Raw genomic sequence first — 72089 nt, 5'->3', positions numbered from 1 at the left:
CGTCATGTTTGTGGTTTTTCATCGTTATACATCTTTGAAATAAATATTCAGAAACACATGCAGTGCTACTATTTTAATTTTTTCTGTTTAACTTTTATTAAACTGCAGATCAAAATAGAATAGGTCTATACCCTAAATAAGGATAAATAGGATTGGAACACATCTCCAAAATCGCATACACAGATGCACGTTGCCATTATGGTAGTCAGCGCTGAAAAACGACAAATAAAATATAAACCGAGGTTACAAAAGTGATTCAGTCAAGATCAGTGAGGGATTTTCTTTTCTTTTGTTCTTTGATTAACATTAATGACTGGCGGCTGCGGCTGCTGTCAATGCACGGATCCAATGCACCCTTGTATTCTTTCTCAACTCTTTAAGTTCACTTAAGACATAACCGATTGTATTTATGGGATATTTTGATATCATTCTGTGTGTATTTGTCCATTCAAATGTGTAAGAATGCGCGAAAGAGAGCTGAGTCCAGTGTTCGTGTATATAAGAGGCGGCGTGTGTGTGTGTGTGTGTGCGCGTGCGTGCGTGCAGCACGGAAAACAGCGTGCAGAAGCGAGTTCTATTTCTTTGTCTTCTTGTAGTTGAATCTTTTGAAATCACAATAAATGCGCATACAGAAATATGTAGAAATCGGTTCCTGACCTTCCATCTGATCTGATTTCATGAATTGGAATAGCTTTTCGATTCCCAACCCTCCTACTAAATTATTGAATTCTTGCATGCAAAAAGACCTGTACGGTGACTATGGGGTCATGTAAAATTATAATTTTTTGTGTTTGCAATTTACTAGGTTTATCATTCCTATTTTTTTCTCGATAATAGCCTTTTACCTGACTGTTGACATCGACATCGCGATAGACATTGTCAATATACGATAATATCGTCATATCGCCCAGCCCTAATGCGGACTAGGGGTCCTTTGTCATCTAACACACTTTCAGAATCATCAACTATTCCACTGTAAGTTACGGCTGAGTGACAAAACCTTTCAGTGTATTCACTTACAGTTTCTTCTTTCCTTTGCACACAGTTAGTGATTCTGGACCAGTCTATTTTGGGTCCCATGATATTCTTTAGAATTTTCAAAACACCTTCTCTCAAATCGCCTTTACTGGCATGTTGTAGTTCAGAAGTAAAAGCAGACTCAAAACTGTTGAATTCAGATTCAGTTAGAATTTCTGACATTAGCTGTGTGACTTCTGCCAACGTCATGTCATAGAGATGCATTTTGCTGATCAATGCTCTTCTAAATTCAGAAAAATTTGTGCGTGCTGAGGGTAAACTCTGGGATAGTCTCTCTATATCTTTAGGTCCTAGCACTTTGGCAACAGTTTGTATTTGGACAACAGAAGAGTTGGGAGGAACACTTTCAGTTCCCTCAATTCCCTGAGATCTTCTCCTAGCGCCACATACCTTCACTGAATCTACAGGCACATCAGTTACTGATTGGATGGTTACATCTGTTTCAAAGAAAGCTTGTAAGTCAGGATAATTGTTATCAGGCTGACTAACTTCTTCCACATCAGTTTTTGCTGAAGCTTTGTTGCGGTTCAATTTCTTAGTCAAAGAGGATACTCTAGCACGGAGCTCTTTGTTCTGTTCCTCTAGCTCTGAGTTACGCTGAGACTGTTGCGTAGCTAGCGCTAAACCAAATTCTCTGTGGCAGCATATAATGCCTTTCACGTTGTTCTTGCGAATACATGCTCCTAGTACCTTTTTACACTCATCTACAGACCAAGTCTTGTCTGGATGCATCTCATATTTCTGAGTTAGTTCTTGTCTAACTTTCTCAGTGACTATTAGGTTCATTTGCACTCCTAACAGTGATTTGAATTCACTATCTGACCACAAAGGAGTCGCTAGACCACCTTTTTCAGTTGTGGGGATCAGTCTAGCATTCTTTCTAAACATTTTGTGAGTTTCTTTGTTACCACACAATCAAAACACTAAAACTTCTCTGTTCAACAGAGGGTATGCTTGTTAACACATCAACTATTGTTAACCTTCCTTGCCAGAGCAAAGGATAACGCAAATTACTAGCACTTTACGCTAATCTTCTTTGCCGAAACAGAGGGTAACAAATATTAGCACATAATGCTAATCTTCCCTGCCTGAACAGAGGATAACAAATTCTTCCCTGCCAAAACAGAGGATAACCAATTCTTTCCTGCCGAAACAGAGGGTAAAAAATATTAGCACGTAATGCTAATCTTCCCTGCCTGAACAGAGGATAACAAATATTAACACGTAATGCTAATCTTCCCTGCCTGAACAGAGGATAACAAATTCTTCCCTGCCGAAACGGAGGGTAAATTTCATCTCTAAAAGAAGACTTTAGAGGATAACTTAGTTAACCAAACCCTACAGCTGTCTGTTAACTCTTCTCTGACGGTGCAGAGGATATCACATTTGTACTGGTCTTAAAGGTTCTTTTGGATAGAGTGGCACTCACCAACCCTTGGTTGTACAGAAAGATTCAGTCTGGAACACAGTCAGATCTTTGTTGAGCTTGAAGTTTCAATCTGGATTCAGAAGATTCAGTCTGGAATGCAGTCAGATCTTTGTTGAGCTTGAAGTTTCAATCTGGATTCAGAAGATTCAGTCTGGAATGCAGTCAGATCTTTGTTGAGCTTGAAGTTTCAATTAGGATTCAGGTGAGGAGCTCTATCCGGGTCACGGCACCAAAACTGTTGGAAACTTTTCCTTCGTCAAAGCAGAGACCAGGAGACTTTGGGATAAGTTACTCTTTATTGAGAACTCGCTGTGCGTCGCTGTAGTCATCCAAGTCTAACTCAAACAGTATACATTGTAGTTTATATACATTTCTATTGGAACCTAAATTAAACATTTAATAAATTTGTAATACAACAGCGTGGTTGAAGTCAACGGCTATGATGAAAAAGCTGCCGGGGTTATTTGTTTGTTGTTCACTGATGGCGCTACACAGTTCACGAAGCGCGTGCTTAGCGTTTGCACACGGGGGAATGTAAACCGTGAAAATAACAATGGCCGTGAACTCCTGCGGCAGATAGAACGGTCGACACTTCACAAACATAAACTCCACCAGCGATGAACAGTGTTTTGATAATACCGAAGCATTGTTACACCAGTCTTTGTTGATATACACATACAAGCCACCTCCGCGGGTCTTAACAGATAGTGATGAATCTCTATCCGCTCAGTAGCTGGTTAGCCCGTGCTGCTGAATGGCGGAGTCCGGGATGTTGTTGTTTAGCCATGTTTTGGCGAAAACAAACACACAACATGCTCATGCTGTGTAGACCGACTGAGTTGAATCAAGTCCAGTTTGTTTTCCAGAGAGCGAACGTTTGAGAGCATGAGTGTTGGAAGAGCCGGTCTTGTGAGGTTAGCCCTTAGCCTAGCTCGTATACCTTCGCGTTTACCACGCTTCCGTCCTCTCTCACACCGTTTGCGACGCTGCCTTGTGCTCAGTAGGCGAGGCCGCGGTCTCGAGGTCCGGCTCCAGCAGTAAACAAAGGCCTCGTAGCTTCTCAGTAGCCGCCGGCGATAGTTGGTGTTTGTATGCGTTGCTGCTTAGTTAGTATTGGTAAAACATCGGTTGTTCACTCGTTTTTGCGGTGCACTGTGGGATTGAATGAGTGCACTCGAGAACATCCACTATGGTTTCGAACATCACTTAAAATGGCTGTCCCCTCAAATAGTGCACTATTTGAGAGTATAGGGGGCGATTTCAGATACAGCCCATAACTGGAAACTAGACTCAGTAAAGCAGCTATCACTAGGTGAGTGATAAACGCAGAACAATACTAGAGACTAAACAGAAACACAGAATGGCTCGGTAAGGCAGCTAACACTAGGAGAGTGCTAAATGCTAGAACAATACTCGGCGAGCTGAAAGAGGAAGTCCAAGGCTTATAAAGCGCACCTGAATGGATTCAGCTGTGTATGTGTAATCAGTGCCTTCAGCTGTGTGTGTGTGTGTGTGTGCAATCAGTGCAATGGATCATGGGAACTGTAGTCCGGAGTGACATGTAAAAGTCTGTGTGGTGTGAGAGTCAATGTAAAGAGAAGACGACATCTGGTGGTGAGCAGACGGAAGGCTACAGACTGGATTCGTGACAATAAGAAAAATCGGTAACACTTTATTTTAGGGTATTTTAACTAGTTGCGTATTAGCATGCATATTACTAGAATATTAGCCATTTATTAGTACAAATTAAGGACATATTAATGCCTTATTCTACATGACCTTATTCTACATCCCTAATCCTACACTATACCTAAACTTAACAACTACCTTACTAAGCAGCAAATTAGGAATGTATTGAGGGAAACGTCATAGTTAATAGTGAATAAGTGTTCCCTATTCTAAAGTGTTACTGAAAAATCTTTTAAAAATATTGTCAATGTAAGGCTGGTGCCAGTATGTCTGATCGACCCCTCGAGGAAACAAAAGGCACCTCCTGAAAATTAACACTTGAACTATCTCCTGCATATGTAAAAGGAACTTCAGAGTGCAGTGCACACACAGTGCAGCTCACTCTTCACACACACTTCACATCTCCCCTTCACCCCCCCCCCCCTCCTCCTCACCTAAAATACACTGAAAACCTATGCAATGTTATGGATGTACAAGAAGTAACTATGCATGTTTCATATCATTTAAAGTGTCTCCGTGCACCTGGTAAAATGGTCTCATTCTCCCAACCATAATGAAAAGCTAAAAGAAGTTATAAAATATGAGAAAAGTGATGGGTCTCTTAAAATGTGTTTCCCCCCCCCAGATCCTCCATTCAGACTATACCTCCTGTATGTAAAACAAGAACCCATTTAAGTACAAATTCTGATCTCACAGTGTGAATCCCTCAACAGGGAACAAAAATGTAATTATAATGACAGACGCCACCATTTGGTAAGAAAATTGAGTTATCTGGGTATATAAGGAAAAGGTGCAGAAAAGTTTGGGGAGTCTGTAGGTTGACTTCCCAGACAAACGCTGTGTGTAGTTTTGTTGACAGGTAATAATTTCTACAAATTCCTCTATTTCTGAATTGTTGTTATGACATGTTCAACTGATGATTTTATTCTTATGAATTGGATTTTGAATTATTGCTTCATTACTTGGTCAATAAATTGTAAACATTTGATTGTATTCTGACCGACTCTGAGATTTGTTTTTCCCAAGTAGATTATCGGATTCGTATATTTCCACAAGTTTGCGTCTGAGATTAGTGACGACTAATACCCGATATCTAAATTCAAGTGTGCTTGGATGAGGAGACGAGTAAGTTTCTGTCTAGAATCAGCAGATGCTGTTTGATCAGCCTAGATCTGAATGCGTCGATGACCTCTGTTCTAATTTAATGTTATTTTAGATAAGTTTACGTGGAACAAGCCACGAGCTTGGCCAAAACAAAGCCATTTTGAAGAAAGGTAAAGTTGATCGACTAACATCTTTAAATGGTGGTCAAAAAGAAGACTCTACTAAACTAAACGATTTAATTAAGTTCCTGAGGGGCATCCAAGGGGGCTATGTATTACATATCTTTGATTGGGCACGTGGGAATACGGCAAATCTCAGATATTTAGCCAAATACCTCTGTTTTGGGTCATCAGAACTGACGAAATTGTGCCGGAGACCTGGTGAGGAACTCGAAGCGATATAGTTTCCTGATCTAAGCGGGTGAAATATAATCAGAGTTTAACAGAATAATCAAATATTCGTTCACTTTAATGATGCACAGATATCATTAAAATCTTTTTCATTAATGGAGTCAGATGTAACAACAAGCTATTACATGTGAGAAAATATATTGCATTTAATCTTGTTGTGTTGCGAAAAGGAAAGACAAGCAATAGGCAGAGAAACCTTCCTCGTATTATTGGGAACCCCCATTGGACCAATAGACGAGCTTTACATCAACAATGAAAAACTTCACATTATTCCAAAATGCTGGGTATATTGGCAGGGCCAAAACAAACAAGTAATTGTTTCAGTGGAATATTCACAGAAAGAGCATTTTACTATGAATTAATTCATGATTTTTCCTTATCCTTATTTGTAAGGAAGAATTTTTGAGGTAATGACTAAACTTGAGTCCAATTTACATTATTAAAGAGATTGTTCCAGTAGAAAATAACAGAAGGCGTAGATATTCTCTTTCAAAAACAAGGATCTAATTTTATAGTTTTAATGCTTTAATCCAGATAGAGCTGACTGAGGTATGTTCAGGTCTACCTTTAAAGGCAAAACAGAAGAATATACAAAATAATTAACAGCTATTGGGTCTTACAAATGGCTTTAAAGGGGTTGTCAGATGCAAAATTCACTTTTACATGTTGTTTGAACTGAAATGTGTCTTGGCAGTGTGTGTACACAATGACCCTATAATGATAAAAATCCACCCAGGGCTTTTTAAAAAATCTCATGAACCCAAACTCCTTTCTCATATCAAGCCGATCTCAGATTCTTGACATAGTTCTGCACAGGCCCCTCCCACGATTGTTGATTGACAACGGCGTCAGTCTTTGGTTTTTTGAGATGGTCCTCACTGCAGAACACAAGATCCAGGGGGGGTCCAACTCCTCCACCTTACATATAACTAAACCCACCCATCTCCACCCCTAATCCTACCAATCTCCACCCCTTAGATGTGGATCCAATCACGCCCCTTGGATCTTGTGTTCTGCAGTGAGGGGCTACTGGTGTTTTTTTTAAAATCATAGCTCTGTCCTGAGTGAGCTGTCATCAGAGTATGCCATTGTTTCTATGCTGAAGAGGTTGTAGACAAGAATGGCTCCAGATTGACAATGTTTTTTTTTTTGTTGGATGTAATAATGAACACAGCAGTTGTCTGACATCTGACCCGCTGAAGATGCAGTGGATTACATTTGTTTTTGAAGGGAATGCTCTCCCTGATCTGCCTAAATGCGTCTATGTTTGCGCAAATCATTCGTGATCCAGCTTCACCTACAAAAGGGAGTATAAGTGTTTTTTTTTTATGAATCTTTGCAAATCGCCTAAACTAATAATGTGCTAGTTAACAAGTTTCACAATGAAATTGGCTAAGCTTACAGTCACTTAGAGAGCGGCTCGGAAGAGAGGAGCAGGGTGAGCAGAACTCATTTGCATTTAAAGGAATTCAACATAATTTCTGTAACACACTCCCATTGAGAATTTTTTAACCAAAGTATGTTATAGGCTTTTCATTTAGACCCTATATAGAATCACATCAGACTGTCAAATCAAATCCGATGACCCCTTTAATCATCCAATAAACAAATGACCATTTTTAAAGGGGTAATGAACTGCCTTTTTAAAAATTATTTTGTACTGTTCTCTGAGGGTCACTCATAATGTTACCAAGATTTTTACATCAGAAAACATCATAATTTAGAATAGGCTCTTTTCTGCAAATAGGGCTCGCTGCAGTCCACAACATCCAGGGGGCGTGGTTGGATCCACATCTAGGGGGTGGAGTTTGGGGTGGAGATGGGGTGGGTTTAGGGATCAGGGGGTGGAGATGGGTAGGTTTAAGTATATGTAAGGTGGGAAAGGAGTTGGATCTGGATCCTGGGCGGGAGATTGCAAGAGTTTTATGGTTAAAACTTATAAATTAACAAATTGTGGAAATTTAACAGATGATCTTGGAAGAAAAGCATGTTTATCAACTGGAGGTCAGAAAAGCGGAAAAATAATAAGAATGGGAAAGTCAAATGAAAAGAAGAAAACGGTGGCGGGTAAGCACAGCTGTGTTGTGAATGGACCAGAGTGGGGGGATTCTGATATAGTGGACAGTGATGATAGTATGGAAACAAGTCAAGGAAGTGGAAGAATGAGGGAGAAAAGAGAAAATAATTTTGAGGAGATTAGAGCAAAGAAAACCAGGCGTAATCGAAGATTTGAAAGAGGAGTGGAGGAGAATGATCAAGAAGGTTTGAAATTTTAAATTATACTGAGATTTGGTGAGGAGAAGGGAATATCAGCAATGAGTCCAGTGAAATTGACAACTATTTTGCGAAACCAGATTGGAGACATACATATGGCAAAGGTTTTGAGAGATGGAAATCTACTGATTGTTTGTAGAAATGAAGAGCAGAGGGAGAGGGCTGGAAGAATGAAGGAAATAGGACAATTTAAAGTAATAAATACAAGTCGTGTGGAAAGGGAAAGTAAGTGGAGTAAAGGAGTGATTTGGGGAGTCCCGGTAGGAGTCTCAATGGATGAAATTAAATCAAACTTAAAAGGAGGAATTCTGAAAGGTGTTCGACGGATACAAATAACTCGAGAGGGGGTGAGAAAAGACAGTGAGTATGTTGTACTTGATTTTGAAGATTAATTCCTACCCAAAAAAGTGACATTAGGATTTTTGAGCTATAATGTAAGAGAATACACTCCAAAGCCAATGAGGTGTTACAACTGCCAAAGATTTGGACATACAGCCAAGGTATGTAAAGGTAGAAGGAGATGTGCCAGGTGTGGAGAAGATCATGAATATGGGCAATGTAATCATGAACAGCCAAAATGTTGTAACTGTGGGGGGAATCACAGTGTGGCTTGTGGGGGGTGTGAAGTGTTGAGAAAGGAAAGGGAAATACAACAGGTAAGAACTCAGAATAAGATCACATATGCAGAAGCTGTGAGGATGGTGAATCCAAGAGAAGGAAGAAATGAAAGAAAGAGTGGAGAATCATACCTCAAAGGAAATAGAACAGGTAAATAAAGAAAATGTATTGGTTGACTTAAAGAAACTAGTTATTTTCATTGCAGGGGTAGTTAATGCTACAATGGAGATTAAATCTAAAACAGAAAGAATACAAATAATTGTGAAAGCTGCAGTACATCATCTAAATATCAGTGGGCTGACATGGGAGGAAGTAAGAAATGATCTTAGTTCTCAAGGAAGCCAGGAACAAGCATGGGTTGGATAATATTAATGATGATCCTCTTGATGCAATGGAATGCTAGAAGTTTGTTGGCCAATGGACAAGAATTTAAAAAATATATAGAAGAGCTATCTAGCAAACCTAGTGTTATTTGTATTCAGGAGACATGGCTGAGACCAAATTTAGATTTTAGACTAGTTGGATATGATTGTGTTAGGTGTGATAGGAGGGAAGGAGTAGGGGGTGGGTGTGTAACATTTGTTAGAGAAGATATTGCATTTAGAGAGATAGGAATAGGAAATGAGCATGAATACGTAGTCATAGAGATCTGGACAAAGGAAGGAGAGCTCATAATTATTAATTATTATAATCCTTGTAAGAAGTTAGATCTGAATGGGTTAATGCAAATTGAAGGAATGGATGGAAATAAGAGAGTGATTTGTGGGGATTTTAATGCGCATAGTACATTATGGGGAGGAACAAACCAGATGTAAACGGAGGGGTGATTGAACAATTGTTAGAGGAAAAGGAATTGGTTTATTTAAATGATGGAAAAAGGACCAGACTGGATGTACACACAGGGAATATGTCAGTATTGGATTTAAATTTGGTGTCAAATAATTTAGCAGGGATATGTGAGTGGGATGTAACTTATGAAACATCAGTAGGGAGTGATCATTATCCAGTAGTTTGTGGAATATTACTACAGGAAAATAAACAACAAGAGAAAAGAATTGGGAAGTGGATATTTGATTGTGCTAATTGGGAAACGTTTAGTTTTATTTGTGAGCGGGAAATAGATAAAATAGATTTAAATGAAGATATTGAGGAGATTGATAAAAAATTGAAAACAGTATTGCTTGAAGCTGCTAATGAGTCAATTCCTAAAAGTAATGGACAAATGAAGAGGAAGGTGGTCCCTTGGTGGACAGATGAATGCAGTGCAGTAGTTAAAGAAATAAATAAAGTTTTAAGAATTTTAAGAAGAACTCATAATTTTCAAAATTTAATTAAATATAAGCAAATGCAAGCAAAGGTTAGGAAAATTATACGGAATGCAAAAAGACAAAGCTGGCAGAAGTTTTGCAATAAAATAGGGAGATCAACACCTGTGGGGGAGGTATGGGACATGATTAAAAGCATGAGAGGGATCAGAAGAAAATGGAAATACCCTGTTATGAAGGTGGGGGAAAAGGCAGCAGCATCGGATTAAGAAAGGGCAGAAATGATAGCAAAGGCACTCATTGAAATCCATAGCTCAAACAATCTAACTGAGGAGGGAAAGAGAGGAAGGGAATTAACAAAATCAGTTTATTCTGGAAGGATTGAGAGGCAGAAGGAAATTAATAGTACAATGGATGCTCCGTTTACTATGGAAGAAATGAAGAGGGCAATAGAAAGAGCTGGAATAACATCTCCTGGAAAGGATGAAATCTGCTACATAATGTTAAAACATTTGGGTGTTTTGGCATCTATAAAACTGTTAGGCTTTTATAATGAAGTTTGGGAAAAAGGAAAGTTACCTTCTGGATGGAAAGAGTCAGTGATTATTCCTATTAGGAAACCTGGAAAGGACCAGTCAAATCCAAAGAACTATCGGCCAATAGCATTGACCTCACATATAGGAAAGATAATGGAAAGAATGATTACAGAGAGAATAGCATTTTATTTGGAAAGTAGAGGAATTATATCACCTCATCAGAGTGGTTTCAGGAGAGGAAGAGGAACTATGGACCCCATTATATGTTTGGAAACAGATGTTAAGAAAGCTCAGGTTAATAAGGAATCAGTGATGGCAGTTTTCTTTGATGTTGAAAAAGCATACGACATGGTTTGGAAAGAGGGGTTAATGATCAAACTTGATATGATAGGAATAACAGGTAGAATTTATAATTGGATTAAAGATTTTTTGTTTGATATTTATTCAAGTCAGAATTGGGAAAGTCTTATCTGGAAGATATGGTAGAAAATAGTACCCCCCAGGGCAGCATCATAAGTCCAATACTCTTTTCGATTATGATAAATTATGTATTTTCTCAAGTTCAAGGAGACATTGGGCGTTCATTGTTTGCTGATGACGGGGCATTGTGGAAACGGGGAAGGAATATAAATCATATTATAGGAAAAATACAAGAGGCAAGTGAAGTAGTAGAAAAATGGTCATATGCATGTGGATTCAGGTTTTCAGTAGATAAAACAAAAACAATACTGTTCACTCGGAAAAGAGGCATTGACACAGGGATAAAGATGTATGGACAAACTATTGAATAAGTTAAAGTTTTTAAGTTTCTGGGTGTGTGGTTTGATGCAAAATTAACATGGAACGAACATATTGGAAAAATTGACACTAAATGTAAAAAGATTTTAAATGTGATGAGATGTTTAAGAGGATCAGAGTGGGGAGCGAGTAGAACGGCAATGAAAAGTATTTATATAGCACTGATAAGATCAGTGTTAGACTATGGAAGTATTGTTTATGGTTCGGCAGCAAAAACTTTGTTGAAGAAGTTGGATGTGATACAGGCTCAAGCTTTGAGACTTTGTTGTGGTGCTTTTAAAACGACTCCTGTATCTGCTCTTCAGGTTGAAGTGGGTGAAATGCCATTACAAATCAGACGAAAGCAGTTAATGAAGAACTACTGGGTAAATCTTCAAGGCCATTCAGAAGACCGCCATCCAACAGTAAAGGTACTCCTTCCATGCTGGGAAAAGGAAAGGTCTAAACAGAGGTGTTTTGCATGGAATAGTGACAAAGAAGCTAGAGAAATGATTTTAAGTCAGAAAAGATACATTCCTACAGTACCGTTATCAATAACTCCACCTTGGTTGTTTCCTGCAGTAATCATAGATTTTGATATGCTAGAGTTAATGAAAGAATCTGGAAACATTGTAGCTGTGGTTGAAGATAGACTACAAACTGTATATCAAGCATTTGTCCCAGTATACTGATGGCTCTAAAGATCCTAATACAGGGAGAACAGGTTTTGCTTTCAGTATTCCATCCTTAAACATTTCTGTTAATAGGAGAACATCAGATCATTTATCAGTATACACAGTAGAGATGATGACAATAACAACAGCACTACAGTGGATAGAAGACACTCAAATCAAAAAGGTTATACTTTGTACAGATTCATGTTCGCCATTAAAATCATTGAAATCATTCACATCTCACAGTCGACAGGATATAGTAAATGAGATATATGAAAATCTCTACAGATTTAAGAATATGAACATCATGATAATATTTATGTGGATACCAGCTCATAGGGGGATAAAAGGTAATGAAAAGGTTGATAGTTTAGCAAAACAGGCTTTAGAAAATGAGGAGGTCATGAATATTTCACTTAGTAAATATGAAGCAAAAGCAGTAATTAAAGCATATATCACGAAGGAGTGGCAACATAAATGGGACACAGGAAATACAGGACGTCATCTTTATGAAATACAACGAGAAGTAGGAGTAGTGAGGATAACTAAAAGAAGCACCAAAGAGGAAAATATTGTAACAAGATTAAGGGTTGGACATACTATGCTGAATAAAACCTTAAAAATAATAAATAAACATCCAACAGGATTATGTGAGCACTGTGGAACAGAGGAATCAGTAGAACATGTTATTTGTGTTTGTCAAAAGTATACTAATGAACGAGAAGTAATGGAAAATGAACTTAGAAAGATGGGAATAGATGAATTAAAGCTTAAAAATATAGTTACTTATGGTTTAGAAAGTTTATTTCTTTATCTCAAGAGAACAGAGTTGATTAAGAGAATTTAGTTTTTTTTGTTTTGTTTGTTTTTTTATTACATAAAAAGGGTAAACTCTGGTTCACACTCCAATACAGTAGGTGGCGATAATGCACCTCAATGTTGGTGCTACCCGCCATAAAATCGAAGAAGAAGAAGAAGAAGATGATCTGGATCCTACCACGCCCCCTGGATCTTGTAGGCTGCAGCGAGACGCTTCTCATTTTCTGTCCTGTTTTGACCTCCCGCATCAGAATGCTCTGTTTAAATAGCTGTGGCAGATTGTCGACTCAGAAGTAAACAACCAATTAGGGCTGAATGATTAATCAAATGTGATTTCAATGCGCATTTTGTCAGTAAAACCGGTTCTGTAATCAGCAGTAAGTCTCCATCACGTGCTTTCAGATGGAGCAGCAATTACTACACAGAGCCGTAGCTCACTGATAGGTTAAGCAAAAAAAAAAAAACGCAGACGATATTATTGCGTGATTATGAAATGGAAGAAATTGTTCGCAATAATGACAGCTGTTTGCGTAGCTTCTCAGTGAACTATGGCTCTGTGTAGTAAATGCTGCTTTATCTGAAAGCATGTGAAAATACCACATGTAATAAGGTTTTACTCCAAACTCACTTCATAACGTCAGTCGAGTGTTTGAAATAACTCTTTCTGTGAGACAATGTGGCTTCTTCAGTATAAGGCATGCAACATATTTCATAGTCTAAGCAGTGATAAAGGCATTGCATTATAAATATACTTTAATAAAATTAAAATGATAATAATAAGAACTCAGATAAACTGTATATTGTCGTAGTTGTGTGTTTATTAGTTACGTTGAATCAATGAAAGCAGTTAAATGTTCTGTTTATTCAGCTGCAACCATAGGCATTTCCTGGATTTCTTCTGAGGGTGTATTTGGAGTTTCTGCGCAAGAGCGCCCTCTGGCCTTCGGATGGAGATTTACAGAACCATGCTTCACTGAACGATACACATGACAATCGCAGCTTCTGCCTAATCGCGATTTCGATTTAATTTAGATTTATGCTGCAGCCCTACACCCACTGCTATGATTGGCTAACAGTTGTGTATGTTTGACAGCCTACATCCTTCACAAATGGATGTTGCTGTAATTTAGGTTAAAAACGCATATATACTACAAATCAAATGATCTGTTATAACAGGCAAAGCAATAGTGACTCACACTTGTTGCGACATTACTGTCAGATCCAATATAGTCAACACAGAATCGTCTTTTAGTTTCAATATTTCTGAAAATCCTGCGTCGAATTGTGCTTTGTTTGTAAATTAATCTGCGGTGAAATTAAGTGAACAAAGGACCAAGTGGGCGGGGCTAAACAGGCAGTGATGTAGAAGAAGGTGTTGATCATCTTCTGTGGAGGCAGTGCTTATTCACACTATTACATCATAAAATCATACATTCCACAAGCTGTCATTTTGGCAGATTGGCTTCAATATAAACTTTTTTTATGGACCAACAAGAACATTTTAAGGTCTGGATTTTACAGGATGTTTTTATAGTACAATGACCTCTTATATGTCAAAAGATCAAGAGAATTTTAATTTCTCAGTTCATGACCCCTTTAACTTTTAACACACTTAGCCTAGTGCCACCAAGCACATACACCAAAACATAAGAGAACACCACACTCCCCAGGTCAGTGTAGCGTGTTATTAACTAATACAATAACTACAAATAGCCGGTGAGAGTTGGCAACGATTGAATTAAATAGTAAAATATGTAATATAGAAAATAAATGTTATAAGTAAATATAAAATTTCACAATGAATTAGCCAATATCAGCAGTAGGGCTGGGTATCGAGTTCGATACTTTTTAGGCACCGACCGAATTGCCTCGATACCACCGAGTATCAAAAAACGTCTTGTCGTTCGGTACCAAATTTCGATACCTAAGGGGTTAATCTCATTAACGTCAGTGAGCCAATAATCCTGCAGTACTAGGTGTGTTTGACTAGAAGCGGCGCGGTGCTGATTGATCAGTGTTTGACCTCCGCGAGAGCAATTCGAAAGCGTACGGAGCAGTCTGCTCTCTATATCGCGCAGTTTCGCTTACTTGACACAGACTGAAGCTCGCGTGACATTTCAGCGTCTGCCGTCTCACTAAATGAGGACATAAACACATGAACAACAGCTCTAGAACTGCTCTGAGAGTCACTTCATCAGCATTTTACCATTTGATTTGAGTAAAACTTGCGTCATATCATATACACACAGAACTGTAAAGATATTCTTCCCGAAAACCCGTCAAAATAAACGTTCGGATTAATTTGGAAGACACTGCGGCAGAAATAAATTAATATTGTTCAGCAGAGTGTACTGCTACAACTAGGCTACTATTAAAATTATTAAAACTCTTATTTTTTAATTAATGATCACACAACATTTCTTCCATGTTTTAATTTTAATAGTAAAATTTTGTTTGCCAAAATAAATAAAGTTTTATTTTCAATAATTTAAAAGAAAAATGAAATTAATGTTTTATGCCTTCATTTGAAAACCAGATACAGAACACAGAATTTCTGAGGAAAAAGAAAACATTTCATAAGGCTGTTTTAAGAATAAATTTGAATAAACTAAGTAGTTTTTATGCATTCAAATAATTAGACATACTACAACACAGAATTTAATAACAATAAAACATATTGTGAAAGAAAATAAACATCCACTTATGAAAGTGGATAAAGACTTTAAATTTCTTGAAGTCTTTAACAAGAATAAATTAATAGAAATTTAAAACGAGCACGCACTAGTGTAAACTGAAAACTATTTGAGCTTTTATTAAAATTATTTGTACTGATTTATTGTGTTGGATATATTTTGTTCCTTTGTGCAGTGGCTCAGGAGATGAGTCTTTGATACTCAAGGTATCGGTATCAGTATCGATATCGAACATTTTTGAACGATACCCAGCCCTAATCAGCAGTTATGCCAACACTTGAGCATGTTAGTAAGGTGAATGTGTTATATTTCATTATTTAGGGGAGTCTGCTGCGGACCAGTAACATTGTTTAAAACCCAGCTCTGACAGATTATAGTAATTTTTTTTTTTTTACTGTTTTCCACCCCTCTTTATATAGTGCTCTCAATCCCCCCAAACACATACATACACAAAAAGAAAAAGCCCACTGCTTTTGACTGAATAACTTTTGTAACTTTAATAAGGATTAATATACATGATTTCAGTTATACAGCGTACAATGCAGTGTTATAAATTTTTTTTTTTTACATTTGTTTACTTTTATCAGTTTCTGTATATGAAAGCTACTGTTAAACCTATAAAAGCATTATTTAATTTGTAATTTTGTTCTATAGTATATATTTGTTTGTGCTAGAAAAAATCCTTAGCTTTGAGCCATTTATATTTTGTCAGACTGCACTTTGCAGTCACTCTTTTTTCTGAACTAGAAAAATGTATACTTGATATATAAACAACAGTGCTGCAATTACTTGTTAATGTTTATTAAATGAAAATGTTTATTAAATTTATTAATGGTTATTAAATGTTTATTAAATAAACATTTAATTGTATATAATAATATGTGACCCTCTCTGTAAAATCCAGGCTAAAGTCTCAAAACCTAATTAGAGAGTTGGCCCGTCCATGAGGCCGTTTGACCGACATTAGGGATGGACGGATCGGTCCTAAAGTATCGATACTGAAGTTGTATCGAAAGGATCAATCCTCACATAAAAATATTGATTCCAAAGTGCATTTTTAACCACTAATTTTATCAAGAATAACACCTGAAGTATTTCCACTTTTGTGTGCCATATGCATCAGATGTTCAGCCAGCGGTCCGTGGGCGTGACGTCTGAGGCTGAGACTAGGGACCTACTAACATTGCCGGGGTCAGTCCAGAACGAGCGCAGTGTGAACAAAAGCCGGATCAAACGGTACGCTGTGCATTATACACGTCACATGAAATGTCACGTTTCTTTACGGGATCTTTACAGGTTGTGTTTGAGTGCATGCACAAATTACGGAAAATCACTGGCAGTGTGAATGAACCAAAATCAGACCATCCCAGGACAAATCATGGGACACATTTACCGTGTATTTTCCAGAATGGCTGTGTGAAAGAGGCTAGAGAGGGTCACATATGTCAAAAAATTTAAAGTTAATGTTGTTAATAAGAAATATTTTCACTGCAGTAACAAACTCTGAAGGCTGTCATATTGTCTTATTTGCATTTCCTTATCTTGTGTTTGTCTAATGTTGATATGTTGAATGTTAAATGGATCCAATGTTCAATGAAAATGATTTGATGATGCAGCAAAAAATAGCTAGTATATCATACTGCATGTGTTTTTAAACTTTGCTAATTTAAAACATGATCAAAACAGTAATCTATTTTAATGACAAAAGTTCAAATAAGTGAGCAATTGCAAGTGACAACTATTTGGATAGGCCAATAGTGGTTTGTTATAATCGGAATCGGTATCAGCCACTTAAACTGGTATCTGTTTATTGCCGTAAGTATCGTTAAACCTTGATAAAAGGTAATCAACTGACTTAACAGGAGGATATTTATCTGATCCATCGCAGCATGAAATGATGGCCTCATCATCAGGTTGTACGAAAAAGGCCAAAGACTGACGTGTGCTGGAGTCACCTGCAGGGGGCAGTAAAACTCTATGAACCTGAGGGCCAGAACAACAGAAAATAATTAAATAAGCATTGCCTGCACTGCACAATTAAATGAAGCGTTAGTAAAGAAACTTACGGCAGACACATAGACATCGCTGGTCCACCTTTGCATCAGGTCTGCTATGTTAATCAGAACTGTTCCAGGAATGCTGGGGGCTGAAATGAACTCACCAGCCCGGTTCAGAACCTGAAGGAGAACACACACAGTGACATGCAGGGCCAAAAATACTAGCTTAAATGATTAAAGATTAAGTGAATCTTTTCTCCTCTTGTCCTATACTGGTACTCACCTGCAGTCCACCCTCTGAGCTTTGGAAGAGCAAAGTGATACTACCATAATCAGAGTGTTCACCGCAGCGCAGCTGATTTTCCTTCACACTTGCGCTGTTCACTGGAGGGTAGTACAGAGTCCGTAGAGTCGTTGCATTCCCATCACCTTAAAACAACCCACATCATTAAGGTCTAGCAGATCTCTCTTCTATTGACTCACTGGCAGAAAGTAGTAATGATATATTCCAGTGGTTCTCAAACCTGTCTTGAAGTACCCCCAGCACTGCACGTTTTGTATGTCTTCCTATATCTGACACACCCACTTCAGGTCTTGAAGTCTCCACTAATGAGCTGATGAGTTGAATCAGGTGTGATAGATGAGGGAGACATACAAAATGTGCAGGGCTGGGGGTACTTCAAGACAGGTTTGAGAACCACTGGAATATATCATTTACTTACTTCCAATATACTTATGAGTGCTGAGAAAGACCTCTGCTTCCAGGCCCAAACCAAGAGCCATCACTCGGAGCACTCTGAGAGAGAGTTCCTTACAGCGCTGGAAAAATGATAAGTGGACATCTCGAAAATCATCAACTCCTTCTGAAGGCCAATTCTGAACACATTGACAGTGGAGTAGTGATGTAAAGTTTCCAAGCACAAATGTCAGGGTTCCTTAAAGTATTGTTATGTTAATGCTATTAAAAAAGAATACATATTAAAATACACAAAATACACAATTCTAAAGCATTTCCACAAACAGGATATATATGTATGTATGTATGTATGTATAAAAAAAAAAAAAAGGAAAGGAAGTGACGTGGCCAAGTATGGTTACCCATACTCGGAATTTGTGCTCTGCATTTAACCCATCCAAGTGCACACACAGCAGTGAACACACACCTGGAGCAGTGGGCAGCCATTTATGCTGCGGCGCCCGGGGAGCAGTTGGGGGTTTGGTGCCTTGCTCAAGGGCCTCACCTGAGTCATGGTATTGAGGGTGGAGAGAGCACTGGTTATTCAATCACCCCACCGACAATTCCTGCCGGACCTGAGACTCAAACCCACGACTTTTGGGTTACAAGTCTGACTCTCTAACCATTGACTGTGGTAATCTATATATATCTCCTTTTTGGAGGACCAAATTCACTATAATTTTACAAAGACTACTATTGTAGTGTCACAGAATGTAGTTTTATGAGCTTTTTTTGGCAAAAATGTAGTTGTTTAAACTTCAAATATGCAGTTTATTAATAAAGATAGTGCTTATTTGAAAATTTGCTTCAACATTTTTGGAAATGTGAGCTTTAGGATGTCAGCACCCGTTTAGCACTCTGATGTCTCTATAGTGCTTTAACATGAGGTATAATGACCCTATAATAACACTAGCATTCTCTATTATTTTTTTCCTATTACATGTTTTTCTTTTTGTTTAATGTAATAATAATGTGACCCTCTAACACTAGCCCTCTATCGACTTTTCATTCTTTATATATAGGCTATTATTATATTTATTATATATAAAAAACCACTTGCTCCGTGCATTAGACTAACCGGGACTTGTCACAGCACTTGTTGCTCTTTTGTAGATTTGATTGTCCTTATTTGTAAGCATCTTTGGATAAAGGGGTCTGCTAAATCAGGGTCTGTTTCAAACCTGTCCTGGAGACCCCCCTGCCTTGCACATTTTGTATGTCTCACTTATGAGCAGATGAGTTGAATCAGGTTAGATGAGGGAGAAATACAACATGTGCAGGGCAGGGGGCCTAATGCCAAACGATAAAATGTAAGTGTACTTTAAAGCATGGATGAAAAAATATCTTGGTCGTATATTTCTTAAAAATAATAATATTATCATAAAAATTATGCTACAGTGTATGCCATACAAATAAGAATATATTTCTAACCCAAGTTAAAGCGAACTTTTATGGACCCTTTTGTTTCCGTGTCGTCATAGTTGGGTTAACTTGAAGAGCAGTGAATGGGAGAGTACCACAAATATATTTTTTGCATTCCCATTTCCACAAATAGCAAAAGAAAAACTCCAAGATAGTGTTTTCACGACATTCGATAAAAGGGGAAAAAATGAGAGAGACAGGTAAGGCAGTCAGAAGACAATTTGTCAAATTTCAAATACCGTCCCTCCCAGAAACACATTAGCGTTAACTAGTATTTTTTACTTAAAAAATACAAATATGAAAAAATTTCAAGAATTTAAGATGCTGATTACCGATAAACGAGTCATCACCATCTTGTGAAAAGGGTCCATTTTGACGGTTTGTCGAGAATATCTTTTAGTTTCACTTTAGGTTTGTAGGCTATTTGATGGCAGTTTTTCTCAAATGAAATGGTGAAAAGTTCGTGAATTGACTCTCAGAACAGCTCTTAAGATGAATTTCCTGTGGACTGCCCTCATCATTGAGACGGATATGAAACAGGGAGAACAAAGTAAGAAAGAGATGAGAATAAATAGATATTTACGATATCCGCGCGTAAAGATGTTATATTAAACGCCTCCTTCAGATCACCGGGACGTCGAGGATTCAAACTGTGAAACAACAAGATATAAAACCATTAAAATCTTTAGCCTTCATTCGTGAGCCACCATACTGAATATATATATATATATATATATATATATATATATATATATATGTATAAAAGAGACTGAAGTGCCTTTCTGTCTCCACCGAAACCCAGCCGTGGTTGACATCACATGAGAAATTGCCCCTGCTAAAGGGCTTCTTCACGCTTTCTGGCAAACAGAAGAACTTCTTTGAAACACCCATGACTTTGTCCACCTAAAACAATTAAAAGAAATAGGCTACTAGTCTGCCAGCAAACAGCTAACGTTAGGGCCTAGAGAACAAGTTTATTGTTATTTCTGCAACAAGTTGTAGGGCTTCGAGAGGCGCATTACAAATAAAATGTAGGCCTAATATTATAAATAAATAAATAAAAATGACAAACCTCGTCCTGATTTATCCCCGTGTTCTTGAGATAAACAAATCCCACCTCGGTAAAGGCATTTCTCAGTTCGTAACTTAACTTGTCCACGTTACCAGTTGATACATGGGTCTTTCCCAGTTCGTATACACTAAAATCCATAACAGGTATCTCCATATTGAGTTATTTTACCTTGAGACAGCAAACGTGAAAGAATTACTTTAAAATTAATTTTGAATTCGGAAAGAAAATACTACAGGATCTTCGCTTTGTTTATCAACCGCAGCGCGTTGAGTTCGGCTAAAAAAAGTTGCGTTCGACTTGAAGCACGGCTACAGACGGTGGTCAGCGAGAGTAGCCGCTTGCAGTTAGGGGCGGAGTTGATAACGGAGTCGTCAAGTCGGACACATCGGGGCTCTCGTAGTTTGCTGCATCTACCTCAGACATGGCAGATCACGTGGCGTTTGCTTGTTTTATTGCAGACGAACTGGAAGCTATAGAAATGCCATTATTGTTGTATGAAATTGAGCACAATGAGCAACGAAAGTGAGTAAAGGTTCAATGTAATAAGTATTGTTTTTATAAACAGTTTATGTGCTTGTATAATTTTTTTTAAAAGGAACTACCTGATCTGAAATTGTTTCTAGTTTTTTTACAGTGTAATGTTTGGCTTCTGTAATCAATAAATAGCTATGATTGCTATTGGTTTAAATACAGTGAGCTACTCGTTTTCTGTTTATGCATATAGGCCTAACCATGGAGTTTTATTCCAAGTTCAACATTCCTGTAAACCCTAAATCTATCCCAGTTCAACCTAAAACAGTGAAATGACAATTTTTCTGTTATAATAATAATAATATATTTATTTTGTATAGCGCCTTTAAAAGCAGCTTTCTCAAAGCGCTTTACAGACAAGCATAACAACAAAGGAATAACACAATGTAAATACAAAAAAAGAATAAACACATACAATTAAGATCATGTAAAAGCAATCCTAAAATAAAATGTTTTAAGAAGAGATTTAAAAGACACTAATGTATTTGCTTCCCTGATGTCGACCGGGAGAGAATTCCAGAGCTTAGGAGTTATGTAGTATTTTGGTTCCAAAAATACTGAATTTTGTGGCGGAGGTTGTCCCTCTATACAGTCCCTCACAATTTCGAAGTAATTTCAGGCTTTCCAAACAACAAGTGGAGGTGCGTACTAGATAATGTAAAATTCAACTATTACAAGTGTTGGCATGTTGTCTTGATAATGTTCTACCTGTGCAGGATGTCATTACCACCCTTGGTCCTGTTTAAATGAATTTACAGAAAACCAAACTGCCACTCACACAGAGTGTTCTTGCCTGCCTTTGGACATTGGCCAATCAGGAGTCATACCGTGGTGTAGCAGACAGATTCAACATCTCAAAATCCACTATTGCCAAACATCTCCATGAGTTTTGTTGTTATGTTAATACATACATGGCCCACCACATCTCCTGGCCCATAGGCCAAAGGCTGCAGATGTCAAAGTTGAATTTTGACGCAGCAGGCTTCCCCAACACTGTATGTGCGGTGGATGGGTGTCACATTCCTATAAGGAGACCCCACTGTGATAATCCCCTAGCATACCTGAATAGGAAACAGTTCTATTCAGTCATTTTAACTGGGTTTTGTGACAGTCAGCGGCGTTTCTGTCACATCAGTGTGGGTCACCCTGGGAGTTGGCATGATGCCAGAGCATTTCGTCTAACGGAGGTTGGACAAGTTCTTGAAGAAGATCCTCATTCCCTTGTTCCACAGGGAATGCATATAATTGGAGATTCTGCCTATCCTCTCTTGCCTCAACTTATGAAGCCTTACAGAGACAATGGACACTTGACCGCTAGGCAAAGACGCTTTAATAGAAAGCTGAATGCTGCCCGTGTAGTCATTGAACATGCATTTGGCATTCTGAAGTCCAAGTTCAGGAGGCTCCAATTCCTGCAAATGCAAAGCATTTCAAATATCAGTTCTGCAGTCTCCGCTTGCTGCATTTTGCATAATGTTTGTTTAGAGCCCTGTGACCAAGATGTTGAGGTAGATGATCATTTTGATGATGAGCCACACTTCCCACAACCCACAACCTTGATGCATGCCATTATAGAGACCTGATTTGCAACAACATCTAACTTGAACAAAGAGTATTTTTCTGGACTAAAACTTTGTAATTGTTTTGTAATAAGGACATTTAATTATTTGACAAATGATACTAACTCGCATGGACTGCTTCATTGGCTAACCTTTGACAAATTCAGTTTCATTTTTTGTTTATTAAATGAGAATGATGTTTTTTCAAGACTTGGTAACTTTTCCTTTACTTTCTGAATACACAGGAAATTGGACTTCATTTGATAAGTCTGAGTGGTGAAGTGGTGTGAAAAAACATTTTATATGGATATGTCGTCATTGACAACTGTTATATAGAATTTTATAGATAAATTAGTAAAAGATGGAATTGGGTGTATGGAGTAAATTGAATGGAAATAGTAACTAGTGTTACAGTGCAGAAAGATAAATACTGAACACCAGTTTCAGTACATAATTCAATGTGGCATAACCTCATTTCTTAATCTGAAAATCTATTGACACCTCTTGAGTGGATGCTTACATGAAACAATACACAATCTGATATAAGTCTGTTGACACCTGTATCTTTGTTCTTTAAGCAGATTTTCGTTTATAACTTTAGCTTTGAAATACAATAGATTGCATGTTACAGTACCAACATGCAGTTGTTTCAGTCCAAGCTTGTAAAAGTAAACAGCTAAAATTGTGTAATTTATACTGTAATTGTAAGAGTTACTAGTTAAAGTTTAACACAGTGCAACAAAGTTAAATGGCAAGAGGTGTTAAAAGTCACTTCAAAGTGGATATTTTTGAGTCATTAGAAATAGTGTAACTTGGTGAAAAAAATAAAAATAATATATATATATATATATAACAAACACACTATGATAAAGAATGTTTTGGTAAAGATGCAAATCTAAATGGAGTTTTCATAAAGACATTTTATTGTCGTTCAAGTGGCTTTTTCAGTAACTGTACAATTTGCTCTTGTTGTCTTCCCATTTTCTTCAGCTCCTCCACAATCGTTCCCAAGCCGGTCAACATCTTTTTTTTCAAAGGATCGTCTGCGCCTCTCCTTTAGTCGCCGCCATCTCTCCAGGTCAGGCCTCACAAGGGACTCAAGCACAGCTGTCCTTCTCTCTGCATGCGCTTCGTATGTCTCAAAAAATTGTGAGGGGTGTGACGGTCTCGAGAGGCTTGTACTGGCAGAGGTCCCCGGCTGCTCGTCCACAGAAGCACCTGCTGCCTGAGCTTGAGGAAGAGAGATAGTTGGAGGCCTGTTTTGAGAAGGTGGATCTTCCAAACACAGAGGAGTGGCGCAGATTGTTCCAGGTGGTGCAGTTCCTATCCCAGAGGACCCAAATAACTCATCCATTAGCTGTAGAAAAAGCATGTCAATGTAAAATGAAAGTGACATTTTAATCTTCTAAGACATAACATGTTTCCTTATTCTGATGCTTAAAGTAATACAGTGCAGTTTTAAACTTACTGTGTAGTACTCCCAGGTTTGCTTCCCCTCCCCAGTTGCACGGCGGCGCTCCTGGGGTGGTGATGGCGCAGTGGATAAGACACATGCCTTTGGTGTGAGAGACCATGATGACCACATTATATTAAAAGTCTGTAAGATTGACATTTGATTTATTCCATAAAAAAATGATTATCTAAATAGGTTATGCGGCTTAATACTGTAAAGGGTCTGTATGAAAAAGGTCCAAAATAAACCTATGCACAAAACCTATAAACGAATTAACAAAAAAGTGATTGCAGTAAAAATAATTGTAATCTTTTAATAAACATGATTTACGAGATTTTTTTGAAAGTCCGTATATGAGCATTAGTGGGACTGAAGTTGTCAGAATAAACCCGAAATACACGTCGTTGTTGTCATGTGGTGAATTTGGCCAATCGTGAAACAGCTGTGTCGTCATCAGCGCTCCCGCAGTCGCTCTGGAGAAATTAGGCTTGTTTGAGATGCGCCTTGCCTCGCCTGTAATTTAGTCGAGAGTAGGCGGCTGCAGAGAGGGGAGGAGTGAAAAAAGTGCAGGCATGCCGGACACTTCCTGAATCTCGTTGTGTCAGCAATGGAAGAGATCGCGTTCGCGTTCTTTATCGCACTTTGTGGATGCCTTTTATAATCAAAGCCATAATGAGAAATGAGGAGCACACAGATGCTGCACTAAATTTACACTGTTATCCCTAATTATGGGTTAAACATTTCAGAGTGGGATTTGGCACAGCTGATTAACCTAATTATGTGTATCCTACTTAAGGGACAGTTTACCCCCCCAAAAAAATCTTTAGGTGAACTATCCCTTTTTTACATGAAACATATTCCATATAAATATATTACACAATTGTTTGTCACCTTAATGTAAATTTGAATTTCATGTTTAATGATTAGGAAAAGTGTGTACAGCAAATTATTATTCAAAATTAATATGAAACAAAAACATTCTAAATTAAGAAATTAGCATGCATGTGTGGGCTTTGTTTACTGCACTCCTGAAATAAGACATACCCAGATAAAGATCTCAGATAAAAACACACAAACATGAGGCCTAATTGCAAAACCGTCACATTAGATGTAGCCTATGCATGCATGTATTGATGGATTGACTAATTTATTTAATGGAATAATGTTGTACAAAAATGTAAATGTACAAAATTAACACCAGCATACAATACATAAAGAGAAAATTACAACAAACAGGACTTCAAACCAAGAAAATAAAAATAAAAGGGTAAATAAATAAAGCACATGTCCTAATTACTAATAAATTACTATAGAAAAAGTAAATAGTATTAGGCTATAGGTAATGGACTTCTTAGGATTAAGGGAAAAAAATATCAGATGACATTCGCAGCCAATGAGCATTAAGCTGTGTCGTCAGCAAGTCGTTTCCCATGATGCTTTTGATCAGCGCAGTTGGTGGAGAGCAACTGCGCTCGACTGCAGAATCCGACACGTGCGCCTTGCGGTCGCGAGAGATTTTTGACATACGTCAGCATGACATCAGAGCAAGGCGGACCGCCCTCGGACACATTTCTAACCGGCATGCATCTCGCGCTGATCACCTGTGATCGGTTCCATAGACATAAAGAGGCTGCAGCGGGATTGGCCAGACTATTTTTATTATTGTTATTTTAAATTTACTTAAGCGCGAACAAAACGAAGAGCCTCATCCAAGTGCAGCTCCTATCTCTTTGAATGGGGAAACATCAAATTCTCCAAAACTGTTAACTAATCTTACGATTAAATTTCATATTTGAAATCACCAATGAAATCGGACAACAACTGTGTCATAAATGTTGTTTCTTTTGCTAAAATAGCATTATAAAAAGCGTTATAAAAACTTTTCAGACTAATAATAATAATAATTTGTTACATTTATATAGCGCTTTTCTAGGCACTCAAAGCGCTTTACATAGTAAGGGGGGTATCTCCTCGTCCACCACCAGTGTGCAGCATCCACCTGGATGATGCGACGGCAGCCATAGTGCGCCAGAACGCCCACCACACACCAGCTTATTGGTGGAGAGGAGACAGAGTGATGAAGCCAATCAGTAGATATGGGGATGGTTAGGAGGCCATGATGGTCAGAGGCCAATGGGCAAATTTGGCCAGGATGCCGGGGTTACACCCCTACTCTTTTTCGAAGGACATCCTGGGATTTTTTATGACCACAGAGAGTCACTATACAAGTGACATGTCTTGGGTATTCTATAGTCTTTGGACTATGGCAACGAAGCCAGCCAGAGCCCGCCAGAATGGGCGGGGCCATCTGGCTATATAAGCAGGCATTTCGCCATAGGGTATCAGGTAAATTCGACTGAAGCGACGACACTATGGCACGGCAAGGAACGCAGTACTCGTTCCTGTATCTCAGGGAACTGAGGTTACATTAGTAACCGAGTATGTTCCTTTTCAATACTACACTTGTACTGCGTCGCTAGACGCATATGGGGAACCAATACAATCACGCCGTGCCATGAAAGAGGAATGACTGGCATGAACTGGCCTTGAGCAATTAAGGCTCAGAGGGACCAAGTATAAGCAGGGTGAGCCACATAGGAGGCAAGAGGAATCACAGAGGTCAGCCCAGCCTCGGATAATCATTCCAAATAATTCTGTACAGCCTCAGCACTTCTGAAAGGGCCAAGAGCATACAAGGAATATACTCACCCTAAGCGGGCACGTGCCCCTTTAAGCAGATAGGCTCCGAGCCTGAAAGGCCGGAATGTCCAAGTTATAGAACCTGGCGAATGTGGACGCCGAGGCTCAGCCGGCTGCCACACAAATGGCTGCCATGGACACACCGCTAGACCATGCCCAAGACAAGGCCACACCCTGAGTGGAATGGGCTCTAACTCCTATGGGGCTTTGCAGGCCCAGGGAGGAGTATGCTAGTGCAATAGCGTCAACTAACCATCAAGAAATTCTCTGCTTTGTGTCCGGGACCCTTGGTGCATCTGCCAAAGCATAAAAAGAGTTGTTCCGACCAGCGCCAGGGCACCTCCGTCGGGGGGTGCATTTAAATTTCTTGGGGGGGTACAAATCACGTTGTGTGTTGGGGAGTGGGGGGTGCAATCTGTGATCGCGTGCAGTTGCTGGCGCTCGCTAAAGCGTGCAATCGCTTTCTTGTGTGCGCTGTTTTATCGGTACTATCGCTTTCAGAGTCGATCGCGTTCAGCAAGGAGGGGAAGGATGGAAAGTGGGGGTTACTGGTTCCGACTGCCTGAACGGGGAGGAGCGCTCAATCTAAATTCTCAGTGCCCTCATTATCAGTCCCAGGCATTTTAAGTGGCTGAGAAGGAAGGATCTGTGAGATAGTAGCTCGTCCTCCCACTGGACCAGAATGAGCCAGTTGTCGAGGTAATTAGAATGGGGATTCCCATCTGTCTCAGCAGGGAAAGAGCCGCATCTATGCACTTAGTAAAGTGCGAAGAGTTAGGGACAGTCCAAAGGGAAGGATCATGTATTGATAAGCCACTCCTTCGATGCCGAATCTCAAGATTCGCAGCTTCAAATCTCGTAGATCAGCAAAGAGAGTATCGTCATCGCTGAAGGAGAATTAATCTGAGTTCCTATGGCGAAATGCCTGCTTATATAGCCAAATGGCCCCAGCGGGCTCTGGCGGGCTTAGTTGCCATAGTTCTTTTTTAATTAATTTCACGAGCCAATGGCTGTGCAGTTACACTGCTTTTTCGACTGCTTTTACACTGCAGTTACAAAGGCTTCCGTCATCTGAGAAAAAGGAGTTTTCCCCATATGCATCTAGCGACGCAGTTAAAATGCAGTTTAAATGTTGTTCATAATGCCTTGCTCAAGGGCGACTGAGGTTGTGAGAGGTTCATTTCAAAACTAGGGTTGTGAGAAATATGCGTATCATGTACGTGAAAACTGCGTATAGCACGACAACAAATTTCATATCATACAGTATGCGCGTGAAAACTGCGTATTATATGCACGCCAAACACGTGTGTATCATATGCACGCCAAAGTCATGGTCTATTGTTTATGTGTGTTTATGTGATTTGGATATGTTTATGCTATCTTCTTGTGTTTTTTAGCTTGTGATTGTGAAGCACTTTGGGCAACGTGAGTTGTATTAAACTGTTATATAAACAAACAAACAAACAAGTCAATTTATGTTTTTATTTGGCATACTATTTATACCATTTTCATGAGACCTGGCTCAGCTGAAATTACATTTATTACAAGATGATTAGTTAAAACAATTCACCTGCAGACTATTTTTCCAGTCATGTATTTGGTCACTGAAAATTAAAAAAAAAATGTGTAAAAATCTCACCGCCTCTCGTTCTCATGAACCCAGACTCGTGTTGTCTAGTCTCTTGAGTTAAGTGTAGGCGTTAATTATAATCAAACAAAAAAAGACGAGAAAATCACTGCCTGCTCTTGAAAGAATTGCATTTGTAGCTTTTATAAGAATTTATAACCACCTTACTCCACCCCTCTTAACAACATAAGGGCAGATCCCTTCAGCGCAGCTGATGATGCTTTGAAGTAATGCTTGAGTGGTCAAGAATATTCCACTGTACAAACCCGTTCCTTTGACTCCTCTGTTCTTATTTTTTATTTTTTGTTAGCCTTATACCCTTTACCCTAACTGTGGTGGAGCTAAGACGCGAGGAAAGGAAGTGAGGAAAGGAAACGAAACAAGGATGCACAAATAAGAATTGAGAAGCACCCAGTATCTCAGAAATCACTTTTAATCAGCTTAATCAGTCACTTCCTTAATCCGTTATGTCCATTATGTTTCAAATTTGATCAAACTAGTCGATCATGTTCTAATAAAGTGCAGAGGTTGAGACAGAAAGACATAATTCTTAGAATTATAGCAGTAGGCTACAGCATTCATTGAAAAAAATCTGTTAAATAAAGATACAAGTGTTTGTGGGATCAATTTTAAATGTGTTTAACGTTAATGCTTAATATCAGTGTTTTTTAAATGTGTTAGGCTATTTAATTTTTGATTTACGCTTATTCTTTTTCGCTCGAAGTGTTCAACATACTGTTAATATTTCTAAAAGATTCAGGATTAATAAACTATTTAAAGTGTCATGAAACCCTAAAACACATTTTTTTGACAAAAGTAAGAGGTTATAGAGGAGTTATCTCAGGAGTTCCATTGAGTATGTCAATGGAAGATGTTAAACATGAGATCCAGGGAAGCAAAGTAGTTGAGGCTATACGGTTAAAAGCTAAATGAGATGGATTATTAAAAGAAACGTTATCTGTGGTAGTGCAATTTGAGAGAATCCGTCCCAAAGTACAAATGGGATATATGAATTACAGAGTGAGAGAGTACATCCCTAAACCTCTCAGATGCTACAAATGCCAAAGAATGGGGCATATGGCACAGCAGTACAAAGGAAAGCTAAGGTGTGCTAGATGTGGGGCTCAGCATGAGTATGGTAATTGTGAAAAGGACGCAAAGGTTAAATGCTGTAACTGTGGAGGAGAGCACAGTGCAGCGTTTGGAGGATGTGAAGTGCAGAGAGAAGCCAGAGAAGTCCAGAAGGTTAGGTTTTTGAATAAAGTATCATATGCAGAAGCATTAAAGAAAGTAAGAGAAATAGGATCAATTGACAAAAACTCCAGTGGAATGGTCCAAAGAAACATAACATCAGTAAATCAGACGCAAATCCAGAATGCAGGTCATATGCAGAATGGTTGTGAGCACAAATGTAAAGTTGATGATCATACTTTAGTAGTGAAGGAAGTGAACTTTGCGGCTTCATTTGTCACACTATCAATGTTGCAACACAGTTAAAAAAGAAATGTGACATAATTAAGGCTGTTGTAGAGGCAGCAGGAAAATTCCTTGACATGAGAAACATTAAAGCAGATCAGATACATGCAATGTTGACAGAAGCTGGAAATGGAGGAAATACACAAACTGAGGATTAGGGTGCTAATTATGGTACTACATATACTATAGTGGAATGCCAGAGGCCTTATAGCTAACGGTCAAGAATTTAAAAAGTATATTCATGAATTAGATGTTGTTCCTGATGTAGTATGTGTACAAGAAACCTGGTTATGAGCCAAACTAGATTTTGTGATCCCAGGGTTTAATTTTATAAGGCATGATAGACCTAACAATCATAATGGTGAAGGGTGTATTACCTTTCTCAAGGAGGGGTTGGAATATAGGGAGGTTCCTTGCCCAGAAGATATAGAGTGTGTAATAGTTGAGATGTATAGTTCAAGAAAAGAGGGAAATATTAAGTTGATTAATTTTTATAATCCTTGCAAAAAATTAGATATTAATCAATTAAATAAAGTTGCGGGGATTGTATACAGGAAAGAAATATGGTGTGGAGATTTCAATGCACATAACAGCTTATGGGGTAACAATTACACTGATAATATCGGGAACATAATAGAAGAAATGATGGAAGAAAGATCATTGGAGTGCATTAATAATGGACAGGGTACAAGAATTGATGTGAATAGATGTGACGAGTTGGGAGTGAGAACGTGTTGGTTTGGATCTCACGTTGGTATCAGATAACTTGGTAAATACATGTGATTGGTATATTAAGAGTAATACTACTTTAGGAAGTGACCACTTTCCAATTCTTACTATAGTTAATACAAACATATGCATTCAAGAAGGAATAATTAACAGATGGTGTTTTGAGAAAGCTGACTGGGAAAATTATAGAACATGTTGTTATAGATACAATTAATAGATTACAGTATAGAGCATTACATGTATGCATTGGAGCTATTAAGTCTACTCCCATTAACGCATAGAAACAGGTGAGTTACCCCTGAAGTTAAGAAGAGAAAAACTTGCTCTAGCATATTGGATATGATTGAAAGTAAGTGGGAAGTAGAATATTGGATATGATTGAAAGTAAGTGGGAAGGAAAACCCTACAAAGGAGACAATAGAGGATTGTTGGGAGTGTTCCAGGTTTCAGGGGCATGGGTTTGGATGGAACGGGGAAAAGAAAGTAAGGGAATATGGAATGGAAGACTTAGATTTCACTACCTTCACCCCAGTTAGTAACATTCCACCATGTTTTTTTTCCAGAGGCAAAGACTGATTTTAGTATCATGGAAAAGAAAAAGAATGGAGGATGGAGGAAGTGGGAGTTAAAACAAGCATTTACTTAAGAAACAGTTATTATAATTATCTCAACATTTTTACTGATGGATCCAAGAACAAACAGGAATATGTGGGAATTGGAATACATATCCCATAATTTAAAATTAATATTTCCAAAAGACTGTCTGATCAGTTATCTGTATATATGGCGGAAATTGTGGCAGTCATCATTGCATTACAGTGGGTTGAAGAGGTCAGACCTGATAGGGTGATACTATGCACAGACTCCTTAGAAAAAGCATAGTCAATGACATCTGTTAGAGAAGACTTATTAATAGAACTTTATCATAGTTTGTTAAGATTACATAGGAGTGGTAAAGATGTTCAGTTTTGTTGGGTGCCAGCACATGAGGGAGTGAAAGGGAACGAAAGTGCAGACAAATTAGCAAAAGAGGCATTGGAAAAAGAAATATCAGTTTCAATCCCACTTGGAAAAGGTGAGGGAAAAGCAGTAGTTAATAAGAAAGGTATAGTAATATGGCAGAAATGGTGGGAGGAAGACAAGAAAGGAAGGGGATATTATAAAATACAAAAGCCTGTTAGCATTAAAAATTATAGAGAAAGGAACAGACGAGAATAAATTTTAATGACAAGAATGAGAGTGGGTCACACAGGACTGAATAGCAGTTGGGACCTAGTTGGGAACATGAGAAGAGGGAATGTAATAGTTATGGATGGAGAGTGGGGATATTAGTAAGAGAAATGAGACTGGAAGAGGTAGGATATGCTCCAGTAATTCCTTTATCGCCAACGCCAAATGTGGGTTATGCCCCAACCAAAAGATGACCTTAGCTTATTAGAAAGAAGACAAAAGGAAGGATCATACGAGACAGAGGTATATGATGTAAGGGAATATATGGGTATCATGGTATGGAGAATATATACACATTTACACAGATGCTTCAAAAGATCCAAAAACAGGTCGTGTGGGCTCTGCTTTCATAATACCAAAGTTAAAAGTGAATAAGAGCAGTAGAATATCAGATTGTTTATCAGTGTTTACTGGAGAGTTGTTTGCAATAATTATGGCAATAAGGTGGATTAGTGAAGTTAAAGTACCCAAGATAGTAATATGTTCAGATTCAAGTTCAGCTCTAATAAGTTTGAATGAACAGAAGTCAAAAACAAGACAAGGTATAATAATAGAGATTATTCAAGAATTACAGTCACTTAAGCACCTCAGTATAAAAGTTCAGTTTTTGTGGGTACCGGCTCACATTGGGTTGAAGGGTAATGAAGAGGCAGATGGTTTAGCTAAAAAGGCCATAGAGCAAGAAACAGTTGATATTCAGATTCCTTTTAGTAGATCAGAAATTAAATCAATTATCAAAAAGAATATATGGAAGTTATGGCAGCAGTTATGGGACAAAGACACCAAAGGTAGGCATCTGTATCATATTCAGTCATCAGTGGGTAAGGGAAGAGTATCAGGATGGAGCAGAGGGGAGGAAGACATGATTACAAGGTTACGATTGGGGCATACAAGGTTGAACAATACAATGCATTTAATAAATAAACATCCAACAGGGTTATGTGAGGTATGTGATGTTAATGAAACAGTCGAACATGTTATAATGTACTGCAGGAAGTATACAGCTGAAAGAAATTAGTTGAAAGAGGAACTAGAGAATAAGGGTGAACAGTTTACAGTTAAGAATTTATTAAATCCGGAAAGAAATATCAAATCATTATTGTTGCAATATCTAGGAAGAACGGGTCTGAACAAGCGAGTGTAGGTGTTAATGTTTTTTATAAAGAAATTTTTATTTTTTTATTTTTTTTATTTACTTTCTCTTTTCTCCTTCTAATCCCGCTTGAGAGGATGAGGGTGGATGGAGGAGTTGAACACGCAACGCCGAATGAAACTCTACGAAGACTCTGGGAGGGTGGAGGAGAGAGAGGAGAAAGGGAAGGTGTTTGAAGATGAGTTGGGAGGTTAATCAAGAGTTTGTAGGTAGAGTGTAAATGATCCATTTCAAAGATAGGTGGCGGTATTGCACTTATAAGTCTGCGATCCGCCGTAAAGCAAGAAGAAGAAGAAGACCCTAACGGGCTGTTCTGTACTGATAAACGAAACGAAGATTCTTGGGTATTTTCTTCTCGGTTTCGGAAATAATTCTAAAGAAATTCTTTGACCTTTGTTGCCTCAAGGTAAAATAAGTCAGTATGGAGATACATGTCGTGGATTTCAGTGTCTACGATCTGGGAAAGACCAATGTTTCAGATGATAGCTTGAAGGAGTTAAGTGACGAACTGAGAAAGGCCTTTACTGAGGTGGGATTTGTTTATCTGAAAAACACGGGCATAAATCAGGACGAGGTTTGTGATTTTAAACATGCCTGTTTGCCTATATTCATAATTCTTACAAAAAAGTTTTGTTTGTAGCTGACTGGCAAATGTTTATTTCTGTTTCAGGTGGACAAAGTCATGGGTGTTTCAAAGAAGTTCTTCTGTTTGCCAGAAAACATAAAGAAGCCTTTTAGCAGGGGCAATTTCTCATGTGATGTAAACCACGGCTGGGTTTCACTGGAGACGGAAAGGCACGCCAGTCTCTTAACTTATATAACGTTAGCTAGATTCAAAAATATCAGGCCTACTACTAAATATTGCTCGCTAAAGATTTTAATGGTTTCATATCCTTTCATTTCACAGTTTAAATCCTCGACGTCCAGGTGATCTGAAGGAGGCGTTTAATACAACATCTTTGTGCGCGAATATCGTAAATATCTATTTATTCTCACCTATCTATTTCTTTCTCCCTTTTCTTAGTGTTTCATATTAGGATTGCATCGATCTTATACTCCGGATCGGTATCAGCTTCGATACGGTCATTTTTTGCAGATCGGGTATCGGTCCAAATCCGATATTGCGTGTGAAGTTATACTATTGTGGTATTGCTGAGCCCCACGAAAGGCACAAAAACATTATAAAGCACCATAAAGTTTTCATGCACTATTTCAAGTGTTCTGAAGCCGTTCCATAGTTTAATCTGAGGTACAGATTAATATTTAAATTGTTAAATTCAAGTTCAGGTAACGTAAACTCTCTCGTCTGTCATACTCCATTCAGCATTAAAATTGTGTGTCACATTCGGTTATTACAGTCAAACTCTCTTCAAGAGCGCAAAGTAACTGAGGTTTAAAACTGTTAAAAGAAAAGGATCAATAAACTAACGCACAGATTTAATACACTACGCATCAATATCTTTTCCCTTTGTACTTTGAACTTTTCTGTGCGGACTCGGAGGGCTGCGCACATCATTCTGTATTGGAGCCTTTCGTTTTATAATACTTTTGCGCAATGAAAGATTATTAATAGTCCTTCTTGTTCTGTCCTATCTGTCATATGTTGCTGCCTTCATTATTGTGCATAGATTTAAAAGAAATGTCTTTTAATTTTATAGTATATATTTATATATAAATGTATTTGCTTGCTTTTTTTCATGTGTGTATTTTACAACAATACAAAGAGGAATGTGTACCATTTTACCAGATTTAGTCCTGCACTTATTCACTTTTATTTGTAAATAAAAATGTTTCACTAGGTTTTATAAATTTATTGTGCACCCATGATTTTTCTAGAGTATCTTTTGATGCTGAATTATCCACTAACCTAGTATTTTTGTCATAGATTATGATTATACACTGTTCTCCAAAAGTTTGGAAACACCCCTGGCAAAGTGTGGTTTTGGACGATATCAGCATAAATCCTTATCATTTTTTGGTGCAAATTCATTAAAGTAACTTGACATTATCATTGAAGACCAGCAATAAAACATAATAATGGCAATATATACATGTCAAAGTTAGACATGCCCCTTTGCCAGCTGTGATGCCTGGTTACTGGTTTAAACTTGGCCCAGGTTTTTAAAAGAGTTTTGGGTCAGCACACTTTAATACAGTATAGCTTCAACAATTGATTGCCAATTCAAAGTCAATGTTTGAATAAACTGACAGCTCGGATGCCCAGATTATGCAGAGCTGTAATAGCTGCTAATGGTGGATATTTTGATGAATCGAAAATTTAAGTTTTTTCTTTGTATAAGCTGTTTATGTAATAAAATATGTTTTTGTAGTTTGTGTTGTCCCTTATCAGTGCAAAATTATCACAAATTAAAAAGGATTCATGCCAATATTGTCCAAAACTCCACTTTTCTTGGACGTTTCCAAACTTTTGGAGGGCAGTGTATATTTTTTCACTTGTTATTTTTAATTAAAATGAAGTTATCTATATGTAGTAAATTGTGTTTAAAACACAAAAGAGTGACAATCAGGTCAACACAGAGAAGTATAGAAATTCTACATCTATTTAAAAAAAAAAAAAAACTGCGCTAGTATTGGATCGTTATAGGCAGATACTCAGAATTTTCGGGATCGGATCGGTTTTGAAAAAATGGTATCGTTGCATCCCTATTTCATATGGAGTGTTTCATAGGGACTACGTCTCAATACTACCGCCAAATGCAAACTGAAAGTGAAACTATGGCTGTGTCCAAATTCAGGGTCTGCATCCTTCGGAGTACTCATTTGAAGGATGTTACGTCACAGCGCCGCGACGAAGGCTGTCCAAATTCGTAGGATCCTTCAAATGCGGCCCACAAATACGTCCTCCTTTTCCCCGAATTGGAAGGATGGGTGTGGTGGATCCTTTCCCGTCCTACCTATCCCATAATTCTTTTCGGCAGAGCGTAATGGCGGACGAAGCGAGCGGTAGCGGAGTGGGAGAGGAGTTTCTCTGACAAAACAAGCTAAAGTTTATGCTTCGGCTCAATGCATTTGTAGGAGAAATTAGTAGAATACTTAAAAACAAATAAAAATAGGCTATAATGGCTTACCTGGATGTGACTGTCTTGTAGTCTGATATAAAAAACTCTCCGACAATGAGCAAAGAAAGTATTTAATTTATTTAATTGCTTTATTTCTTCCAAAAGAATTAAAATGAGGAGAATAACTCTTTGTTTGTCCATTTTCCCGCTTCTTGCTTGGCGCTGTCACGGTTGCTAGGCGACAGGATATGAGCAACGGGTAAGGGAGGGAACTGAAAGAAGGGTAGGCTGTCCAAATTCACAAACACCGACTTCCGGGTTTTGCGGACGTCGGAGGATCCCTCCTCCTTCAACCGGGTAGGAAGGATCCTAAGGAGGATGCAGACCCTGAATTTGGACACAGCCTCTATCTTCAGGACAACCTGTCAAGTTTGGTTTAACTCATAACAAAAATATTTTAGAGCAATTCCAGCTTTACGGACGTGACATTCGTAGTCAAAACATGAAATATGAATTCTGATATATTCATTACCAATATATTGAACTTAGTGCTTTCAAGACTAATCACGATTAATCACATTCAAAATAAAAGTTTTTGTTTAAATAAATGTGTGTACAGTTTATTTATTACGTAAACATAAACACATTAAGTACATATTTTGAAAATATTTACATGCATACTGTATACACTTATATTATTTTATATTCTATATAAATTTATTTAATATATAAACATAATATATAAACATTTCTTAAATATATTCATACGTATGTTTGTATTATATACATAATAAATATACATGGTCTTAAGTGTAAATTTTTTTAAAATTGAGATTTATACATCATCTGAAAGCTGAATAAATAAGCTTTCCATCGATGTATGGTTTGTTAGGATAGCACAATATTTATCTGAGAAACAACTTTGAATATCTGGAATCTGACGGTGCTACAAAAAAAAAAATCTAAATATTGAGAAAATCACCTTTAAAGTTGTCCAAATGAAGTCCTTAGCAATGCATATTACTAAACAATTGATATATTTACGGTAGAAAATTTACTAAATATCTTAATAAAATTATCTTTACTTAATATCTTAATGATTTTTGGCATAAAATAAAAATCTATACTTTTTACCCATACGATGTATTTTTGGCTATTGCTACAAATATCAGTATAATATAATAATAAGTATCGCTTTTTATTTCTCCTCTTTTAATACTACTTATTTCAGTTCTGTTTCAGTTTTTATAGCCATTTCTTACTATGTGTAAGTTTTTTTTTTAGTGTTTGTGTGTTTGGCAGTGTTATTTTTTGGATTACTGATACTGTCATTTAATTTGTATTTGTTATCTGTTTTAATTTCATTTAAATTATGTCTGAATTTATTATGTGTGTATAGGTCTTTTATTAAGTTTTAGTTTTATTTAATTTCAGTTATTTTAATACTCCAACAAACTAAATGGAAATGAAATATATATATATATATATATATATATATATATATATATATATATATATATATGTATATATATATGTATATATAGTGCCCTCCATAAGTATTGGAACAGTAAAGACAAAATTGCTCTGTTGGCTGTGGAGTCAAGACATTTGCAAATATGATTAAAAGATGAATATGAGACAAAACTACAGCATGTCACATTTTATTATTAGCCGTTTCAACACATACATGTTTTACCAAATAAAAAGCACAGTACTTTTAGAGTTCATCCCACTCATTGATGTGAGCATAAGTATTGGGACAGTTGAACATAAGGCAGATATAAAAGATTAAAAGCTATTATTTAGTTGCAGATCCCTTGCGCACAATCACAGCAGTGAGTCTGTGACCCATAGACATCACCAGACTCTTGGTCTCATCCTTTGAAATACTCTTCCCAGCCTTTAATGCAGCCAATTCCAATTGTTGCTTGTTTTGGGGAGTTTCTGCCTTTACTCTCCTCTTCAGCTGGTGAAATTCATGTTCAATCATATTTAAATCTGGAGATTGACTTGGGCAATCCAAGACTTTCCATTTATTTGCCCTTATTAATTCCTTGACTGAACTGGCAGGGTGTTTTGGGTCATTGTCCTGATGCAATATGAAGCACTTCCCAATGAATCTGGTGGCATTTTCTTGAATATTGGTAGGCAAGATGGTAGATTTTGTACCCTTCCAAATTCATTCTGCTACTGTCATCATATATTAAGTCATCAGTAAAGTTGAGAGGGCCTGTTCCTGAGGCAGCCATGCATGCCCATACCACGACACCACCTCCACCATGATTTACAGATGAGGCTGTATGATTGGGATCATTGCAGTTCCCTTTTTTTCCCTCCACATTTTTGCTTTCCCATCACTTAGATAAAGGTTCGTCTTTGTCTAAACACAGTTCCAAAACTCTTCTGGCTCACCTTTGTGCTTTTTTGCAAACTCTAATCTTGCCTTTCTATTTTTGGTGCTGATCAGAGGTTTGCATCTTGCTGTGTAGCATCTGTAATTCTGTGTCAAAGTCTCCTGAGGACAGTAGATTGTCAGAGCATCACCCCAGCTTTCTGGAAGTTGTTGGTGATTTTACAGACACGTCTTTTAGGATTAATTTTCACAGCTTTTATGATTTGTCTGTCATCAACTGCTGTTGTTTTCTCAGCCGATCAGGTCGTTGTTGGTTGCTGGTGGTTTCCAAACTCTTGATTTCTCCATGCCCTTTGTTTTTGCTATAGCTCTAACTGACTTCCTCTTTTCTTTTAGCATCCAAATTGCTTGCTTTTCTCTCAGAGTCAGCTCCATCGTCTTCATCCTGGTTTGTGTGTGTCATCATCGAATGCAAGATTCAGAATACAGAAGTAATGGATATAACTGATACGACACATTCCCTGATTTTAATATCTGAAGAATTAATGTAACAGGACACTGCTGATCACTTAGAAAGACCTGTGAGGCAACTGTTGCAATACATATATATAAAAATTTTATATACAAAATTTCAAAACTTAACATTTATATGTATATATATATATGTTCATATGTAGTTGTTTTTTGGTGTTTGACTTAGTGTAATGTTAGAATAATTATACTCTTTACCTTTTCTTTAATATTTTGAATTGTTTTTAGCTTTATGTTTTTGTTTTTCATTTAAATGTTAAGTTTTGAAATTTTGTTGTATGCATTTGTCATTTTTATTTAATTTATTTATTTTTTTAAAACGTTTATATGTAGTATTTATAAAGTTTTAGCTTGTAGTTTTGGATCTGTTTTTAGTTGTTTTAATACTAGAATTTCATTGCTTCTGTTGTCGTCATTTGTAAGTTGCTTTGGATAAAAGCGTCTTCTAAATGACTAAATGTAAATGTAAATATCCCCGTGCAACTTAAGACTGGTTTTGTGGTCCAGGGTCACATATATTATGTAAACAAAAAGTTTTATTTTGGATGCGATTAATCGTTTGACAGCACTAAATTGTGCTGGGAAGTCGTGGCCTAATGGTTAGAGAGTCGGACTCATAATCCAAAGGTTGCGGGTTCGAGTCTTGGGCCGGCAGGGATTGTAGGTGGGGGGAGTGAATGTCCAGCGCTCTCTCCACCCTCAATACCACGACTGAGGTGCCCTTGAGCAAGGCACCGAACCCCCAACTGCTCCCCGGGCGCCGCAGCATATAATGGCTGCCCACTGCTCCGGGTGTATGTTCACGGTGTGTGTGTGTTCACTGCTGTGTGTGTGCACGTTGGATGGGTTAAATGCAGAGAACGAATTCCGAGTATGGGTCACCATACAGGTGCTGGTCATAAAATTAGAATATCATGAAAAAGTTGATTTATTTCAGTAATACCATTCAAAAAGTGAAACTTGTATATTAGATTCATTCATTACACACAGACTGATATATTTCAAATGTTTATTTCCTTTAATTTTAACGATTATAACTGACAACTAATGAAAGTCCCAAATTCAGTATCTCAGAAAATTAGAATATTGTGAAAATGTTCAATATTGAAGACACCTGGTGCCACACTCTAATCAGCTAATTAACTCAAAACACCTGCAAAAGCCTTTAAATGGTCTCTCAGTCTAGTTCTGTAGGCTACACAATCATGGGGAAGACTGCTGACTTGACAGTTGTCCAAAAGACGACCATTGACACCTTGCACAAGGAGGGCAAGACACAAAAGGTAATTGCTAAAGAGGCTGGCTGTTCACAGAGCTCTGTGTCCAAGCATATTAATAGAGGGGCAAAGGGAAGGACAAGATGTGGTAGAAAAAAGTGTACAAGCAATAGGGTTAACTTATGCCTTAAGTATGACAGCGTTTTAGTGCGGCTTGAAAAAATCTAAGATTATGAGATTAAAGTTGCAATATTTCGAGTATAAAGTCAAAATATTACAAAGTCTCAGCTTTCAAAATCAGTTTTATAGCGAAACACAAACTATGTGTCTTACAGTAATGTTTTTCAAGCTCTTTAATGTGGCGAGACAGATTTGTATTTATGTGCATCAATTAATTAAAAGTCCCATATTGAATTTCCTAGAAGCAAAGATAAAATAACATTTTGTGTAACCAACCACCCTAACAAAATGAGAACTGAAATGTGGTACTTTGTTCACTAAAATAAATTTAATCTTACTGATCTAACTCGATCACTTTACTGTTGTCCTGTGATGTCACACGCTGTAGTAGTACAAGATGGCGGCGCCCTTGCTCCAAAAGCTATAACAAAACAACCTTTTTTTTTCTTTAAAATGGTTACATTAATCATGTTTGTTATATATTTTTTAATCAAAGAGGCAATCACTTTACTAAATAATGTAAACTTAACTGACTGCTTCACTTCCACTTTAAAAGATTATGCCGGGATACATTTTTAATTAAAATATTCATATTAATCAAGGATTTATTGACTTTTAATGCACCTTATTTAGGAATGTACAGAAATACGTGCTTTAAAAAAAAAAAGTGAAAGTGATGTGACATACGACCAAGTATGGTGACCCATACTCGGAATTTGTGCTCTGCATTTACCCATCCAAAGTGCACACACACACACACAGCAGTGAACACACACACACCGTGAACACACGGTGGGCAGCCATTTTATGGTGAGGCGCCCAGGGAGCAGTTGAGGGTTCGGTGCCTTGCTCAAGGGCACCTCAGTCATGGTATTGAGGGTGGAGAGAGCGCTGTACATTCACTCCCCCCACCTACAATCCCATAAATGTCCTTTAGTTAAAATTATTTCATTTATTCGCTATACTATTTATTATTAATGTCTCATTTCAGTTTTAATTTGGCTCTAGTTTTGTATTTATTCCAGTTTATATGAAAAGGTTCATGTAGCGTGGATTAAAATTCATATATAGAGTAAATACGTTTCACTGAACATGTTAAAAATAAGTTTGAGAAAGTTGTCGGTATCACTGTGGTCGTGACGTTGAAGGCGTGCGAACATGGTGCAGTAGTTTGTTTGAAAAGTTTAGCTTTTCAGTTCTGGTGCTTTTATTTAGGCCTCAAAATTTGTCAAAGTTGTATTGCTTATAAGTTGCAAGTTGTAAGTTGCTTATTTGCCTATGGAAAAATCCTATTCATCCTCATCTTTTTGTCGAGGGAACCGGCTTCATGCTAACAGCCGATCCGCCTATAAAGTCAAGTCACCTTTATTTATATAGTGCTTTTAACAATGTAAATTGTGTCAAAGCAACTGCACAATATCAAAAAAGGAAAATAGTGTGTCAATAATGTAAAATGAAAAGATAAAAAAAAGATTTTCAGTTAAAGGCATTTCATTATTGAATTCAGTGATGTCATCATCCAGCTCAGTTCAGTTTAAATAGTGTCTTTGCAATCAGTTCGAAGATATCGCTGGAAATGAAGTGTCCCCAACTAAGCAAGCCAGAGGCGACAGCGGCAAGGAACCAAAACTCCATCGGTGACAGAATGGAGAAAAAAAACCTTGGGAGAAACCAGGCTCAGTCGGGGGACCAGTTCTCCTCTGGCCAAACGAACCAGCAGTTCAATTCCAACTGCAGCAAAGTCAGATTGTAAGGGCTCAACTGGTTCCAGTGGTCTTTCCCGATGGCTGTCTAAGTGGCGGGGTCCTCACTGGGGATCTGTCTCTGGCGCTCATCTCAGTGTCCTGGTCTCCGCTGACTTTCAGGGCTGTAGAGGTCGTCTCTGGGTGCTGATCCACTATCTGATCTGTATACGGACTGGATCTGGTGACTGCAGTGACCATCTGGGCTGGATACGGACCGGATCGGTGACTGGGGATATGTCCCCGGGGCTCATCCAGGTGTCCGGCCTCCGCTGACGATCAGGGATACATCATCTCCTGGCGCCGATCTCCTGTCTGCCTCCCAAACAGTGTTAGGTAGATTGTCCCAGAGTTTGGCTGCTAAATAGGAAAAGGATCTGCTGCCCGCAGTCGATTTTGATATTCTAGGTATTATCAAATAAAATATCAAAGATTATCAAATGGCCAGAGTTTTGAGAATGCAGCAGACATGGAGGACTATAATGTGATAAGAGCTCGCTCAGTACTGAGGAGCTAAGCCATTCAGGGCTTTATAAATAATTAACAAGATTTTAAAATCTATACGATGTTTGACGGGAGCCAATGCAGTGTTGACAGAACCGGGCTAATATGGCCGTACTTCCTGGTTCTAGTAAGGTCTCTAACTGCTGCATTTTGGACCAACTGTAATTTGTTGATCAAGCGTGCAAAACAACCACCCAATAAAGCATTACAATAGTCTAACCTTGAGGTCATAAATGCATGAATTAGTATTTCTGCATTTGACGTTGAGAGCATAGGTCGCAATTAAGATATGTTTTTCAGATGGAAAAACGCAGTTTTACAGATGCTAGAAACATGGCTTTCAAATGAAAGATTGCTATCAAACAGCACACCTAGGTTCCTAACTGATGAAGAAGAATTGACAGAGCAGCCGTCAAGTGTTAGATAGTGTTCTAGGTTATTACATGTGGGGTTTTTAGGTCTTATAATTAACACCTCTGTTTTTTCAGAATTTAACAGTAAGAAGTTACTCGTCATCCAGTTTTTATAGCGACTATGCATTCCGTTAGTTTCTCAATTTGGTGTGTTTCACCGGGCCGCGAGGAAATAGAACGGAGTATCATCAGCATAACAGTGAAAACTAACACTATGTCTCCTGATAATATCTCCCAAGGGTAACATGTAAAGCGTGACGGCCCTAGTACTGAGCCTTGAGGTACTCCGTACTGCACTTGTGATCGATATGATACCTCTTCATTCACTGCTACGAACTGATGGCGTTCAGATAAGTACGATTTGAACCATGCTAATGCACTTCCACTAATGCTAACAAAGTGTTCTAGTCTATTTAAAAGAATGTTGTGGTCAATAGTGTCGAACGCAGCGCTAAGGTCCAGTAGAACTAATAAAGAGATACAATCACGATCAGATGATAAAAGCAGGTCATTTGTAACTCTAATGAGAGCAGTCTCAGTACTATGATACGGTCTAAATCCTGACTGGAATTCCTCACAAATACTATTTTTCTTTAAGAAGGAATATAATTGCGAGGATACTACATTTTCTAGTATCTTTGACAGAAATTGGAGATTTGAGATCGGTCTGTAACTAACTAAATCTTTGGGGTCAATTTGTGTTTTTTTTTTAATGAGAGGCTTAATAACAGCCAATTTGAAGGTTTTGGGGACATATCCTAATGGCAGTGATGAATTAATAATAGCCAAAAGAGGATCTATGACTTCTGTAAGCAGCTCTTTTAGTAGTTTCGATGGAATAGGGTCTAACATACATGTTGTTGGTTTAGATGATTTAACAAATTTATACAATTCTTCCTCTCCTATAGTAGAGAATGAGTGAAATTGTTCCTCAGGGGATCTATAGTGCATCTGATGCGATACTGTAGCTGACGGCTGCATGGTTACAATTTTATCTCTGATAGAATCGATCATGGAAGTAAAGTAGTTCATAAAGTCATTACTGCTGTGCTTTTGGGAAATGCCAACACCTGTTGATGCTTTATTTTTCTTTAATTTAGTGACTGTATTGAATAAATACCGGGGGTTATGTTTGTTTTCTTCTAGAAGAGATGAAAAGTAATCAGATCTAGCAGTTTTTAATGCTTTTCTGTAGGATAGGGTATTTTCCCGCCAGGCTATACGAAATACCTCTAGTTTTGTTTTCCTCCATCTGCACTCCATTTTCCGGGATGCTCTCTTAAAGGTGCGAGTGTGCTCATTATACCATAATGTATTATACCATCATTATTTATTTTGACTGGATGTGTAAATTTAAAAGTATTGAGAACGTTCCCGAACTAAATGAAGATAAATGTCTTGGCGAATGATGTGTTTCTTTGAATTCCAATCAGATTAGAGTAAATGGAGTCAGCGAGAGCCTCATTTGATTGGCTACAAGGTGGCCCCGCCCTCCCCGTCAAGCTTGCAAATCTCAGTTAGTGAGAGAATCGTGCCAAAACTGTGAGCGCAGAGAAATGAAACACGGAGCTGTACATATCGGATTATTTTGGGATTTTTTTGCCCTACATACACAAGAAGTCATTTAGACATTTGACAGTCAGTTTTTTTTTTTACACATACAGATTGGTTCTATCAATCCGTTTTGCAGTTCTTTAAACTGTTGTTTTCGCTTGCAAATCACTGTTCACAGGCTTGCAGTGCTTTTGACCGTATTTTGGCGAAAAAACCGTGCCAAAAGTGTAAGCGCGGAAAAATGGAAGTCATAAGAAAAGATCATATTTATTTTGCGCTAGCATGAAGCTGCGGTTTCACAATACATGAATTACACTTACAAGTAACAGTAAAATGCTGCAAATAATTTTTTCTTGTGCTTGAAACGCGATTTACACCTTTTACAAAGCTTCTCTTGCGCATAAAAAAGAAAATTTTTAAATTTGTCTGCGCCAGAAGAACATGTGCCAATGATACATCCAGTGTTTAAAAAATAACTGAAAATGATTGGACAAATTGGTGAACCTGGTCAGAGAGACAAATTGAATTTTGTCAACAGAATGCAATAGAACTGTCTCATTCTCAACAGCAGCTCGGAAGATATTTGACGACTTTGTCATGCGCTTTGGCTTTCCAGCAAAGATCCACCATGACCAGGGGAGGGAGTTTGAAAACAGCATGTTCGAAAAGCTACAGAGTTACTGTGGGATTAGGCATTCACGGACAACTCCCTACCACCCCCAATCTAACCCAGCAGAGAGGTTCAATAGGACATTGTTGGGGATGTTGAGAACACTAGAAGAGACAGAGAAGTTGGGCAGACCATCTGAACAAAGTGGTCCACGCCCATAACTGTACAGTGCATGAATCAACCAGATTTTCTCCATTCTTCCTTCTTTTTGGTCGAGAACCAATTTTTCAGATTGATCTGGTGTTCCCCACAAAGCAAAGCAGGAATCCCCAGTCTCATGCCGACTACACTGAAAGATGGGAAAGGTCCATGCAAGAAGCATATGAAATCGCAATGAAGAACATGAAGAAAGATGCTGCAAAGGGGCAGAGGAACTACAACCAGAGGGCGTGGAGTTCTTTATTGGAGCCAGGTGATCATGTGCTGGTGAGGAACCTGTCAGAAAGGGGCGGCCCAGGCAAACTGCGAGCTTACTGGGAAAACTGTGATGTGATGTGACTGCACATCACAGAGGATCTCACCTGGACCACCAACACCATGTCACTCTCCAAAAAGGCACAACAGCACCTACACTTTCTCTGTCGGTTGAAAAGAGCAAGTCTCCCTCCACCCATCCTCACCACATTCTACAGAGGCACCATTGAGAGTGTGCTGACCAGCTGAATCACTGTCTGGTACGGGAACTGCAGTGCTGCTGACCGCAAGACCCTCCAGCGTTCTGAAACATGGACCGCCCCCCCCCCAACCTTACCACACCAAAGAAAAAACTGTATGGAACTTTTTAGTGCAATTCGAAGTGTGCTACACACAGGTGAGTAGGCCTGTACAAACCACCTGTGGTAACACTCTCCTCTATGTGCACTAGACACTTCACACACTTCTGCGTGTACACAATCCCACAAAAGACTCAGCAATATATGTATGTTTACATGCTCATGCACTACAGATCATCCTGCACTGTTCCCCAAACCAGCTGCTTAACTCAAAATGTTTCTCCTTGCACATGTACAGTATTTGTGAAGCATTTGTATAGTTTGTATTTTTTTATCTTTTATTTTTTAGTATATATATATATATATATATATATATATATATATATATATATATATATATATATATATATATATATATATATATATATATATATATATATATATAATTTAAATCTGTCAGTAGGTTAGTTGTGTATAGGTTTATAGTGTTTTTTGATTCATTGTTGTATGTCTGTATTAATGTAGCACCGTGGTCCTGCGAGGCACGACATTTTGTTCCACTGTATGTCCCCACATGTAGCGGAATGACAATAAAGCTCAACTTGAACTTGAACTTGAAAAGCAAACAGAGGAGGGGAAAGGAGATGAGGGGATGACCCTGTTTATATAGTAGAGCCATTGGATTGGACTGGAAAGGAAAGAGTGTTGCACAGGAACCTTCTTCTACAATGCACTTACCTGATCGATGACCCAAGGATGTAGGAGGGACAAATCAAAACAGGAAGCACAACTACAATGGAATACTTACCAGGAGGACACCAACAGTTGAAGTGAAGAGGAGTATGGCTTGTGGACAGGAACTACATCCGATCCAGATGCAGCACAATTCTAGAAGGGAAGAGAGAAGCAGAAACCCTGTTGAGGATTTGGACACCAACAAAGATATTGATGAACTTACAATCTTACCTGCTTTGGAGCGGCACCCAGAGGAAACTGGTGAGGATGTGTCCACCCATGCCCGCACAGCAAATGCAGGCCAAATTTCCGCGGTGATCTCGGTCAGAAGGCAATTTCTAAAATATTTGAACGAATCCATTCTAAATTGTTATGATACGGTAAGCCTGAAACAGATCACAATAGTAGACCTACGCAGTAGGCTATCAGTCATCGGCAACGTGCAGATATTTGTGCCAATATTAGCCTATTATTAGTCTGCGTTTCCATAATGCATTATGGTTGATAAGAGAAAAGAAATTAGATGAGTTATTGATCATAATTAGAGTGGACATAAGTTGGCTTTGTACAGAAAGTTTCAAGTTAATTGCATTTATAATAAAATTGTATAAAAGACACCTGGGAGCCAGAAATCTTGCTGATTGATAGGGGATCAAATACTCATTTCACTCATTAAAATGCAAATCAATTTATAACTTCTTTGAAATGCCTTTTTCTGGATTTTTTTTGTTGTTATTCTGTCTCTGTCGCGCCTGTTTTGGGTTTGATTTCATGTTCATGTTTTCATGTCTTTTATTTTGGAGTTTAGTCATGGTCCCTGTTTGTGTCATGCTTCCCTTGCCCTCATGTATTCCTGCTGTTGGTTCCTTTGTTAATTGTCATGTTCTGATTGGTTATTGACCTGTCATGTGACTCTCAGTTTTGTTTGCTCATTGGTTGATTCTTGTCATGTGACCTGTATTGTTTGCTATAAGTAGCTTCGACTTGAAGCTGTGCTGCACAGAATGATCAGTGTATGACATCAAAGTATCGCGAGAGCGATTCGAAAGCTTAAGTGTCCGTCTGCTCTCATCACTCTCGCGGTACTTTGATGTCATTCTGCGCAGCGCCTCTTCAAGTCTAATGCACCTATTTTTTTCTCATTGTGTATTAATGTTAACCTGCTGTTGGTGAGTGTAGTTTTGTTTATGCCAAGTCAAGTCTGTTCATGCCAAGTCAAATCTGTTCAAGCCATGTCTGTTCAAGTCAAGTATCTGTTTGCATTATGTTTGGATTTCACCTTGTTTAAATAAAACTGCATTTGGGTTAATCACTATGCTCGCCTTCAGTGGACTATCGTAACACTCTCACTGTTCAAATAAACCTACCATTAAAATTATAGACTGATCATGTCTTTGTCAGTGGGCAAACGTACAAAATCAGCAGGGGATTAAATAATTTTTTTTCCCCACAGTATGATCTAAATCTTTAAAACATTTCGGATGTGATACAGTGCTGAAGCGTCCTGATGTCATCTAGCCCTTAGAAATCCAAAATCATCGCTGTTGGTTCCTTTGTTCATTGTGTCATGTTCTGATTGGTTATTGTCCTGTCATGTGACTCTGTTCTGTTTGCACATTGGTTGATTTGTCATGTGACCTGTATTGTTTGCTATAAGTAGCCATCATGTTGCCACTGTCTCTCGTCATGTATTAATGTTAACCTGCTGTTGGTGAGTCTAGTTTGTTTACGCCAAGTCGAGTCTGTTCAAGTCAAGTCTCTGTTTTGGATTTTGGATTTCACCTTGTTTAAATAAAACTGCACTTGGGTTCATCACTACGCTTGCCTTCAGTAGACTATCGTTACACTCTCACTGTTCAAATAAAACTACCATTAAAATTATAGACTGATCATTTCTTTGTCAGTGGGCAAACGTACAGAATCAGCAGGGGATCAAATTATTTTTTACCCCACTGTATGATATACATCTTTAAAACGTTATGGACGTGACAGTGCTGAAGTGTCCTGATGTCATCTAGCCCTTAGAAATCCAAAATCATCGGTGTTTAGACAAAGTGAGTTTAGTCATTTTTCAGACAGGCCTATATCTTTCTACAAAATGCTTACTGTTGACATAAATTTAAAAAATGGGCAGCCTTTGATATCTCATTTGAAAACATGAAATAAAGTAGGATGAAAATGTAATTTTACTCTTGGTGCACCCCTTATATGTGGTGGATAAACATAGCGATTTCCTTCAAATTTCTATTAAAGCAGGGCAATGCCGTAAAATACAGACCTAAACGCACAACTAGTAGGGTTTTGTTCTTTAGGTCAAATCTTTTTTCTTGGTAAGACTGACATTTGTATGGAACTGCTCATTAGTACTGTATTTTCAGACAATTCCGAAAAAATGTGGCATATGATTGTGAGCAGTTTTAATTTACTTTTATGCGATTTCCCTTTTCTGCAACAACTATACAAAATATAGTTTTAAAATAAAATTTGTAAACATCAATAATAATAGGCAACATGTCATTATTGAATTTTAAACTTTTTTTTTGCTCATTACTAATTTTTTATGATATTATTATTTTTAAGAAATATACAACCAATTAAATTTTTAAATTAAAAATACACCTCTGTTGTGCAAAATATAAATGAATTTTTTTTGTAGGTAAATTAATTGATATATTTTAGCTTGATTATATTTTAAAAGATTGACTAAATTGTTAAAGTTTTATTAATTCATTTCATTAGACACAATTTTTTGATGATACATTTCTATTACATCAACATTGAATTCTGAAAACTGAAAACACAGAATTTAGGGAAAAATAAAATGTATTTCATGGGGCCCTAAATGAAAAGGTACTTTAATTGGTGAATTGGTGAGTTTAATTGAGAACAAACAAGTTGTTTTTATTCTCAAGGTCTAATAAACGTGGAGAGGATCTGTCCCCATTAATGACAAATGAATATTGTGATATATATTGATATTGTATGATACGTATATTTGATGTAAACCACGGCTGGGTTTTGCTAGAGATGGAAAGGCACGCCAGTCTCTTATATTCAGAAGTATTAGGTCTACTACTAAATAATGCTCCAAACGATGGCCACAGATTTTAATGGTTTTATATCCTGTCACGTCGAGGTCCCGATGATCTGGGGGCGTTTAGTACAACATTGTTGTGCGCGGATAATATCCCTTTATTGCCATCTACCTCTTTCTTTCTTTCTTTCTTTCTTTCTTTCTTTCTTTCTTTCTTTCTGTTTCATGTAGAGAGTAGGGCCAATACTATATACTCAATACTACCACCAAATGCAAACTGAAAGTGAAACTAAAGATCTAAAAATAAAAGCGTGGTTTAACTTATGACAGATATATATTATTGTTTTATACTACAATGTAAGTTTTAATGATGGTGATATTATTATTTTTAAGAAATATCATACAGTCAATATATTTCATCCATGTTTTAATTTATACACTTCTGTTGTGCAAAATATAAATGCAATGTTTTGTTGTAAATTGATTTTTTTATTTTAATTTCATTATATTTTAAAAGATTGACTAAATTGATGAAGTTGTATTAATTAAATTAGTGATCAAATATAAAGATATTGAGCTTTAAGAGGTAAAGAAGTCATGTCTGGGAATTTTTCTATATAAAATAAAATATTTCAGCAGTTGAGCCCAGTTGGATGTAGGCTAAATATTAAAAGGTATCAGATGTTTTATCAGATTATTATTATTTTTTATGTTTAGATGTCACTGAGAAAAGATAGGCTGCTGTAGTCTATATTATGTTTTTTTATATATATTTTGAGTAAATATAAATATAAACAATTTTTATTTAAATATCTAGTTTGTCTCTCTCTCTCCATATTCTTAATTTACACAATTTCCCCTCTCCCTCTGATCTCTGAAACAATGAATTTGATTTAAAAAAAAAAACAATTCATATTCAGTGCTGCTTGAAAGTTTGTGAACCCTTTACAATTTTTTTTTTTTTCTGCATAAATATGGCCCAAAACCTCATCCAATTTTCACACAAGTACTGAACGTAAACAAAGAGAATCCAACAAAACAAATGCAACAAAAATATTTTCTTTGTCATTTAGTTATTGAAGAAAATGTTCCAGTGTTACATATCTGTGCATTTCAAAAGTATCTGAACTCTTGGATCAGCTGTTAATTTGAAAGTTTTAATTAGAGTCCATCTGTTCAGAGGTGTTTTCATTCAATGGAATGAAAATCAGGTGTCAGTTCCTGCCATATTTTATATAAAGAACAGGGGTCTATCAAAGTCTGATCAAGCTTGTGGAAGTGTATCATGGCACAAACAAAGGAAATCTCTGAGGACCTCAGAAAAAGAGTTGCTGTTGCTCATTAGGCTGGAAAGTTTACAAAACCATCTCTAAAGGCTTTGGACTCCACGAATCCACAGTCAGACAGATTGTGTACAAATTGAGTGGTCCACCAACAAAGATCACTCCAAAAGCAAGACGTGTAATGAGGTTGCAAAGGACTCCATGGGTCTAAGCAACTAAAGGACTTTCTTACGTTGGTTGATGTTAATGGTCATGATTCCACCATCAGGAGAACACTGAGCAACCATGGTGTGCATGCAGAGTTGCAAGAAGAAAGCCACTGCTCTCCAAAAAGAATCACTGCACATCTGCAGTCTGGTCATGTGTATAAGGACTATTGGAATAATATTTGGTGGACAGGTGAGACCAAAATATAACTTTTTTTTTTTTTTTTTTTTTAATGAGAATCATGTTTAGAGAAAATAAACTTCTTATCCTATCCATGACACATGGTGGTGGTAGTATCATGGTTTGGGCCTGTTTTGCTGCATCTGGGCCAGGACGGCTGGCAACAAAGTTAATGCTTTGGAATGGCCAAGTCAAAGTCCAGACCTTAATCCAATTGAAATGTTGTGGAAGAAGCTGAAGCAAGCAGTTCATAGGAGGAAACCCACCAATATCGAGTTGAAGCGGTTCTGTACTGAGGAATGGGTTAAAACTCCTACAAGATTTTATGCAGGACAGATCAACAGTTGCTGCAGTTATTGCTGCAAAATGGGGTCACACCAGATAATGAAAGCAAAGATTTATATATTTCATAATGGATCATTTTTCTCAATGAATAAATAAAAATAAAATATTTTTCGTCTCATTTGTTTGATTGGGTTCTCTTCGTCTACTTTCTGGACTTGTGCAAACAATCTGATGATGTCTTGGGTCATATTTATGCAGAAATCTAGAAGATTTTAAGGGTTCACAAACTTTTAAGCAGCACTGTATACATCATTTATATTACTCACTTAATGGGTTTTAAAGGACATAATAGTAAGATCTGTGCGACTTTAATTTGAAAATAGTGAAACAAATATCAATCAGTTGGATATCCCACTTGAAAACTAATCCGGACCATCTACAAATGAAACCACACCACCTGCAAGTGATGGATTAGATTGGAAAATTCTGAGCAAAATTCTCCACAATAAACTACAGAAAAAACATCTATATGGTTCCCTTTCCTTTAAAGGTGAACTGACAGAGATATTTGATCATACGATCATCTGCTTGTTGAACATGAAGGCCCGTAGTCTTAGGTAACACTTTACAATAAACATTAGTTAGTACATTAACAAACATTTGTGACAATATTAATTCATCTTAGTTTGTTAGTTAATAAAAATAAAAATTATCTAGTTGTTATTTCGTGTTCGCTCATGGTATTAACAGATACTTTCAATTTTAATTTTAATAATGTATTAGACATCTTTTTGGAGCGATTTAGACGATATGGGGTGGGTGGAGGGTGACATAACAGTCCCTAAGACGTTTTTTTTTTTTTTTTTTATTATATTTACGAAGGGCTCGGAGATACCAGGTTTGTTTCAGCAGCACAAACGAACGGCACCGGCTTGGAGAGATTTGGACTGCATGGGGTGGAGAGTGACGTCACTGGCCCGTGTTGTATTTGTTATTTCTGAGGACGTGAAATAGATACAATGTAAATTTTAACGGCACAAACCAGCACAAATCGAGCACAAACGAATGACACCAGTTGTGTGCGATTTAGACGAACTGGGTGGAGAGTGACGTCACAGCTCGCGAAAATATTTTGTTATATCTAAGGAAGGAAAATAGGTAGTGTTTGTTTTAACGGCACAAACCAGCACAAACGAACGGCACCGGTTTGGAGCTATTTGGACGGCATGGGGTGGAGAGTGACGTCACACGGTCAAAACAAAAAGAATGTTTAATATCTCAAACACCGAACCAGCACAAACGAATGGCATAGTTTTGGTGATTATTTATTTTTATGGGGTGCCAACTTCACGGAGGTAATCATCACAATGTACGGGACAAAAGTATCATGTCAAAATAGATGTGCATTAAAGAAAGCACCCCCGGTGATGTAATTCTGGAACCGAAACTGATGTATTACGGATACAAAATAAAATAAATAAATACTACCTTTTCATTTTCTGCAGTGTTTTCACCAAAGTATCAATCTATTTTACTGCTCACCTTGTTTCTGCTATACTGCTCTTCACTTTCTGAAGAGGTCTGGCTGCCAACTTACATTTTCAGACTCGCATTGCATCTCAATCAGCTCCCTAGCTCCCAAGCCCGTGAAGCAGCACACGAATCCGGCACTGGTAGGGACCCTGGCTCACTGCACATTGGGACAATAGGTTGTTTGAGTTGAGCACAATCTGCGCAGAACCACTGGACAGAACACTGGTGATCACCCCAAGAGGCATCATGCCGTTTAGAAATATGTCCGAGAGCAGTCCGCATTGCTCTGATATCACTGACGAATGCCAAAAATCTCGCGTGACAGGGAGTCAGCTATGCAGTCAAAGACTATAGTAAGGGATTTTGGTGCAGTCCAGCCCAGCTGCGCTGACCAAAAGCACGATGCTCATTGACTCAAACAACCGTGATGTTGCGTTCTCTACTAAAATGTTTTATTTTTTATCTGATATAATTATATTTATAATTTATATGATATAAACATGTGATTGTATTTAAATTAAGCACGATATTTCCAAACATTATGACAAGTGTGAGATCTCTCTGTGATATGTGATTGTTGTCTCTAAAAAATCTAAAATACAAGTTTGTATTAAAGTAAAACGACAGAATTAAGTCCAAGACGACGACAGACTTAAAGTATTTAGTGTTAAACTAGTTGAATTCTCTGTCTGAAATAGCTTAAAGCTGCTCTTATTTTCATTGATGACTGATTACAGTGTTCTGACAAAGGCTATTAGGCCCTTGGACATATTTCTAAACGGCATGATGCATCTTGGGGTGATCACCAGTGTTCTGTCCAGTGGTTCTGCGCAGATTGTGCTCAACTCAAATGACCCATTGTCCCAATGTGCAGTGAGCCAGGGTCCCTACCAGCGCCCAGATTCGTGTACTGCTTCACGGGCTTGGGAGCTAGGGAGCTGTTTGAGATGCAACGCAAGTCTGAAAATGTAAGTTGGCAGCCAGACCTCTCTAGAAAGTGAAGAGCTGCAGATGACTCGGTTATTTTAACAGCAGTATAGCAGAAACAAGGTGAGCAGTAAAATAGATTGATACTTTGGTTAAAACACTGCAGAAAATGAGAAGGTAGTATTTATTTAGTTTTTTATCCATAATACATCAGGTTGGGTTCAAGAATTACATCACCGGGGGTGCTTTCTTTAATGCACATCTATTTTGACATGATACTTTTGTCCCGTACATTGTGATGATTGTCATTTTGTCAATCATTGCAGTTGTAAGTAGATTACTTCAGAATACTTAAGTACTTAGCAAATCCCACATTTATATGTGGATGACACTCCTGAAATGGCCTAATGGCTAGAGAGCTGGACTCGTAACAAGTTCGAGTCTCAGGTTTGGCAGGAATTGTCGGTGGGGGGAGTGAACATACAGTGCTCTCTCCTCCCTCAATACCACGACTGAGGTGCCCTTGAGCGAGGCACCGAACCCCCAACTGCATAAATGGCTGCCCACTGCTCCGGGTGTGTGTTCACGGTGTGTGTGTGTTCACTGCTGTGTGTGTGCACTTTGGATGGGTTAATTGCAGAGCACAAATTCCGAGTATGGGTAACCATACTTGGCCACATGTCACGTCACTTTCACTTTCACTTTCATTTACAACCTTGTTTTAACCCCTCAAAATAAAAGTCTTTGCTACTGACTCACTCATAAAAACAGTCACTTGTAGCCATCTAATGCCATAACAATGTAACCAAAATCACCATCACTAACACAGAGACTGTTTCTCAATACCAATACTCTTACAAAATACTACTATTATTTATATACAATATAATTTATTAAACAATAATTTTAATAAACAACAATAGCTATCATAAAAGTTCATCAGTACAAACAGCTGTCACAAACAACAAAAGTCAAGCATTCTGGTGGAGGGCTGATGATTTTGGGCTTGTTTTGTAGCCACAGGACCTGGACACCTCACAGTCACTGTGTCGACCATGAACTCCTCTGTAGCCTATATCAAAGTATTCTAGAGTCAAATGTGAGGCCATCTGTCCAACAGCCAATCCTTGGCCAAAATTGGGTCATGCAACAGGGCAATGATCCCTAGCACACCAGCAAATCTACAATAGAATGGCTGATTCTGAAAAAGAAAAGAATCAAGGTGTTGCAGTTGCCCAGTCAAAGTCCAGACCTCATCCTGATTGAAATGCTGTGGCAAAATTCCTCCAGAACGATGTGAGAGACTAATAAAGTCATACAGAAAATGATTATTGCTGCTAAAAGTGGATCTACAGAAAATTGAATCATAGGGTGTCCTTAGTTTGTCACCCATGGCTTTTCCATATTGGCTTTATTTTTGCTAAATAAATAATGACACGGTGTGTCATGTGTTATTGTTCATCTGAGGTCCCAGGACAATATATATATATATATATATATATATATATTGAATATATTTAATAGAATTAAATAGGGTCTCCTTTCTTTTTCACACAACTGTATATATACACATTAATATTTCCGTAAATGGAATGTATATGGAAGTTCCCAAACTTTACATCACTCCACTCTCAATGTGTTCAGAATTGGCCTTCAGAAGGAGTTGATGATTTTCGAGATGTCCACGTAGCATTTTACCTGCGCTGTAAGGAACTCTCTCTCAGAGTGCTCCGAGTGATGGCTCTTGGTTTGGGCCTGGAAGCAGAGGTCTTTCTCAGCGCTCATAAGCATATTGAAAGTAAGCAAATGATATGCATTACTACTTTCTGCCAGTGAGTCAATGGAAGAGAGATCTGCAAGACCTTAATGATGTGGGTTGTTTTAAGGTGATGTGAATGGAACGACTCTACGGACTCTGTACTACCCTCCAGTGAACAGCGCAAGTGTGAAGGAAAATCAGCTGCGCTGCGGTGAACACTCTGATTATGGTAGTATCACTTTGCTCTTCCAAAGCTCAGAGGGTGGACTGCAGGTGAGTACCAGTATAGGGCAAGAAGAAAAAAGGTTCATTATCAAGTTTAATATGCTTCTCTGTCATTTAAGATGCATGTGACAGTAGTTTTGGCCCTGCGTGGCACTGTGTGTGTTCTCCTTCAGGTTCTGAACCGGGCTGGCGAGTTCATTTCAGCCCCCAGCATTCCTGGAACAGTTCTGATTAACATAGCAGACCTGATGCAAAGGTGGACCAGCGATGTCTATGTGTCTGCTGTAAGTTTCTTTACTAATGCTTCATTTAATTGTGCAGTGCAGGCAATGCTTATTTAATTATTTTCTATTGTTCTGGCCCTCAGGTTCATAGAGTTTTACTGCCCCCTGCAGGTGACTCCAGCCCACGTCAGTCTTTGGCCTTCTTTGTACAACCAGATAATGAGGCCATCATTTCATGCTGCGATGGATCAGATAAATATCCTCCTGTTAAGTCAGTTGATTACCTTCTATCAAGGTTCAAAGATTCTTACGGCAAAAAATAGATCCTGGTTTAAGTGAAATTGTATGACCTTGCATGTTAAAAAAAAAAAAAAAACTCTAATAATCATCAGAGCACATAATTGGTAAAGCTGACATAATTTAATACATTGTAGAGAAATGTAAAGCACAGTCATTTACTCCAGAAATCACAAAAAAAGCAAAAGCAAAAGCAAAAAAAAGCCTACCCCCCTCCCATCCCTTCAGTTCAGTTTTTGTCGCACTGTAAGCCCGTACAAGTTGATTGAACTTAAAAAATGTATGGTAACTCGTTGCACTAAAAAAGTTGATTTTGTCTTGTTGAACAAACAAGACATTTCAAGTTCATTACATTGGAAAGTGTTAGTTAATTGAACTAACTATCTGTTACAATAACTAAAATTTACCAGTTAAGGTAACTCGAAACATTAAATTGCACTAAAGTTAACTTTTAGTAGACCAAATTGCATTTTTAATATAACTATAATTTAACTGGTTTAATATGACTGATTTCTCTGCCGATTTATTATTCTTTAAGTTAAAGCTGCACTCTGATTATGGTAGGAGGAGCTGCAGAATAAACAAAGTCAAAAATAAAAACAACAAGGATTTTGTTTTAGAATTCAGTTTATTTTAATTTTACAGAATCCATTTAACAAATTTCAGGTAACTTTAGGTATGTTGAGATTTTGTCTAATTAAACAAAGAGAAAATGTATGTGTTTAATGTATTGTTCATTAATCGATGAGCTCATTGCTCATTAATCAAGACGCAAGGCACAAGTCAATCCAAAAACAAGAATGGCCTGAGGAAGGTTCTCTAAACAGTCCTTCCCAAGATTACCCTCTGAGACGATTCCTTACAGGGGCTAGATGGAGGAGAAAGACAGGGGATGTTGTGCAACATCTTCGCTTTCACAGATTCCAACTGGAACGTTTTGGTGTGACTCCTCATCATCAGAAGCCTGGACATGAAGGAAATTAATAAAACTAATTTTAGCTAAAAACTATGTTATGACCCCTTTAGTTTACATAATTTATAACAGAAAGAGAAATCAATAATACTTACAAAGCATGCTTTGAAGAACTTCATGAAGTTCTCCAAAGAAGGGTGATCAGGTATTACAGGAATCCCTCTTATTGCCACACTTCATGTCAGTGAGGTCAGAGGTGGAAGAGACAACACTGTATCAATGAAAAATGAAAATCACATTTTCATCAATTAATGCTTTTTTCTGTATTACAGGAAAAGTTCACCCAAAATGAAAATTTGCTGTTAATTTACTCAGCCTCGAGCCATTTAAAATGTAGGTGACTGAATCCATGGTCCTTGGTGATTCATAAAATGGAAGTGAAGGGGTTCCATCACTTTGAGAGTAAAATAAAGCAGATACAGAAAACACAGAATTAATACCCCTGGCTCTTGACGATATGCTCATATCTTATGAAGCAAAACAATGAGCACATTGACTGTACATTGACATCATTACCTGTAATCCATAGCCTTAACATAAATCAAATGTTTAGTCTAGTATGTTTTAACAAGTATCCCCTTTTGCCACAAGCACTTACATTTCCAGATCATCCTTTTTTTTTAGCTCAGCACTGCAGTTCTTGGAATCTGTGGAGTGACAGCAATGCACATTAGACGTTTTTTAACAAGCTGATTAAGATGTGAGCTGTTGAGTTATCCATAAACTGCTTCTAAACATTGCAGTAAAGTTATCCGGCATTACATGATAGAAAATACTTGGTATTCAATTAAATGTAGCTAACTAACTTACTAACACTATGTGGACGAGAGATAGCATTTCTTGGGCTAATTTCACATGCACAAAGTTGCATGGAAATGATATGCTGTTGTTATGCATCGTAAAACTAGGCGTTGTAAGCTCCATATATGGTGATTTCGGAGTCGAGGTGGAGATGCACGTATGCACAATCTTCTCCTGACTGGGATTTATAAAGGGATTTTTGCGCAGGTTCTGGTGTACGTATGCTTTTATAAATCTGAAAACTTTTGTGCATACGCAAAATCGAACTTTTGTGCATACGTACACTCTTAGGATGAAATCTACTGAGAGTTTTATACATGAGGCCCCTGAAGTGTCAGAAATGGTAAAAAGAGTTGAGAGAAAATATTATGCGTGTCAGAACCACGTCACGTTCAGCAGTAGCAGCTCTTAAAGAAATGACAGCCAAAATAACCTAATAACCAGCTGCTGTGATGTCTATTAATCAAAGGACAAAGAAAAAAAGAGGAAAAAATAACTTGTATAGCTTTAAGGATTCATCTGTAATTAATTTAGACTGTTTGATTTCAATTTCTGTATATTTCTGCTGAAGGGCATAGGAATGACGTTTATTATAATGGGTTTATGTGAAGAGTTTTAAGTTCACTTAATTAGAAGTTCCTTTTTACATCTAATGTTAAAATTGAAAGCTTTGTAATGTTGAATGGCTAATCAATGATTAAATAGCTACTGGGGAAAAAAACTATTCTAGAGACATCAGAGTGGTGCTGGCCTTCAGTCATAAAAAAAAGATGCCATTATACAAATATAAAAAAAAATGTAAATGTCTTTATGTTGCTTGTACATTCATTTGAAGATTGAATGTGCAATTATTACAATATAAAAGTATATTTAAAACCTTTAATGTTAGGTGGGATTAATCGCGATTAATTTCAGAAATGTGCAGTTATTTTTTTTTTTTAAATCGTGTGTGTGCGCCTGTGTGCGTGTGCGCGCGTGTGTGTCAACGTTAACGCATGCAAATTAATCGTTTGATAAGGTTTGACCCCAACTTCTTGCCGTCATCGCAGCGCGGAAGGTAATCTGTGGAAGTATAATAATGCCAATAGTTTTTGAAACATAAAGCATGCTGAATTCCACAAATCGAAAAAAAAGATGCATTGCAATTAAAGTGCTTGCATTTTAATGCCTTGTATTTCCAGGGCTTGCATTTTTAGGTCCTGAAATTGAACAGTTGTTTATTTAAACTGTGAATATTTCAATTCTAAATATTTCACAAACATTTTCATAATTAAAAATTCAATAATTCATATTCACCTTACAGAATTCACTTCCAAAATATTCAGTCTGTTTAAAAATGCGATGTATAATATTCGACAGGCAAATTTCAGTCATTTTATTTCACTTTCCGAATTCGCTGCCACAAATTCAGTGGTTAAAATTCGGCAGAAAATTCGGCGTTGCACATCCGGGACCCGCAGGAATAGCAGTAGAGCACCGATGCATGATCTCCAGCTGATGTCAGCCGCTCACCAGCAGGTGGCGCAATCGGCTGTTGATGAAGGCCATTCATTCACAAAAACTGATTTGCAGAAATGGAGCAAGCTCTAAGTAGAAGTTTTGATTATTTTTAATTCTTTATTTCGGTTGCTTAGTTTCTGTAACTTTGTATCATGGCTTGTGTGACTGTGCTGTAATACTGGGGTTCTCCGTCACACTCCAGCATTCCCCGCTGACGCGTAACCGCCTCAGTGATATAACTAATACAGTGATACAAGACCTCAGATCTCAGAACACTTTACTGATGATTATGCAAACTATATACAGGCAAGCAGATGAGGTCAGAAGAACGCAACGCGCTGCATTTTCGTTGCTTTCCCTTACCACTGATCTATAGAGTCGACAGTCCTACAAATATATCAATACCACGATTAGTTTTAACAGTAAGCAACCACTTTATATCGAAAATAAAAGTGTACTATTAATCTCATAAATTGTCTTATGTAGCATGATGCTAATATTAGCTCTAATGCACCTGCAGAACAGGTCCAATTCTTCTTCAAAATGCATTTTATCATAATACTTCATGTAAGGTCGCAAGAAAATTATTTGCAACGTCCAGGACTGTGATTAACGCAATTTAAATTTTTAATCGATTGACAGCACTAATTAAAATAAAACAGCTTGAAATAATTCACTGGTGCTGCAGTAGTAATTCTTAAAATTGTTCAGATGCTTGTGAATCAATTAAGGGTGGACTTTAAACTAAACAGAAAAATACTATCATTGAATTAAATATAGACCAGATTAGCATTGTTTTGTAATTTCTAGCATGAAAGTGACAAAACAACACCACTATTTACTTAAAACAGTAATGGAATCATTATTGCTGTCCTGTGTATTTGTTTTTTATTCTCTAGATCTTTTTTACACATTTATTATTTTCGTTGGAAGTGCCATACTATAAGAATGCTGAATTATATTTGACCTTCCATGTATTTTTCAATAAAAATGTTTTTTAAAAAAGAAGAGTGCTGAATTTTGGGGCATGTAACATGACTATTTGTTGCCCAGGTATAATATCAAATGCCTAAGTGTGCAAAGACTGTACAAATCAGACACGAAAGAACAAAGACACATGAACAATAAATGTACAGTTAATTTCTCTAAACAAGTTTCAAGTACAGTCCTTTTCCTCACTATCTGCACTTTTGATAAGAGAAGTGTGATTGTCCACAGATCATATGTTTGATAATACTACCACAGTGATTTGTTTAATTATTTCAAGGAAAGCCAAGGTCTTTGTTAAGAGACAGTAAATGGTCCTTTTGTATGCGAGGATGGAAATATTTGACACCTCATACAACAGATAAACATATAACAGACACTAAGAAGAGCTTTAGCTGCTAAGAATGTGCGGGAAGGTCTTGCTGGTGACCTTGTGACATAGGCTGACTGTCCCCAGGTAGTATTTCCACAGCAGATGGTACTGCATTCATAAAAAACAAGAAAATATGATGATAGAAAATTAATATTTTGTTCCTTATGAGGCAAAATGGCTTTGACCAGAAAAATGTAAAACAATTACACTGACCTTTGGCCTGCACTGGAGGCTCTGTTTTCTGTGTTTTCAAGCGCTCCATGTGCTCTACTGCCTAAAAGAGAAGATCAGTATATTAGAAAGTATTGAGGCGAGAGAAAACTAGCTTCAGACATTTCCATTATGTTTTAAAAAGGGAATATTTAGGGACAACAATATCAGCATAAGATAAAAGCAGCGGACGATAAATTAATCATATACACTCCTTTAAAAGTGAGGGGTTGGCAATATTACATTTACATTTAGCAGACGCTTTTATCCAAAGTGACAAATGAAGACAATAGAGTCAATCAAAATAACAAAAGAGCAACAATATGGAAGTGCTATGACAAGTTTATATATATATATATACTGTATATATATATATATATATATATTATATATATAGCAAATGGGGTCAAATACTTATTTCACTCATTAAAATGCAAATCAATGTATAACTTTTTTTTAAATGCATTTTTCTGGATATTTTTGTTGTTCTGTCTCTCACTGTTCAAATAAACCTACCATTAAAACTATAGACTGATCATTTCTTTGTCAGTGGGCAAATGCACAAAATCAGCAGGGGAGAATTATACACACACGCATATGCAGATATATATATATATATATAACTGCAAAAAAAGGTAAATGTAAATATTTAACCTTTTTAAGCCTTTTAAAACCTTTTAAAGGCTTTTAAAAGAAGAATTCTTATAAAAATATAAATGCCTTATTGACATTTCTGAGCAATGAAATGCATCCTTGCTTTCTAAAAATATTAATGTCTTTAAAAAAGTTTTATTTCCCATTACAGTTATGAGATTTCTTTCAATAATGGTAATGTGAATGGGGGGAGATATGAAAATATTGTCACAAAAAACATGACACAAAAACTAAGCTTCATCTACTTTAAGCATAATATAATTTTGTTTTTTTTTATTTGGGGGTAAAATACACTATACACATGTTCTTGACAGGTTTTATGAGATTTACCCATGAACTCATGTCAGATAAAAACATCTCTTAGTGGTTATATTTTCTGACAAATTAATTTCCATAAATTTCCTTGACTTTTCCAGTCATTTTTGATGACCAGGTAAATATTTCAATAGAGAGTGGACTTAAAGTCATATATTGAACAAAGAAATATCCATGACATTTCCGTGACCTTTTAAAATCTTATCAACTTCCATGACTCTTCCAGGTCTGCAAATTACACTTTTGAAATTCGCTCACATTTGGTGTTTTCCAGGACTGTGGGAACCTGTGTATTTTCCACTCAGTATCTGGCTGGTTTTTTCATTTATTTATTTGTTTCTCTTAAATGGTCGATTCGTTCAGGAAAGAAACACCGTCATGTTGCTCAGAGACGCAAAACAGTGCTGTGGCTTTGTTTGGAACCATTTTTGTCAAAATGGGTCTTATCAACTTCTTGTTTATTGAACTGTTGTATGAAATCAATATCACATTTGTGATTTTTGTGAAAATGGCACTCTTCATATGATATTGATTAACTATATGAAATTATATAAATATAAAAATTTTCTGCCCCCATATCTTTATTTCTGGGAGCATTAAATGCTTTTTTTTTTAAATGAATCATGCAGTGAAAGAACGCACTATAAATGAACACAGTCACTCTTATAATCTGTATGATAAATTAATCTCTGAAAGAATGGTCAATGTGAGATTAATGTTTTTATTGGAAAAAAGGGGACTGATAACTAGAGTATCCAAGCGGGTTTAGGAGAGGAAGAGGCAAAATGGATGCAGTATTGTACCCAGAGGACAAAGTAAGAAAAGCTCAGGTAAATAAAGAATCGTTATTAGCAGTATTGTTTGACCTGGAGAAGGTGTATGATATGTTATGGAGAGAGGGGTTAATGATTAAACTTCACAAAATGGGAGTGAGAGGAAAAGGAAAATTTTTTAACTGGATTTTAGACTTTTTAGAAGTTAAAATAGAAACAGAAATTTCAAGCAAACATGTTGTAGAAAATGGAACGCCACAAGGGAGTGTTATAAGTCCCACACTTTTTTTCTGTGATGATAAATTATATATTTAATAAAGTTCCATATGAGTAGATCATTATTTGCGGATGATGGGGCACTTTGGAAACGTGGGAAAAATGTGAAATACATGGTTAAGAAAATACAGGAAGGAATACAGCAGGTTGAAAGCTGGGGATTGGAATGGGGGTTTAAGTTTTCTGTGGAAAAGTCAAAAGTCATGGTTTTCTCTGAAAAGAAAAGGAAAGATATTAATCTGAATTTGTATAGGAATAACCTAGAAAGAGTTGAAAGTTTTCATTTTCATAAAAAACTCATATTAATCAAGTGGAGGACAAATCCAAAAAAATATTATGAGATGTTAAATATTATAAGATGTCTCACAAGGGTGGAATGGGAGCAGATTTTAATTAATTATATATATATATATATATATATATATATATATATATATATATATATATATATATATATATATATATATAATGTATGTTTCCCTTATAAGATCTAGAATGGATTATGGGAGAGTGGCATTTGGATCAGCAGCTAAAATCAGTATTAGCAAGGCTGGATAAACTACACCAGGCATTGAGATTATGTCTCGGAGCATATGGTTGAAAATACTGTATGAACATATGAACACAGTGAACACAGTGAACACATCCTTAATGCCTTTGACCCTACGTCAGAAGCAGTTGCTAGTGAATTACTGGATTAATCTGTGTGGGCATATAGTCACCCAACCAAAAGTTTATTGAAAGATTGTTGGGGAAAAAGGAAAAAAAAAAAAAAAGGTTCGGTTGGACTGGGGATGGTGCATCAATAGACTTGGGAGTTTATGGAAAGGAGTTTGGTAAAACTGTAGTATGGCGTAATACCACAATGTGGATGTTTGTTAAACCAGCAGTGGATTTGGAACTATTACAGATCAAGACAGAAAACAAACAAGTGGATTTGGTGAAAGAATTTGATAAATATGTGAATCAAAAATGCACACTATTTAAGCATATTTTTATAGGTGGATCAAAAGATCCGATAAAAAGAGTTACAGGAGTTGCAGTTGTAGTTCCTAGCCAGAAGAGTGAGATGTGCAGGAGGACATCTGATAACCTAAGTGTATATGCTGTTGAGATGTTTGCTATCTTGATGGTGATAGAATGAACGGAACACAATAAAGTAAACAGAGCTTTAATTTGTAGTGACTCTGTCTCTGTTCTGAGGAGTCTCAAGTCCGGTATATGGTTAAGAATCATCAGGAGCTTTTTCATGATATATTGTCTATTTATTCAAGAATAAAAAATAAAGCTTATGAAATTGTATTTATGTGGGTTCCAGCGCATGTTGGTATTCTAGGAAACGAAAAAGGAGATAAAATAGCTAAGCAAGCATCAGTCTTTCAAGATCAGAAGGAAAAAGTATTGTATGGGAAAATATAATTAAAGAATGGCAGCAGAGGTGGGATCAAGAACTAAAAGGAAGACATCTTTATGCATTAAAGAAAAGAGTTGGCACAGTGGAAAGTAGAGGGGAAAACAGGGCACAAAATATTTTATCTTACTTATTTTTAGCTAAGAGTTTTCTCTTAAAACCTATTCACAAAGCTGCTGAGACAAACTTTTACTAAGGAATAGAGAGAAGTCTTAAGCTAAGAGTAAGGGCAGGGTTGACCTCGTTGCTATGGATGATGTCAGCATGCTTACTAACTATGCACACAGTGATTGGCTGAAACAATTTTACTTAAGAATATTTTATTAAACTATATTTTATTAAACCAAATGAAATCAAAATTTCTACACACACCATGAACACACACCCGGAGCAGTGGGCAGCCATTTATGCTGCGGCGCCCGGGGAGCAGTTGGAGGTTCAGTGCCTCGCACGAGGGCACCTCAGTCGTGGTATTGAGGGTGGAGAGAGCGCTGGACATTCACTCCCCCCACCTACAATCCCTGCCAGAGCTGAGACTCGAACCCACAACCTTTGGATTACAAGTCCGACTCTCTAAACATTAGGCCACAACTTCCAACAGAGTGCAAGAAGCAAGTGTCCATCTCATAGTCCAAATCACTGAAATCAAAGTTCAGTATTACAGTGTAAGAATGACAACATATCCACTTGTTCTAGTCTACTACTAAAATTATAATCCAAAAATTATTTTTAAAGGAGTATTTACCAGAAATATTATTTAAAATAATTTATTTAGGAGAAAAAAGTATATGTGCAGTATATCTGGGGGAATATATATATATATATATTAAATAAAATCAATTAATTGGAGATGCTTTTGATTATTAAAATTTAATGGAACCGTTAAAATGGAATGCAGAAAATAATAGCAAACAGAATTTGGTAAAGATAAAACTGTAAAACTCAATTAATTAGACAGGCTTTTTCACTAGTAAAATTTAATTTAACCATTAAAACAGAGTATAGAAAAATTAAAATGGAAAAAATCTGAATTTGGAAATAAAACGTATTTCATAGGGCCCTATAATAATTGATTTTAATACATTTGTGGTAATATAAATAGATGTAAGTGAACAATAGCCTTTAAAATGACTTAAAATACTTATATAATAGCAATGAGGCAATAATAATTAGTTCAAATAAAGTATCAAAAGCAAGAAATCATATGGTTTTCTCAAATCTGTTAAAATACATAATGTATTCTAAACAATAGAGCTAATGTAGATTACGCATTATAACAAAGGCCTGCAGGGGCGCCAACAGCCTGACGGTTTTTACACATTACTGTGCGATCTAATCCGCGTTTAATATTGACCAAACACCATTTAATTCAAATGTCCAGTTAATCTTTAATATTTAGCCATTTATTTAGGACAGAAACTTTATATCCACTGTAATTAAATGAATATGTGGACATCAAAACGTGTAAACTCAGAGTGAGGGTTTGAGCTTTTATTTTGAATGCACAATGTATTCTCCTGTGTTTGCTGTAGATTTATAAATGGTTTACCTCACAAATCTGATGAAATGGCGCATGTTGCATTCCCAGATGAACTTCATAATAAACACAAACTCACAACAACATGCAGAGATGGAGCTTGAGACGCTCCACATGTAAATGATAACAGTTTCTGTGGAGCTACTGTGAATGGAGCCACTGTGTGACGCACGTACTTAAAGGGATAGTTCACCCAAAAATGAAAATTCTGTCATTAATTACTCACCCTCATGTCATTCCAAACCCATAAGACCTCCATTCATCTTTGGAACACAAATTAAGATATTTTCTCCCATAGACAGAATGGGACACGATCAAGGTCCAGAGAAGTACAAAAATGTACTGTCGTGAATGTGCGTCCCCAAGAGAAACAGTAGAGACGAAAATGTAGAATAAAATTGTTATTTTTGTTTTCTTTGTGCAAAAATATTCTCGTGGCTTTGTAAAATTACAGTTGAAAGACTGATGTCACTTGGATTACTTTGTTGATCATCTTGGTACTTCTCTGGACCTTGATCGTGTAAGGACCCTTGCTGTCCATTTTTGATTCCATGAAAAATATATTAATTTGTGTTTTCCGAAGACGAACAGAGGTTTTACAGGTTTGAAACGACATGAAGGTGAGTAATTAATGACAGAATTTTCATTTTTGGGTGAGCTATCCCTTTAACCTACACGCATGTAAATAATTAAAGCGCATACTGTATTAAAACTGCATTGCATATAATTATTTAATTAACTCGTATCATTTGTGAATTCACAATTATGCTTAATTATGATTTTTAAATGGGTTTAATATATCATGCAGCCTTGGAAAACAGTCTAATAATGTGTTTTATGGATTCTCGTCTGTGAAATGCGGCACTTCTGGTATTTTGCCGTTTAGTCGACGCCAGCAAAATGAAATTGAGGATTTTTTTTTAATTGAAGAGTCGAATAAAATCGACGAATCGCGATAGTCCTACACTCAATTGAAAACAAAATTTAAGGAAAAATTCAATTAATTTCATAGGGCCCCAAATTAAAAGGTAGGTTAATTGGTGGAGTTTGTAAGGCTGGTGCCAATATGTCTGATCAACCCCTCGATGAAACAAAAGGCCCTCCTGAAAATTAACACTTGAACTATCTCCTGCATATGTAAAAGGAACTTCAGAGACGCAGCACACAGTGCAGCTCACTCTTCACACACACTATCTCCACTTCACCCCCCTCCTCCTCCTCACCTAAAATACACTGAAAACCTATGCAATGTTATGTATGTACAAGAAGTAACTATGCATGTTTGATATAATTTAAAGTGTCTCCGTGCGCCTGGTAAAATGGTCTCATTCTCCCAACCATAATGAAAAGCTAAAAGAAATGATAAAATATGAGAAAAGTGATGTGTCTCTTAAAAGGTGTTTCCCTCCCCCAGATCCTCCATTCAGACTACACCTCCTGTATGTAAAACAAGAACCCATTTAAGTACAAATTCTGATCTCACAGTGTGAATCCCTCAACAGGGAACAAAAATGTAATTATAATGACAGACGCCACCATTTGGTAAGAAAATTGAGTTATCTGGGTATATAAGGAAAAGGTGCAGAAAAGTTTGGGGAGTCTGTAGGTTGACTTCCCAGACAAACGCTGTGTGTAGTTTTGTTGACAGGTAATAATTTCTACAAATTCCTCTATTTCTGAATTGTTGTTATGACATGTTCAACTGATGATTTTATTCTTATGAATTGGATTTTGAATTATTGCTTCATTACTTGGTCAATAAATTGTAAACATTTGATTGTATTCTGACCGACTCTGAGATTTGTTTTTCCCAAGTAGATTATCGGATTCGTATATTTCCACAAGTTTGCGTCAGAGATTAGTGACGACTAATACCCGATATCTAAATTCAAGTGTGCTTGGATGAGGAGACGAGTAAGTTTCTGTCTAGAATCAGCAGATGCTGTTTGATCAGCCTAGATCTGAATGCGTCGATGACCTCTGTTCTAATTTAATGTTACTTTAGATAAGTTTACGTGGAACAAGCCACGAGCTTGGCCAAAACAAAGCCATTTTGAAGAAAGGTAAAGTTGATCGACTAACATCTTTAAATGGTGGTCAAAAAGAAGACTCTACTAAACTAAACGATTGAATTAAGTTCCTGAGGGGCATCCAAGGGGGCTATGTATTACATATCTTTGATTGGGCACGTGGGAATACGGCAAATCTCAGATATTTAGCCAAATACCTCTGTTTTGGGTCATTGGAACTGACGAAATTGTGCCGGAGACCTGGTGAGGAACTCGAAGCAATATAGTTTCCTGATCTAAGCGGGTGAAATATAATCAGAGTTTAACAGAATAATCAAATATTCGTTCACTTTAATGATGCACAGATATCATTAAAACCTTTTCATTTATGGAGTCAGATGTAACAACGAGCTATTACATGTGAAAGAAATATATTGCATTTAATCTTGTTGTGTTGCGAAAAGGAAAGACAAGCAATAGGCAGAGAAACCTTCCTCGTATTATTGGGAACCCCCATTGGACCAATAGACGAGCCCTACAAGTTTAATTGAGAACAAACAAGTTGTTTTTATTCTCAAGGTCTATCAAACATGTGGAGACCATTTCCTTCCCCATTAATTGCAAATTAATATTGTAATATATATTGATTTTGAATGATAATGAAAAAAAACATATATCATATTCTATTCACATTATATTACATACACACACTATATTCATAATATTTTGGGCCATATTGCCATTACATTGTAATGATTTTAAAAAATTACATGGAAAAAGTCTTGCACTCGCTCGCAAAACGATGGAAATACAGTGGTTTAGTTGTGATGTCAAAACCCGGAAGACTAATTTGCCGCTGGTTCCCTCAAGATTTTCCTGTTTTTTAATAACCTAAAAATAACCTATACAGTATATTCCCTAATGGTTATTTTTATGGTTTTATTTGCAACCATTAAATAACATTCCCAGAACGTTGCAGGGTGGTTATTTTTAAAATAGCCTAAAACTTATATATAACTTAGAACATTTCCTAATGTTTATTCTTAGGTTATTTTTATAACCCTATAAAACATCTTTCCAATGAAAACGTTGTGTATATTTGTGTAATGACCTACACACCCTGAAATTAGTTTAATACAGCATTTACTAAAATACAGAAATTAGATCAATCAAAATGCATTTTAAAGTAGAATATTAAGCCAGGGTTAAGCATAGAGGGATAACAGAAATCATAAATTTGTGGGTTTGTTTCATCTTCATTTCTGTGCTTGCGAAATTGAAATATTAACGGTCATTTCATTTTGCTGGTTGACTGTTCGTTTATCTATCTCTTTATTGAATAATTACTTAAAATCAGGTGTGTAGCCATCATTTCAGAAGTGAGGAAATGTCGAATAAAATATCTACCTACCTACTTACGTTTTATTGATTGATTTATTGATTAATTGGCTAAGTTAACAAATACAGTACACTGCTGGACAATAACCAGTAATTTGTATTCTATAGTTTTATTTTCTATATTTACCTAATGACAATTTTATGATTAGTTTATATACAAAAAAGTTTTGTATTGTACAATTTCTACTATAATAAATGCTATGCCAGTCAGCACTGCATTGTTCATATACTTCATTTATTACCTGGAGATGACTTGGAAAACACACATAAATCATATATTTATGTTCATTGTCTTAACGTTTCATCAGTCAAAACGTTTCTGATTTTTATTCAGCTTATCTACAGGGATCGCAGTACGCCTTTGGCCATATTAGGGATTTCCTTACATCATAAATTATTACTTCTATGAGTCCGTTTTGGACTTTCTGCATAAGAACGCCCTTCGGCTTCGAGTATGAATGAAACATACAGTGCATGAGAGTGTTTAGCAGTCTGTGATGATCACATCGCCTCATTTTGGATACAAGTAAAATGTCAGGTCATGCATAGACTATGTTTTCTCTTTGCATTTAAATCTAGATTTATTCACACAAGTCCTTGTAAACCTCTATGTGAAAACATTTGCCTGAAAAAAGGTCCCCTCGCTTATTCTACGCCCATGGTTAAAATTAATATAGTTATGAGAGTAAAATTCAGAGGGATTTGACATGCCTAACTAAAGAGAATGTTATGTTAATCGAGAAGTTTTTTGTTTACGAAGAATGTCCCGATGCAATCTGTACACTTCAGTGGTAATAAATTAATACTGATATCCTACTTTAAGTAATTGTTTATTCGTTTTTTAATATCTGTGAATAAATATCATGTCCCGATCAGGTTTTTTGTGCCCCGGATCTGATCAGAGTCATTAAATATTGAGTATCTGCCGATACAGAGTCCCGATCCGATTCTTGTATATTCCTAGTGTCTAGTACACAATTCAAGTACATTAAAGTTATTAAAATCAATCCAATGCATACAGAGTTGTGCAGAGAGTTAAATATTTCTGCAGTTGAGCCCAGTTGGATATAGGCTAAAGTATTAAAGGCATCATGTTTTATCAATTTTTTATTATTATTATTTACATTTAGATGTCACTGAGAAAAGATAGGCTACCAAATATGGGGGTTTAGGGTTTTCCTCTTTAGGTCTTTCCCGATATTCTCAGTTTGCACATATATCTACATTTCTGCATAAATATGACCCAAAACATAATCTGATTGCATAAAAACTAAACTAAAAAAACTAAAACTAAAAACTAAACTAACTAAAAAAAATGGCATTACAACCCCCCCCCAAAAAAATGCTCCTGTAAATCACTCTAAGGAGTCAAATATTACCTTGTAATGGGAAGGCTAATTTTTGTTATTGATCAGAAGGTACTCCTGATTTTTTTTTTTTTTCAGAAGGTACTCCAGAATTTCTTTCAAATGGGCTCACCCTAGGGGCACTACACTGTGTTAATCCAGGCCTGCTCTCACTGCATCCGTGTACTCTCACCTAAATCCCCATTCACACGCTGTATGTAGATAGACTCTGTACTGTGAAGATGCTCTGGGCCAAATAGCATATACCCGGGCTGAGGGGGGTCCCCGGTGATGCCGGAAATATTAACTGCACTGCCATCCTTATATGTCCTATGCAAGAAGTGTCAAAACGCTCCAAAATATAGCCACCTTGTGGAACAAGTGATTTGTGCAAACAAATTAAATGCGCACGTGCGACCTGTGCGTGTGGTTACAAAAATCGGGTGATGTGCGTACATGTCATTACAAGCAGTGTTGTGCAAGTTACTTCCAAACTGTAATATTATAGATTACCCGTTACATTTAAAAGTAATTCCTTACCTTACAATATTACTGTCTCAGAATTGTAATGCGTTAGCTACATGACTCCTGTATTACTTTTGAGTTACTTTCACCAAAATAACTACAGAATTAGAACATTCTAAAATTACAAAATGTACTGCAGAGCATTTTACATCCAGTAGAGGGCGATATGGTGTAGCATGTGGGCTATTCAGGCTACTAACAATACAGGTCCTTTTCAAAAAATTAGCATATTGTGATAAAGTTCATTATTTTCTGTAATGTACTGATAAACATTAGACTTTCATATGTTTTAGATTCATTACAACACAACTGAAGTAGTTCAAGCCTTTTATTGTTTTAATATTGATGATTTTGGCATACAGCTCATGAAAACCCAAAATTCCTATCTCAAAAAATTAGCATAT

The 72089-nt window shown here is 37.1% G+C and overlaps 2 protein-coding genes and 1 pseudogene across 4 annotated transcripts; 2 read left to right on the top strand and 1 right to left on the bottom strand.

The window, feature by feature from the left end:
* Positions 1 to 15725: 15725 nt before the first annotated feature.
* On the bottom strand, positions 15726 to 20991 carry LOC306843173 (uncharacterized protein). The gene is made up of 7 exons (XM_079374473.1): positions 20554 to 20991; positions 20260 to 20384; positions 20065 to 20131; positions 18046 to 18199; positions 17607 to 17752; positions 17393 to 17503; positions 15726 to 17309 (listed from the first exon to the last, which is right to left on the bottom strand). Exons 1-7 carry the CDS (start codon positions 20704 to 20706, stop codon positions 17118 to 17120), a joined length of 948 nt encoding a protein of 315 aa, XP_079230599.1. The 5' UTR covers positions 20707 to 20991; the 3' UTR covers positions 15726 to 17117.
* Positions 20992 to 21285: 294 nt separating this feature from the next.
* LOC306843005 lies at positions 21286 to 22667 on the top strand (annotated as a pseudogene). The gene is made up of 3 exons: positions 21286 to 21315; positions 21660 to 21725; positions 21801 to 22667. The product of its transcript is annotated as an uncharacterized misc_RNA (transcript).
* Positions 22668 to 33276: 10609 nt separating this feature from the next.
* On the top strand, positions 33277 to 58843 carry LOC306843174 (uncharacterized protein). 2 transcript variants are annotated; one of them, XM_079374474.1, is made up of 7 exons: positions 33277 to 33585; positions 33682 to 33806; positions 33919 to 33985; positions 55737 to 55890; positions 55979 to 56124; positions 56250 to 56360; positions 56444 to 58843. In XM_079374474.1, exons 1-7 carry the CDS (start codon positions 33433 to 33435, stop codon positions 56621 to 56623), a joined length of 936 nt encoding a protein of 311 aa, XP_079230600.1. In that variant the 5' UTR covers positions 33277 to 33432; the 3' UTR covers positions 56624 to 58843. The 2 variants fall into 2 exon arrangements, with proteins under 2 accessions (XP_079230600.1, XP_079230601.1); XM_079374475.1 differs by having other exon boundaries at positions 56472 to 57180.
* The last annotated feature ends 13246 nt before the right edge of the window (positions 58844 to 72089 follow it).

Source organism: Barbus barbus (genome assembly GCF_936440315.1).
Source record: "Barbus barbus genome assembly, chromosome: 23".
NCBI lineage: Eukaryota > Metazoa > Chordata > Actinopteri > Cypriniformes > Cyprinidae > Barbus > Barbus barbus.
This window is presented reverse-complemented; position numbering and strand designations above follow the sequence as displayed.

What these genes read in the sequence shown, in the direction of transcription:
- LOC306843173 (XM_079374473.1), bottom strand. Translation starts at nt 20,706, where the DNA reads ATGGAGATACCTGTTATGGATTTTAGTGTATACGAACTGGGAAAGACC. An exon ending in CACTCATAAGTATATTGGAA is followed by an intron (nt 17,753 to 18,045) that starts GTAAGTAAATGA and finishes GGTTGTTTTAAG; the next exon opens with GTGATGGGAATGCAACGACT. An exon ending in GCTCAGAGGGTGGACTGCAG is followed by an intron (nt 17,504 to 17,606) that starts GTGAGTACCAGT and finishes GTTCTCCTTCAG; the next exon opens with GTTCTGAACCGGGCTGGTGA.
- LOC306843174 (XM_079374474.1), top strand. Translation starts at nt 33,433, where the DNA reads ATGGAGATACATGTCGTGGATTTCAGTGTCTACGATCTGGGAAAGACC. An exon ending in CGGGCATAAATCAGGACGAG is followed by an intron (nt 33,586 to 33,681) that starts GTTTGTGATTTT and finishes TTTCTGTTTCAG; the next exon opens with GTGGACAAAGTCATGGGTGT. An exon ending in CATCTTTGTGCGCGAATATC is followed by an intron (nt 33,986 to 55,736) that starts GTAAATATCTAT and finishes CAATGTGTTCAG; the next exon opens with AATTGGCCTTCAGAAGGAGT.